The sequence below is a fragment of the Mytilus galloprovincialis genome, chromosome 14, assembly GCF_965363235.1.
Source record: "Mytilus galloprovincialis chromosome 14, xbMytGall1.hap1.1, whole genome shotgun sequence".
Lineage (NCBI taxonomy): Eukaryota > Metazoa > Mollusca > Bivalvia > Mytilida > Mytilidae > Mytilus > Mytilus galloprovincialis.
Genome location: NC_134851.1, coordinates 46,604,419 through 46,665,594, shown reverse-complemented (window position 1 = coordinate 46,665,594; position 61,176 = coordinate 46,604,419). Strand labels below are relative to the sequence as shown.

Below are 61,176 nucleotides of genomic sequence, written 5' to 3'. Positions count from 1 at the left end.
AGTAAATGCTTATAAATTGACATGTCATTTTTTTATAAACGCACGTTCAATATTCAATGAATAAGCATAAAAGTAAAAAGATTTATCAAAAAGTAAAAAATAACATTTCCCCTTTATTACTGACGACGTGATCCTAAATAAAGAAAAACAGTAGTATACCGCTGTTCGAAATTCATAAATCGATTGGGAAAAAACAAATCCGGGTTACAAACTAAAACTGAGGGAAACACATCAAATATAAGTCGAGAACAACGACACAACGGAAACACTAAAATGCAACACACACAGAAACGAACTATAAGATAACAATAGCATTTTCCTGACTTGGTACAGGACATTTGAAGAAAAATGGTGGGTTGAAGGATTTCTAAATTCTTACACAAGGAGATACGTTAAAGAAAACAAAACCTGTATGCGTTTATATAACACATTCAATGAATTTGTTATATTGTTCAAAACTTGATTAATTGATAATTAATTTAAACCATTAGAAATTTCCCTATTTGTATTCTTTTACATTGCGACAAATATCATACTAAAAAGATAATTCACCATATAAGAATCATTAATGACAGTCAATAATCTAATTATTGAATTGCATCATTTAATGGCAGATAACGTTGTTTATACGTAAAAAGTGACATACATTTTAAAAATTTGTGTAAACTTTTGAATTTTTGAATCTTTTAACTGCATTTAAACTTTTTGATGAGCTGTAATTTATTAAAATTCTCATCTAGATCACTTTTTAAATTGTAGTGTTTTGCATCCAGGCAAACAACTTTGTCCGATTTTTGTATTTTGATTGAGTGCACATTTGTATGGCGGGTGATGCATGCAAAGTGGGGGACTGTGGCATTTTGAAGAATGTTGCACTGTTGCAAAGTGGGAGATTGTTGCATTTTGATTGAGTGCACATTCGTATGGCGGGTGATGCATGCAAAGTGGGGGACTGTGGCATTTTGAAGAATGTTGCACTGTTGCAAAGTGGGAGATTGTTGCATTTTGATTGAGTGCACATTCGTATGGCGGGTGATGCATGCAAAGTGGGGGACTGTGGCATTTTGAAGAATGTTGCACTGTTGCAAAGTGGGAGATTGTTGCATTTTGATTGAGTGCACATTCGTATGGCGGGTGATGCATGCAAAGTGGCCTGTCAACACACCCTTTCCGGCTTAATTAGGGGATAAAGGCACTTCGCTCTTTTTTATCCTTAATTTAACCTTTTTTACTCAATTGACGAGATTTCAACGTCCGTAACTACTAGCATCCCAATTATAAATACGTATATGATTGGCAAATGGAACAAACTTGTGTTAAAAGATTGATATAACAGATTTAAATCGTTAATTGGCAAAATGACTTTAATAATGTGCTGTCGTTAAATGGTGATGTTTGTTTTTAATTTGCGGTTGTAACGACTTTTACGTTATTTATTTGTGCGTTTTTCTCTGCTGATTTTTCTTGCGTTTGGTTATGCGAAAGTTCTGCAACGTTATGATAGTTTTAAACATTTCATTATAAGTGGGAGGTTTTGCTAGCCATAGAACTAGATTCAACTCACCATTTTTTCTTAAAATGTCCTGTACTAAGTCAGGGATATGGTAGTTGTTATCAATTAGTTCGTGTCTTTGTATCTTGCATTGGCGTTTGTTTTTTTGTTCCACTGGTTTCACTTCTATCGTTGTTTTCCTCTTACAGTTGATGTGTTTCCCTTGGTTCAAGGTTGTTTTCTCTCAATCGATTTATGACTTTAGAACAGCAGTATTCTACTGATGCCTTTATTTACTTTTGTCTCCATTGACACATGGTAAGATAACCCATGGGAACAAACCACTGTAGAACGTTTAAAGAAAATCATACTGCATTTAAATCAAACCTATCATTGCGACAATTTTTTTACCATATGGAAAGATTGCTTACATTATATATGTAAGACTCAGATCAACGTCCAGTCTCTAATCGACGTCCGTTCCTCAAATCGACGTCCAAATATGACGTCACAATAAAAAGACATTACAAATCGACGGTCAATGTTTTGCCTATCTAATCGACGTCATTTTTTTGGCTTCTCTAAATCGACGTCAATTTTTAGCTTCTCTAATCAACGTTCGTTTTGACACAAAAAACCAAATTGAACTGAACCGTTCTCAGCTGAAACCTTTAGACCTTCAAACATATTATATGTGAAGATCTATTTAAAACAAAATGTTTTTTTTTTTTAATTTACTACATACTTGGCTAAGTATGTAACAAGGTTGTGATATCAATTTTAAAATTTTAGAGATTTATACATAAAAATAAGGAGATGTGGTATGATCCATCCACCAGAGTTAATATAATGTGGATGTGAGCAATTATAGGCAACCGTATGGCTTTCAACAATGATAAAAATCCATACCACAAAGGCTATGAAAGGCCACAACATGAATAATGTAAACAATTAAAATTACAAAATTAACAGTCTCATTTATAGTTCAGAAAAACAAATATGACAGACATAAACAATCGAAACCACTTCACTACAAGTCCATAAAGAATATAACGGGGTAAAACATATGTGTTAGTACTAAAAATAGAACAGTGGTGTAACAGCACAACATAATAATATAATGCCAACTGTTTGCGTATATGTTTCACTCCAGGTATAAAACTCAGAATTTTTTTTTTTAAATATCATACAGATTCTGAATTATAATACTCACAAAACAATTGGTACTTATTTATTTCCTCTATTGTTGAAGACTAAATAATGCTCCAATATGTCGTTTGATTTTCTTTGCCGTTGGATTGCTCTATTAATGTCATTATTAATATGAATAGGAATGACACTCTATTATGTAGAGAGATTGGATTAACTTTTTATTAAGATATATGCATATGCATGTTACCTATTTCGGGTTGAAAAAAAATCTATATGGAAAGTATATATAGATGTTTGAAAATGTAGCCATAAGAACCCTAAAAACATATACATGTAAAAGTGTAAATTAATATTGGACATCAAAGACGACTGCAATCAATCGGTAGTCGTTTTGGCAATACATGACGTCACATTAGACGTCGATTAGAGTATCAAAATATTTGACGTCGATTTGAGAATGTGAAGTCAGATTTTGACGTCGAATTGTGGAACGGACGTCGATTTGAGGAACGGACGTCGATTAGAGGCCGGACGTCGATCTGAGTCTAACATATATAACGCACTTAAGGGTGTTCGCTACTCTGTTCCAAAATATCAAGCTTTTCAGAAAATTGTTCTAAAGTTATAGCATATAAATAAAGGAACTAAAAAAGAAGAACATATGAAGGATGCGTTTGCTTGTTTTCGAGATATAAGCCATTTCTGTTTAAAAAAAGATATGAAAAAATAACAAGGGTTTTGTAAGATTTTCCAACACGGATTTTTAACCTATATGTAATGATATTATGAAAATAAAAGTAAGAGTAAGTGGGTAAAATTTCAAATGACAACACATGGATAAAACCAGAGAATTCCGAAAATGTTTCAAAAATTCAAAAACAAGAGGTGCTAACATCTTTTAGGTGGTATATGTGTCTTCTTCTATAGTAAATTATAAAATAGAAGAACAAATTCGGACTGACTTTGTGATAATAATATGATAAAGGAGTGCAATTAAAAAAAAAATATTCATATATATTTATTTAATTTTAAGTTCTGATAAATATTTGTGATTCGAAAGAAGAATATTTTAATGATTTAGATTTGTTTTTAACTTTGCGAATAAAGGGGAAATACATCAGACAATATTTTAATTTATAAAAAACAAACAAAAGTACATAAAACACAATCGACAATCTTGTACGTCATTAAAAAAAGATAAAAACACAATGACATAAGCAAAGACAATACAAACATCCAATTATTTTTATTTGCAGATTACTTCGCCAAAAATATGCGTAATTATTACATTTTTATATGAAAATTAGAGTAAATATAAATAAAACAAAGTATAACATGCGTAGTTTTGATTAAATTAATTTCATTTAATATTAAATATAAAAAAAGAAGATGTGGTATGACTGCAATTGAGACAACACTCCACAAGAGACCTAATGTCACAGAAATGAGCAGCTATAGGTCACCGCCAAAACCCATGCGAACAGTAAGCTATAAAAGTCTTTTAATAGTAGTTGGTAATGTGTTGTTTTAGTTGATAGTATGTCATTTGATTCAATATTACTTTATTTTACATGTGCCTTTATTTCAAACTGGATAAGCAACATATTGGCATAAAACCATTTTTCAACAAAAGCCTCTTGTCAAAAGGAAATCGTACAGACTGTTTGACATGAACATGAACACGTATTTGACTACATATTTATGTACATGAAAACCTAAAATACATATCACTGCCAATACTCATTCAATCATTTTGCCACTATATTTGTATTCCATGAAACAAAGCCAAAACAAAATTAAAAACCAATTGTTCAGAGAACAATTGAAGGTCTTTCCATTAGTAAAGATCTATTTTGATATTAAAATATGAAAAATCAGTTTAAAATGTTAGTTCCTATGGCTTTATGATGTATTAATATGAATTTGAAGCAAAGGTCAAAATCTAGAACGTCCTATTAACCTATGACCTTGACCTCAATTTCAAGGTCACAAACCAAGGACCTTAAATCAAAAGACCCTAGGTCTTTAATATCTTTAGTTAATGAGTAATATCACTTTACGCGTAATTTTAAATGTAAGATGGGCAAAAACTCTTATTTATTGTCTGCGCACCCTTTCAACCAAAATATACAAGTAAGGATATGTCGCAACTAACAATTTATAAAAAATTATTTGTCGATATGTCATACGGTATTTGAAAATTAGTGAAAATAAGCCAAAATCAAAATTTAGAAGATGACCTTGGTCTTTGACCTTGACCTCATTTTCGTTTTTTTGGACCAAGGACCTCAAATCTGAAGACCCTAGGTCTCTATCACTTATGGTTTACTAGTTAGAAATGCATATCACTTGAATCAAATGAAAAAGGGGGAATAACTTTCATATGGGGTCACCATATAGCTTCGGTCCAAATGAATTTCCTTATCCTTAAGATGTAACGAGCAATTAGGCAAAATAAATTTGTCGTAATCTTTTACGGTTGCGAAGGAGTAGTGGCCACAAGAAAAACAGTGTTTGGGGAGATAACTCTTACAACGTAAAGTATTTTGTTACGCGGTTGTAAATTTTTAAAGCGTATCAACTATACAATATCATATTCAAAATATCTAAGCGACATCTTTAGAAACATCAATACTACGCAAGAAAAAAATTAGGCGGAAGAAAAAAAAAAAAAATAATAATAATAATAATAATAATAATAATAATAATCAGAACAAAACCTATAGGTCTTTCCACGGAAAGGTGGAAAGACCTAATTATATTAAGGTTACAACTTGAACACATGATACCCAAATGTCCATTATAATTTTTTAAAGTAAGGAAAATGGGTGTGTTAGAAAATGAACTCCAAAATATCAGTTTGCAAATTAGTAAATATCGTCAGGCATGACTGTTGAAAATCTCATATTCTGGCACGACAAAACATGTAATTTTCAAATTCAAAACTCAAAATCAAGTATTGAACCACAAATAAATACATATTTATAAAGTTTGTAGGAAATTGACCCATTGATTCTTGATGAAATGTACAATACTAGACATTTAGTTCTCTGGCCTGAAGGAGGAATATGAAGATTTTTTTCATTCAAGAACATTCATATTTCCAAAGCTTTCATCCGATTACGGAATGACAATTAACAAATTTAAATCAATCTATCGCAGATTTCTGGAATTTAAAAAATTATTCGAATGCACATTGTTTTATTTGTATTTCCGATCGTTTTTAACATGAACTGTTTCCAATCAAAAATATTTCCTATAGCATTACAGTCTGCAATCGTTGGTTTTATCAGTTATATAACAGACCTACTACTGAATTGTGAAATTTCTCTTCTTAATCTGGTATTGAAGCCCGATTTCAATAACCATAAGGCATTATTTTGAAATCATCATTTATTATTTGAACGCGTAAGAAAAACTGATATTTCTGGAATTTTTACCCAAAACTTTTGAGATCTTAAAACTCTTATTTGAATACACTTTGTATTATTTGTATTCGCGACCGTGGTAAAGTTTTGAACATCAACTGTTCCGTTCACAAACTTTCCTATAACATGGTAGTCTGTGCAATTGTTTGTTTTATCAGTTTTCGAACTGACTTCTAATACTGCATTGTAAAATTTGTCTTTTGGAAATCTTTCTAGCCCTGATTTTACAACAATTCTTTGAATAATTTGAGGTGTTTCAAATACAACTTTGAAATAGTCATTTTTCTTCGGACCAACTTCGGAGGAAAAGTAACCAAAGTCTTTATTGTACGCATTTTCAGGAGAATATACAGAGCTGAATTTTAAATTCGTCAATAGTGTTGCTGGCGGATTGTCTCCTTTCAATGTTTTCGGAAAATTTGCAATAAAGAACCAATCTTGCACTAACATTGTTTTACCCTTAAGTGACGAAGTTTTTCCTATATGCTGAAAAAGAGTCGGTTTTCTAACAATACGTTTAAATTGAAGCATTTGAGGATTAAAATAAAGAAATGTTACGTCTGCAGGCTGCTCTTCGTAAAATAAAGCCACCATTTTTGCCAGTGCTTCCAAGTCTTGTGTACGATACAATTTCGCAATCATTCCTAGAATCGAGAACTCTAAACATGTCCATCTTTTTTTCTGTTCATTGACAAAGTCTTTTATCATTTTGATATAGCCAGGGACTGTTATAACATCATCCTCAAGATGGAGATAATATTCTGAGAGCCTCAATTTAAATACATATAACCACAATAGAACAAAGTCTATGTTCTGTTTTGATTTCCATTTGACTTTATTTTCCGAATGACCTACATAATGATGAGTAAGATTCTGTAACCTTGGATACATCCAATGAAAGCTCGTTATTATTTGGATTGTTCCATTTTTGACTTCGTCCGGATATTTCATTTGAATTGTGGAAGAGATATTTTTTCTCCATTCTTCGTCAATGTCAGACAACAATATAACGATGTATATGTCTAGCAATTCCTCACCATTAGCATTTGTAATGAGAGAATTTAACGTTTCAAAGAGGTAAACAGTGTTGTTTCGTCGCTTTGCCGTCACCATACCTAGTGTTAAATATCCTACAAAAGATGTATAAATTATGTCATATTGTTATATGTAATTGTCCCGGTTATAAGGGGTGCTCCTAAACCTGTTTTAATCCGCTTAATTGTAGCAGTCTGCGCTGACCTTTAGTTGCTAGAATCAACGTCATAAGACTATTATAGATAACTGTCTCACTTACAATCATACCACATCTCCTTATTTTATTCATTTTCTAAATATGTTTAACTAGAAAAAAAACCTATATAAAATTTAATATACTTAATTTGATTGATAAATTCATGTCATCGAAGTACATAAGTCAGACATTCAGCTGAAAAAGCAATCCGATTTGTCTTATGCACTCTGAAATAGTCAACATTTTTGTCGTCTCAAATAAAGTAATTGATGTAGTTTGTTACAGAGGGTTTCAATGACAAGTGCTTTACTTTGATTTTCTTAATTTCAATGTTGTTCAAGGATTCGTGTCAAAAATTCGACAATTGGCATCAAACGTTTTATAAGTTTAATATTGAAATAAAGATCAATGATCAATGAAAAAACATAAAAACAAGGATACATTATACTCTCGTATTGACCTCACCGAAATTCTCAATTGCATCTTTGCTTTTTTCTTATGTTTTCCGTCAATATTGTTACGAAAATCTGATAGGTTTCCAATATTCTAATAAAATAATTTTTACCAAATTCTGGCACCATATTTTTTATGCATCTAATTTCTACAACATGTTTCATATAACTCGAAATTCATTAATTTTTATGTTAAAATTTCGTCATATCGAAATTAATTTTAATTTTACGTTAGGTAAATCATTTCTCAGGGACCTTGGCATAGAATGTTTTTTTTAATTGTAATTGAGAATGAAAAATTAATGCGACTACGCTAAATGCGGCTTATTTGTGAATGTAACCCGACATTTTTCATCAAGTTAAAAAAAAAGTGGGGCAGTATAATACTTACGTTTATTCGTGTGTCCTTGTAATTTCCACAGAGTAGCGTTTTCTGTCCAGTTTGGGTATAATTCGTCCAAATTAAATCTCGGAAATAAGGAACGACTTGGAGTAGATGCTAGTTTGTTCTGTTGATTCTAAAAACGCACAATATATAATAAACATTACCTTAAAAGAATGCCCTTTCAAGTGGTCATTCCTTTTCAAAAATTGGAATGAAAAGTATGTTACGTCACCATGACATGACGTTATAAGTATGTCAGAACTATTATATTTATAAAAAGATGATATGGTATCATTGCCTATGACACAACTCTCCACAATAAATGAAATGACACATAAATTTACAACTATATGTCACCGTACGGCCTTCAACAATGAGAAAAGTCCATACCGCATAGTTAAGCTATTACAGGTCCCGAAATGACAATGTAAAACAATTCAAACGAGAAAACTAACGGCCTAATTTATGTACAAAAAATGAACAAAAAACAAACATAATACACATAAACAAATGACAACCACTGAATTAGATTTTGTCTACGAAAAGGCTTTTAAATCACCATTTTAGTTAAATAAAACAAAAACAGTTTTTTGTAGTAGGATAGTTATAAACTTTCAAAAATAGGATTACAACCGATCAAACAAGTCTATTCTGATCCTTACATGTTCATTATATCTGATAATGTTCCCTAAATAAACTCATCATAGATACCAGAATTTAAAATTATTTTTTATTTACGGCAGACGCGCGTTTCGTTTACAAAAGACTCGTTAGTGATTCTTCACTAGAAAAAAGTTTAAAAGACCAAATAAAGTATGCAGTTGAAGAGCATTGAGAACCAATAATTCCTAAAAGTTTTGCCACTACAGCTAAGGTAATCTAATTTTGAGGTAAAAAAAAAGCCTAGTATTTCTTAAATTTAAAGTTTGTAAACTGTTAATTTATAATTATGACCATATCAATACTTTGATGAACAGATATTTACTTATGTGGAAAGGGAGATGGTCAAATACTATCAAATAACTTAAAATTGGTGGAATTCACATCATAGTAATAAAAAGTGAAATATCAAAAATAACGAACTCCGGGGAAAATTTAAAACAGTCCCCAATCAAAGGAAAAAATCAAAAACTAAAACACATCAAACGAATGGATATGGATAACAAATGTCATATTCCTGGCTTGGTTCAGACATATTTGTTATAAAGGGAGAGTGTGATAATTTGATCATTATCATACATATTAATGTATTAAATTGAACAGTTTTGCTTTATACTGTTATAGACTTGCATAGTATTGTATATTTATATTGCAGAGTGTGATTAAATTTATATTTTCAATGATTGGATTTTTTTCGATTAAATAATTACTACAAAAACAAATCTGTCAGCAGAATAAGATATAAAATCTATCGGCTGGATAAGAGATAAAGTTTCTCAGCCCGGTAATCATTTTCTTTCATACACAAAAAGATAATTACAGACGATAAGCTTATGAATTATAGATAAACGTTATAATAGAACATTTAACTGATTTGTAAACAAAGAAAAAAATAATGATTATTCTTTTTCATATTGGATGAAAACAAATATATTTGTATAGACTGAAAACCCAACTAGCGGCAAAGTCAATCTACCATTTCATGCATGAATCATGTGCGAGGCTTGTATCACATTGCATACATATATCTAATGTCATGCATATTTCACTTGTCATGCACGTATAACGTTACTAATAACAATTGTTGTATACATCATGTTCATATAATATCTCATAAATTGCATTTTTTGTAGTTCTAGTTGTATTCATGAACACACACCTAAAGGTTTAAAGTTACAATTTACTATGTACGCATAAGGATTACATAATATTTATATTTTAACAGTACAGTGAATAAGTCTACACTAAACATATAACTAGTGTATTTACCCGTGTATCTGACAAATATCTAAAAACTGGTTCTTTGTCATTGTTATTCTGGTAGAACCAAACACTCTCTGAAATAAACAAAATGAAAAAAAATAAGCATTTCTCGTTTTTTGTATAGATGAGATCGTTAGTGTTACCGTTTTAATGGTTTAACACTATATTTTTTTAGGCCCTTTATATCTTGCTTTTCGGTGTGAGCCATGACTCCGTGTTGAAGACCGTACCTTGACCTATATTGGTTAACTTTTATAAATTGTGAATTGGATGGAGAGTTGTCTCATTGGCACTCATACCACATCTTCCTATATCTATATAGTATTACAGAAGGTTACAGTAAGAATACCAAAAGGCAAACTATCAATTTACCTCCCGTCGTCATGGTTATGACAAGACAGGTAAATAATTGACTGCACATATAGGCACTCACCCGTTAAATAATGAAAAGAGGTAGGTATGTTTCATGTGCAAAATACGGAAGCTTGTTAACAAAAGTATCAGGATTTGTTTCCCTATATAATAATTATAGTTTTAACACGATCTGTTCTTACAAGTGAGAGGTTTAGCTAGCTATAAAACCAGGTTCAATCCACCATTTCCTACATGCGAAAATGCCTGTATCAAGTCAGGAATACGACATTTGTTATCCATTCGTTTGATATAATTGAGATTTTCTTTTTGCCATTTGAATAAGGACTTTCCGTTTTGATATTTTTAGCATTTTTGTGATGTTACTTTATTTCTTACAAAAACATGTATAATGTTGAATTGACACCAAACATACCATTCCACCAAACTAAACGGTCATTAAGCATTCCATATTTTATCATTATTTTTGTATAAGTCGTTTTTGATAAACTGGTTCCCTATAATAACAACCTGTCAATTCTCTTAACTTCAATATCATTTGTCGTATAAGAGGTTTAGCTAGCTATAAAACCATGTTCAATCCATCATTTTCTACATTAAAAAAATGCCTGTACCAAGTCAGGAATTTGACAGCTGTTATCCATTCGTTTGATGTGTTTGAGCCGTTGATTATGCTATTTGATTAGGGACTTTCCGTTTTGATATTTTAAATTTTTTTGTGATGTTACTTTTTTCTTACAAAAACATGTATAATGTTGAATTTACACCAATCATTCCATTTTACTAAACTTAACGGTCGTTAAGCATTCCAAATTTTATCATTATTTTCCAAGACTTTTATAATAAACTGTTTCCCTATAATAACAAACTGTTAATTCTCTTAAATTCAAATATAATTTGCCGTATAAGTTGACAGTATCTGGATTTTTTTACTTCATTTATAGTTATCAAAGGTATCAGGATTAAATGTAATACTCTAGATGCGCGTTTCATCCACATAAGACTCATCATAGTTATGAATCCAAACAAGTTGAAGAGCATTAAGGACCCAAAATTCCAAAATTTTATCGATGGTTTTTGATAACCCCAATTTGTTTCATTGACGTTGACAATAGGAACTAATAAAAAACCATACGTAAAAATAGCCACAAGAAACCCTGGACAGATATCATGTCAAAGTTCAAAAACACGAACCCATATGACATTTTGACCACTCGTCTACAAAAAAATACCAGTTAAAAAGTGTGCCTAAGAAAGCACATACGGTCGTGCAACAATAAAATTAAGAATGGAAATGAGGAACAACAAACCGACCAAAGAGCAGATAAAAAACAAAGACCACCAATAGGTCTTTAATGCAACGAGAAAATCCGCACCCAGAGGTGGGCCTCAGCTGGTCCCTAAATAAAAATGTGTATTAGGTCTGTGAAAAAGGTCATGTATGCCTACATAACATCACCTTAAGAACACAGTTGAACAAACGACCATACCGTATTTTCACTTCGGACAAAGTGTTATTTCATGATAAAACAACATGGAACTACAACTTTTTACAGGAGATAGTTCTTATCTGTCAAACATAGGAAAAAATCGTGTTTTGCTATACTAGTATTCTAAAAGAAAATTTAATGTGTAAAAAAATTAAAAGTTTATGAATATGATAAAAGTTGCTCAAAGGTATCATGTTTTATTAAACAAATTGTGAAAGTAAATAACAGTTACTGATATGGTATCAAGCAATCATTACAGGGACCTTCAGAGGTACACAATAAAAGCTCGTCAAGCAGCTCTCTGCATTGTAAGAATTAGCATCCATAATACCCGAGAACAATCATACTGATTATAAAAACATAAAAGTAAATCAGTAACGTTGTTCAAGAATTTTTAGCAAACCGGTTTTTATATCTTGTTGTAATATCATGTATTGTTGCAGTACTTACTTTGAATTTGAACGAAAAACAAAATTAATTGCATAACAGCTATGATAACCATAATTGTAACTAAGCCCAATATTGTTTGTAGAATATTATTCTTTTTCTTCATATTCTTTGATATCCTGAAATAAAAGTAAAAAAGAATTGAACCATTTCTGACGTAACTTTCAAACGATCAGAATACAAACAATTTTTATCCCATCGCCGTTAAATTATGACGTTGTGATTGGTTAAACGCAATCCCGTGGTGCCTCCCCTTGGATTCGTATGAGGTTTCATAGGAGTTCATGACGTCACGTCTACTGTTAATGGTGACGTCATCTATTAATGTTGTTGTGTTTTGTTGTTTTTATTTCTACAAAATGCAGCATAAAAAGACCGCTTGCGATAAAATTGTTATACGATCCGGAGAGGGTCAGTAGCAAACTATATAACTTATAATATGTACGAATACTTTGATAAATTTGCTTTACTGTTAATAGAATTCATGAATGAAATCTAACATGACTTACAGTTATCGAAAAAATGATGTTGGACGGCACGGTTCCATATGATGCATATCATATTATGTTAAGTTCTTTGAACTTGCTTTCAATAACGATGATCATTCCTTGATACAGTAATGGTAATACTCACTTTATGCATGTTTGTGTGCCGGTGGTATAGTGGCTAGTGCTGTTCCTATACTGTTTTTATCGGATTATTCATATATACCTTTCGTTGGTCGATTGATTTAAAAAAGGGGATGGGTTAAACTCTGAAACGTATTTCAATATCACATTATCACATGTTTTTCTGAAGTCGGGAACATTGACAGTGGTTTTTCTTTGTCTCCAATGTCTTGATATGTGTGTAACTGGGGTTTTGATGATCATAATCTAATGGTTATTTCGTTTTTTATATTCTTAATTTATTCCTTGTACTTTACGGATACGACAGATCCATTTAAAATGTATCTTTCAAATTAAGGGGGCTCGCGGGTCTAAATCAATTTTTTTATTCAATATAGGATGTCGCTATATTTTTGTATAAATGAACTTTATCTTATACTTAATAGAAAAATGAAATAAAAAATGTGGTCACCGTTCATTTACGCTCCCAATTTGCCTGCGAAAGAAGCATACATTTTTGTTAATGTCATTTTTTTCTGTTGAACTGATAGGAGAAATAGCAGTGATATCGAAATAAAAAAAATAACTAAATTACAATTGTACAATTATTTAGTTTATGTTCAGCGTATTCAAAAACAACAATAAAAAATATAGGTCACCGAAGAGTTAAAAAGATATTTTAATTTTAATGCCAAAAAAGGCATTTTTGCACCAAAGGGAGATAATTTGGAGCTTTTTCAATGATATCTGTATTTTAAAAGTCACCTGGGGCCAACACAAATTGATTTTTGGAATGATTTTTGTACCATATGATAAAGTAACAACTACTTAAGGTAATAAATAAAATTTGTAATGAAAAATAAATGTTTATTTTTTTTCTGAAAATCTTATACCCGCGAGCCTCCTTAAAAGTCACTAAAAGTGGGGTTTTTTTTAGCTAAAGAGACACCTGAAGAATTTCACGCATTATTAACTCTAGAGCGTAAATTAAATGCATTAAAAAGCATCTTGTTCTTTAAAAACAGTCAATTGATATCATCATTTCCCAACATGAATACTGTAGTACATTTTACAATAAAGTGCAATATAAATAATTTATCTAAAATTACAACACAACAGCGAGGATTAATTTGTAACTGTGGGAAATCCGAGAGAAACCCCATGGATACATGGTTTACCCTATTATTGTCACAATAAGTAATCTTATTAGATTATTCTAAAATGAGACTTGTTTATTGTGACTGTCATACAAGTGAGAGATTTACCTAGATTTAAAACCAGGTTATATTCACATTACCTGATACATAGAATTACCCATTCGTGCTCTCTTTGTGCCAGTTCTAAATTTTTTTTTTATATTTTACTCTTTCAAATGATTATTTTTTATCTTTTTTTTCAAGAGACAACCACATACTTCATAACAGTACGGAGGTTCCATATTGCATTCTGATAATCAATTTTTGAATAGAAAATAAATTGCCAGACTAATGAAAGCAAACAAACATTCTGAATAGTTCATTTGAAATTGTTGAAAAAATGGCATACAACGAAACATGTTTTTCACTTTTATAAAATTAGTATAATAGATATTACAAAGGGACTAGTATTTTTCATACACCGTAACAATTAATTTGTGTTTTCCTTATGTATTATCTGTATTGGAACTAGACAGTGATTTCTATAGTATACATCTAGATTAATAAGTTTAATGTCACATCATGAATGAGCTGTAGTTCTTACTTTAGCTTTACAGCTGATTTCATTTAACAAGAAAGCTTACCAAAGATATTACCTTTGGCAACACACTCAATGAAATCGACTGTAACGCATAAGAAAACCATGTCCACTTTGATGTTATTGGAAAAATAGAATACAATCCAGCACAATATGTGTAGCAAATAATATATATTGACAATATAAGTAATTAAAACTCATTTTTTTAGTTTTTTTCTTGTTTTATATAATGCCTTGCTGTGTCAGAATGTTCTAGGGATTGACCTTTCGAATATCAGCTTTCCAATTGGTCAATCCTGACACCAATCGGTATGTAATACGACACTAAATAATCATTATATAACTAATGGATAGGGATACCGACTGCTACACCATCTGGTTATCTAGGAGCATACAATGATTGTCTATCAATTGAGCTATTACCATTTGTCCCTTCACAACTAAAACATTTTCATTTTCTCTAAAAGACATAAATAAATGCATTTCTACAAAGGCTTTGTTTACTTCATTTATAAACACAAGTTGATGAAATGTATCGAAATACAATCATTACAATTCATTCGGCATGTATCTGCCCTATTCTAGAATTTACTTGCATTTTATCATATATTTAGTAGTACATACCTTAGTTTTAAATATTTGATAAATAGCTTGATGTTTAATCCGTATCGCTCAACTTTGATGCAGACCCCTTATCACACCACTTTATAACATGTCTACTTTTGATTCTTCGTCATACATTTTAAACAGGGTCATATTCCTTTATAAACTGTCTGTCTGCTTTTTAGGTTGATATTGATTGAATGTTATTAATATTTATTCATGGGCGAGGAGTTAAGGCATGATCACATTAGAAATTTATAACGATTTCTTAAGTTTCATATATTGTTATAGTCCAAAATTTCCTTTCATTTGTTAATTTGTGTATCTGTTTGCTATTGATTTTTCAATTTAAAGCACCAGTACATGCTCGAAAAGGATAAGAATGAAATTAATTTAGAAAATGAATAATAATAACTAAGTGCGATAAATGATAAAAATAAATACTGTTTATTCAAAAATATTGCGTGCATTTATTTTTTGCGACTTTTGTAGAATGGACTTAAACGTGCGATATGTATCAGATAAGATATTGCGAGTTCTTATATTGAGAAACTCTTTCAGTCGCATTTTTCGCATTTTTAAAACCTCGCAATAATTTCTGAACAGTACACGATAAGAAATATGTTACTTTTTCTTCATTCCGCTATAAAACAGCTGACTTCAAGTACTTACTTTGAACGTTAGTAATGGCTTTCCCGTCATTGTTTAACGTAGGTAACTCAATTGTTTTAAGTTGTATTATCAATTTGTATGTATGCTAAAAGTTATAAAAAAAATAAACAAGTGCTTGTTAATCAAACAAATCAACAATATTATTACAAAATAAATACTTGTTGTTTTTATCAACCGGACATCTACATGTGTATCATGTTTTAAAATGATCAATGGTTTTGAATATTCATCGAATCTAACATAATGAATATTTATCGGATGGAACCTAATCGATTTAGGAAAAAAACTAAAATGCCATTGACCCTTAGTGAAAGATTAACGAGTTGTTTCCACTGCGACTGTTCGTTCAATCGTGATAAAAAAATGTCATAGTCTGCTTATTTCATTCATACTAAATGAATAGGATAAACTTTATAAATGTCTTGTTATTTATTTGAGATAATTTTTTTTCGGGTGATATAATTTAAAAATTTTAATAGTCAACAGAGTATTTATCAAATGTAATTTGTGTCGAAAATTATATCACAAATATATGCTTAACGGGTTGAAATTTGATATAGTTAAATAGAATATTTCTACTGGGAACATGCCTGTCCTAAGTCCGGAATATTACAGATGATATATATTCGTTTGGTGTGTTTTGAGCTTTGCCACATATTTTTGGACTGTCTGTTTTGAATTTTTCTCGGATTTCGGGTTTTTTGTTATATTTGCTTTTCATGTTTTTATATGTTTTACTCCTCAAACGACTAGATTCCTTTGTAGCTAAAGAATATTAAAGTGTAATAAAACAATACAACTAGCACTAAAGTGGGATACGGGACCTGTTTACCTTTAGTGTCTGGTTTTTTTCGCAAACTGTTGTCAATATAATTGAATTATATGCGACTGTCATACAAAGGGGTAGTTTAACTATCTATAAAACCAAATTCAATTTACCATTTTCTACATGACGAAATGCCGTTACAATGTATGGAATATTACAGTTGTTTTCCAAATGTTTGAACTTTGATATTGCAATTTGATATAAAGGGACTTTTCGTTTATTTTAGTTATTTTACTTTTCACTCATCTGTTTTAAAATTAAAATCAATTTAAAAGACTGTTACAAAGGGGTAGTGTACATATAAAAGAACTTCAAAAGAAAAAAATACAGGTTCACGATCCTGTTTTTGAATATATAACAAGAAATGTTTCTCACTAGATATTTTTCATTTATTATTGGTACCTTTTCTTTTAAAAATTTAAAAGAAAATAACTAGGATGTTATAAGAATATGAAAAATGTCTCTTAAACTATATGTAAACAAATAATGAATGGAAAAAGAAGGGGTGTATTAGCACTACATGGATAAAGCAAGAGGGTTCCGAATATCTGACATAAAGTCAAAACAATCGAAATTTCTTAAGCATATATTGTCCATCATTACTGAAAACGCACATATTTTTTTTTATTAAGGACGAGCTGATGCACGCCTCTGGTTGTGGAATTCTCTCGCTGTATTGAAGACCCATTGTTGTCTCTTTGAACATTCCCCATTTCTTTCTCAATTCTATTGGGATGAGTTTTGGAGATTTTCCCTCATAATCATAACAGAGTGTAGTTAGATTTTTAATGACGTTTATTACGTCAGGAATCGGCACAGGTAAATTATACTGTTTTTTTGTTTTGGTCACATGTTTATAAAAATGATAACAAAAACGTGGGATGTGTCAACAAACCCAACCAAAGAGCAGAGAACAACCCAAGGCCACTATTTGGACCGTATATATTGTCCATAAACATCAGTTGAGTCAAGACGATAGTTGGGAGTCTGTTTGATCAGACCGTTAGATTTCACCACTGTCTTGGGAAAATTTCACACCACCCTTGATTATACCTTGCATGAGGAAAGATTAATTTATTGATAATATAGACTGTCATATATGTTATTATATTTCATTTCAAAATGATGACATGATCGTTTAACATAAAACAATACAATTACTAATTATGGTGAAGAAGTTACTAGAAGTTTAAGTAAGACAGTGGTTTGCAGATTTTATTCGTTCACAGCTAGTTGCAGTTACGTGTTTTTACCACCCATAAATACTACGTCTCAAAAGTGAAATAATTCGTACACTAACATTAAACTGAGAAATTAATATCTTGTTCTTATGTAAAACGAGAGAAGCCAAAACATACACACAAAATCATGAAAGAAACTTACCTTAATTAATGGTTTAGCCTATATCTGAAAAACTTAATTTCCTTTTCTTTTTCAGATGCAGAATCATAAACGACAATTTACGACAAGGTGATTACATATAAAGAATTCACCGATTGTTTTTAAATCAACACTTCCAATATCTATGATACATGTAAAATGACGTCTTTCACTTTATAATCAAAATTAAAGAGTATGCATATGTTGATATTTATGGCCTTACAAAATTAACTGATCCAATTTCAATGAATCAAACTCTTCACTGAAAGGTAAACTTACAGTTCATATACCGTAAAGGATGACACTTCCTTACCGTACATACAACATCCGTGCATCTTTCATAATAGACGGGTACTTTTTGTGAAGATTATTTTTTAGTTTGTTTTTTTTTTCTTTTTTTTTGGGGGGGGGAGGGGGGATGGGACGACATTATTTTCAAAACGTTAACAAATAGTGTTATTTACAGCAGTGCTTCGAAAATAGAACATTTTAAGGTTGATGTATGAAGAAAGGTACAGAATTTTAAAATACAAATGATATCATTTAAAGATTGAAAACAGCACGTTATAAATGTTATGCGTTACTTGCGCTTTTCACGATTTTCCTCCATCATAAACGTTAAAATCTAAGTATTTGAAGGCGAAGATTGATGAAAATCATTTCAGGAGCTTTATTGCAGAAAGGATGAAACCTATGAAATTGCAAATCAATATCAAGTTAACTTTGTCTATGCAATATAATATTATTCATCTATAAAATATGGTATTGTTAAACGAACGTGTACGACATTGTTTAGCTATAGTAATTGTATCATTAAGCGCAGTATAGTATCGTTAACTTTATTTATGTCGAATTTATGTAGCTATAGTATATGGAATTAGTTAACAATTGTAAATGGTTTGTTAAGCTATGGATTATGGTATCGGTTATTGAAAATACATTAATAGCCAATTGCGTTGAGTGTGTATGTAAAGGCAATATCTTTGGTTAGCTTGCTTGCTAGCTGAACCGTGAAGTCATTTTTAGGTTAGGTATACTACTATATATGCCCTGCTAAAATAAGTTAATTTTTTTATCTCAAAAACAAAGATACTGACTTTTTTTCAGTACTCATTCAGTTCCGTTATTTGTATACTATCAATTGATAACACGCTTTCAATAGGCTTGTTATTTTGTAACAGAGTGGCGAACATCCTTAAAAAGAAATCTAAGCTATACGACAATACTAAACAACTATATACTGTAATAAAACTTCGTGCCAAGAAGCCGACTGTGAGAGACCCACATGGATAGTCAAGGTCGTTAAAAAAAAACTTCGTCCTGTCAATGTAATTCGATATACTTTTTGAATTAATAATATCTTTTTGCATTATGGATTAAGACATTTTCGATGGCAACGTTTAATTTAAGATTTAAATTAGACCATAACACAAAGGAGATAACTATAAAAAAATCAGCTATACGTTTTACTCTCGTTCTATTTCTAAGGAAATATCAAACTTCTCAATGATCAAAATTAGAGTTTTTGTGAAAGGGTCAAAGTAAATATTTTGTTTAAATTTTGTGAAAATTAAAAGAATTAAATTAAATGAAGTCAAGGTGCTTGGTGTCAAATTATAAGTAATTTAAAAATTACATTTGAAATATGAATTAAAGTATGTATAAATATTGTCCGTAGTACGAGTAACATACAAGCATAATTATCATTTAAGGTGTAGTGTACCTTATGACTTCTAAAATATTTGATACGGTTAATGATTTTAGTTAACATTTAAACCTCTGTATCACTGAGAACGAATTTGGATTTTATCAAATTGAACAGTATGTTCCTTTTTTGTAAATATTCACATCAATTCAAGCAGTTTATTGATTGTTATTGTTAAAAGTAGGTGGGGCATAAAAATAACAAAAATACCGAACTCCAATTAAATTTCGAAATAGACATTTCGACCATAGTACACAATCATATATAATTCAGTATGACTTTCACCCTTTTTATGTTTTTATTTATTTGATATAGATCGTTAATATGTGTTATTGTTCTCATATCAACGGGAAAGGTGTCTATTTAATACTTAAGTCCAGCATCTGCTTCCATTTTCTTTTTATTAGTTTTGGGAGACATACATTAAACTACTTTTTTTTAAAGTATGTTAAAAAGTACGAACGTTCTATTCATTTGACATGAACACCTTTATTACGTCATTTAATCATACATCATTCATGATTTATCTCCATTAACTAAATATTAATACAAATATTAAAAATGAATGATATCAAAAAGATAACACTTACAAAGAGCGTGGGAATAATCGAGTAAAACGTCCTTGATTTTTTTAATTAACGTTACTTTTAATACTTTAGGCTAGACAGTGGCTGAGTATATAGCAATAAGAAGTCTTTTCAATACACAGGGACGATTATGCACGATTTACGGCTACGCCTAATAGTAAAGAAACATTGCAAAAGAAAAAAATATATTACTTATAACACGCACATGTACAATAGCAATCATGTCATGATGATTATGAATGAATGAAAAAATATGACAAGATTTTTGATGTACACACAAATAATAATGTTGAGAACTTCAAACTTGTGAATATTAATTTATTATTTTTGGGTTTTTTTTTCATGCGTTTGTTTGCATTTTTTTTATCGTTTTAAAGTTGTTTTCAACCTTTGAACAGGCAGAAGATCAGTATGTCAATGACATTTGACGTCTGGTTACTGAACCCATGAAACACTCGGACAAAAAGTGGTGGCATCAAAAACTACCTAACGTCAACGTATATGTATGACATCAAAATAAAGGTTAGGTTTTAGTTTGGTACTTGAGATTTTACTAATATCTTGTCTGAAAAAGAACAAAGCGGCTTCGAAGAGTTAAAATGCTTACTGTATAAATTTTATAAATGATATTCATTATAATGTTTTCATGATTCTATTTCATGAGAACGATATCATAAAGTTATCATTATTAGAGATGAACTCTGACTTACGTTTTCACATACTAGTAGCATAATAAAATTCTTGAATTGTCAGGTCATCACGTGTGCACTTTATTCCGATGTTGGAAGATTTTAAGGGGGTATCCAACACTTTAAAAAAATAGATTTGGCTCTCTTGATTTCATAACATTTTGACAAAAAACAAATTCAAATAGGGCATTGAAAGAAAAGTAAATATTGATTTCATTATTGTAGCATACAAATATAATAACTTGTATTATGTTTGAATGCTACTTGTTTTTCACTTGGTTTCAAAGGCGTCCATCTTAAGTACAATGCGATTTAATCCTGGTATCTATGATGAGTTCATTTACACTCCAGTAAAAATATCAAAAGGAATGTTTCATTCTTAAATCATAACGAGTGACATACCCACTGTATTACGATGATTCATAAAGTGTATGTCATGCTGAAAAGTGTTTATATAATGCACTCACAAAAGTACTCGATGTAAATTCATCTCAACTGGACTGATTTATGATGATTTTGAATGTTAGATTTTATTGAAACTGGTACAGATGCAATTGATCGGTTTATATCTTTTACAATAAACCTTATCGCTAATCCCGGCTGACCCGGCCGTTTGAACTTTTGACGCATAATACAATCACTTTTCCATTGTGGCGTCAGATATTTTGTTTTATGACGTCAAATTTTTACGGGAATCTGTGTGATATCCAGTAATGGCGGACATATAGCGATAAGGTGTATTTGTATTTGACATATTATAACAGCTGGAAATGAATAATATTAGTTACACAGTGTTCAATTGTCCTAATACGAGAATTTATCATGAATTTTATTGACCCGATAAATTCTCGTATTAGGACAATTGAACACTGTGTAACGAATTTATCCTGATTTTGTTATATTACATATTATTATATTCAAATTCAATATTTGTACAATGTCGACCAATTTTGCATTGAAATATATTCAAGATATTTAATCTAAACCTGTTAAAATTTTAAAATATTAGAACTATAAAGCAACTCTTTCTTTTTTGAAATTTTTATTAAGTCAATGGTATAAGGGAGATAATTCCAATTGACGTAATAGATAAGGGAGATAATTCCTATTGACGTAATAAAAAATTGTACTGAAATTTATTAGGACAATATAAGCCAATCAAATTGCGAGAAATTATTCTAAATCAGGATAACATGTAATACATCAAGAATTTGAATAATTTTGAAATGGATAGTACGTTAAAGAAAATAGAGGTAGTGTATAAATGAACGCCAAACGATTGTTTAGTCCCTTTCAAAAAGTAAAATCACAAAAATACTGAACTACAAGAAAAAATTTTAAAACGGAAAGTTCCTAATCAAAATAAAAAGCTCAAACACATCAAACTGTCATATTCCTGACTTGGTATAGGCATTTTCGTTATAGAAAATTATGATTTGAACCTGGTTTTATATATAGCTAGCTAACAGATTAAAGATTGGATGCTAAATTTCTTTAAAAGAACTATGTTTACCCATTGTTACCAGCATACGAAGTTTTCTGAATACAAGAACCGTAAATCAGAATCATCATTTGGAATGTGAAGGTTATTCTTTACACTTCAGTTTCAGTCATAGTCAATTTGGATAATAATTTTGCAGTTATAGGAGCTGGCAAAACTGTTTTAGGCGTGTATATTGTGAAACTTGTACACGTGTATACTCCAGGCAGGTCAGAATTATTATTTTTTTCATTATTATATGAAAGCTATCGTTAAATATACAAATTTATAAAGTTAATACTGGTTAAATACACCAGTTAATAATCGATATACATATTCAATTTAAAGTTCTGTCATGATAAATAAAACCTTACCCTGTCTGCAACCAATAATTATCGAGCGTGTGTATGATGTGCAAAAATATTCTACGAATGTTTCACTCTCAAAACTTTATCTGATTTTTTTTTTCTCAAATTTAGGAGTACTTAGTTGTTTTTCTTGATACAAATGACATAACTCTGTCCTTGTACAACCTTATGTTCATGTGTTATTGTAAATTTTTGTATTCTTCATTTACATTTTTTTCTATTGTGTTTAAATATATGCCTTTTTGTGATTCTTATTTGTTATGTTTTATAGTGATTAAGATTATAATAATATGTTGACTGCTGTAGCCCTATTTGTGATACTTTTTAAATATTATGTACGTTTGTTTTGCTTACGCATCGTTGTCAATATAAAGGAATTTAATGCGACTGTCATACAAGTAAGAGGTTTAGCTAGCTATAAAACTAGATTTAATACATCATTTTCTACGTAACAAAATGCCTTTATCAAATTTGGAATGTGACCGTTGCTATCCATTCGTTTGATGTCTTTGAACTTTTGATTTTGCCGTTTGATTAGGGACTTTCCGTTTTAAATTTTCCTCAAGTCAGTATTTTTGTGATTTTACTATTATATTAGGAGGACAAAAGAACAATGCTTAGATCAAAAAATCAGATTATTGTGAAAAAAAAGTAAAATAATAAAAATACCGAACTCCGGAAGTCACTTAAAAAATGGCAAAAGCTCTGACACGTCTAACAAATAGTAAATAACTGTCCTATTCCCGGCGTGGTAAATGCATTCCCTTGTGTAGAAAATGGTGGATAAAAAACATTTACTTAAACTTATTGTTCGTCTTAATTTCTGAGCAACTCATTATCCTGTCTTCGAGGTCCATGATATTACTCGTGTCTGTTACTACTCGAAAGAACAAATTAGGTCAAATATCTCCGCGACTGTTTTCTGAGATACGCTGCTAAAGACAAAATTGTAGTTGACCACAGCATGTGTATCATAGACCCTTTCTTTTCGGTGATATGCTGCTAGTTCAGATACATAAGCTTAATTGAGCTTTAATCAATTGTCTGAGAACACACCACCATTTGCTTTTGTACATTTTAATTGTTCAATATATGTAGCTAAATAAACTCATCATAGATACATGTACCAGGATTCAAATTTTGTATTTGCACAACAAGTGCATTTTGTCTGTAAAACCGCATCAGTGATGCTCGAATAAAAAAAACCCTTAAAAGTCCACTTAAAGTGCGAAGATGTAGAGCTTTGAGGACCAAAGATTCCAAAAAGTTTTGCCAAATACTGCTAGGATAATCTAGTCCTGAGGTAGAAATGCTTTCAATTAGTATTTCAATAATTGCATAGTTATGTAAACAGTTAATTTATAATAATGATCATAACAATGATAATTCGTGTAAACCCTCTGTCAGCTGTCATTTGTTAACTTCTTTACAAGTTATCAATAATATACCCTTTTACGATCATAACGACGGGTTCTTATAGTGAACGTTTACTCTTCTTAAACACCAGGCTTTGCAGTTCGAGTACGATTATTGTACTGAGACTCAGTAACCAACCAATCAAAACACTGAATTGAGTTTACTCTGAGTACTGAGTAAAATTTAATGACCGAGAACCAAGAACTCACTTTCGGTTGTGATGGATTCGTTTTTCTCAATATTTGGTTTTCTGACTGGTGTTTATGTAATGTTGGTGGGACTGTTCGTCTTTCTTAACGTGTTTTGTCTATTACAGTATTCTGTTGAATATTTGATAGCGTCTGTTCATTTCATAAATAGAATAAGAATTATCACACTGCTTGTCTTTTTCAATATACTCAAAATATTAACCTTATTTAAGTCCTTAAAATAACCGCTTTCTAAACTCTTATGTTGTTTGCGATTTGAAACTTTCTAATTTAAATTAAAAAAGATGGACAGAGAGACTAATATTTTTTTCATTTATCACAATAGTTCATTAATCATGCATACATATCCTAAACCATGCGTGTTTCAGAAGATAAAAGAATCATACCTTATGTTTCACGAAAAGAAATAGATAATTACATATAAATGATTAATTGTGATACCAAACGTAAAAACTCTAAACTATGTAATTGGCAAATCTCTCTTAACTCATATTTATTTTATTTGTCTGAACAATTTCTCTGAACATCAGGTTGTTTTTATCGATTATTGTGTAATGCAAGTCGTAGATTTTATCCTATTCAATTAACAAAATATTTTCATAAAATCTTTTTCATATTATACATTGTTGCAATTTTTCCATCATATGGTAGTGAAAACTAAAAGAACTAGTTAAGAAACTACAATCTTCATAAACACATAATAGGGTGAATGGGAGTGTATTCGTTTGACGGAAGTTCACAAACTTCCCCATTGCCTTGCAGGAGACACAACAATTGCTCATAGTACACGCGCTTTATGACGATAAAAGCTCAGAAATCCTAGTTTCCTAGAAGTTGTCTAATGCCAGAGAAAAACTGATATTTCTTGAATTATTACCCAAAGCTTCTGCGGTCGTAAAACTCTTATTTGAAAGCAATGTGTTTTTATACGCCCGTCAAAATTTTGACGGGACGTATTATGGTATACAAATGTCCGGTGTCCGTCCGTCTGTCTGTCCGTCTGTCTGTCCGTCCGTCTGTCCGTCCGTCTGTCCGTCTGTCTGTCCGGCGTAAACATGTCGCACCGTAACTTGAGAACGACTTATCCAAATTTCATGAAACTTAACATAGTTGTTTTTTATAATGGTCAAATGATCTGTATACTTTTTGGTGAAAATAAGATTAAAACTTTTTGAGTTACGGCACTTTGTAACTAAAACAGGGGTGTGTTTTTTTCACATGTCGCACCGTATCTCAAAAACGATTCTTAAGTATGGCTTAAAACTTTAAACACTTCTTAGTTATATTAATCTTAATATCTGTATACTTTTTGGTGATGATTCAAAATTTTATTTTTGAGTTATTGAGTATTTTGTAAAAAAGGGGGAGGGGTTTTTTACATGTCGCACCATATCTCAAAAACGATTTATGATTATTGCTTAAAACTTTACACATGTCTTTGTTATATTAATCTGAAGATCTGTATACTTTTTGGTGATGATTCAAAATTTAATTTTGAGTTATTAAGTATTTTGTAAAAAAGGGGGAGGGTTTTTTTACATGTTGTGCCGTATCTCAAAATCCATTAATGATTATTGCTTAAAACTTTACACACTTCTTTGTTATATTAATCTAAAGATCTGTATACTTTTTGGTGATGATTCAAAACTTTATTTTGGAGTTATTGAGTATTTTGTTAAACATGGGAGGTTTTTTTTACATGTTGCGCCGTATCTCAAAAATAATTTTTGATTATTGCTTAAAACTTTACACACTTCTTTGTTATATTAATCTAAAGATCTGTATACTTTTTGGTTTTGATTCAAAATTTTATTTTAGTGAAATTTAGTTTTTTGTAAAAAAAAACAGGGTTGGGGATTTCACATGTCCCACTGTGTCTCAAAAACAATATATGGTTATTGCTTAAAACTTTCTCAGAAACTATTTATGATTATTGCATAAAACTTCCACACAAGACGTCGGGCGTATCATGTGCTCATGGCGCAGCTGTTTATTATTGTATTTGATGGATTAGTAACATTCCGAACGTCAACTGTTCCATTCAAAAATTTTCCTATTTCTTTATAGTTTATACAGTCTTTTTTTTTTTATTTACCTCGGAACTAATTTCCAATCCTGCGTTGTAAAATTTGTCTTTTGGAAATCTATCTATTCCGGATTTTACAACGATTCTTTGTATACTTTGAGGTTTCTTAAATATAACTCTAAAATAATCGTTTTTCTGTGGACTAGATTCGGACCAAAAATAACCAAAACCGGCGTTGTACGCGTTTTCTGGTAAATATCCTGAATGCACTTTTAAACTCGTCAATAATTTTGCAGGTGGATTATCTCCCTTTAATTCCTTACGAAAATTTCCCATAAAGAATCGATCCTTCACTAACATTATTTTACCGTGAAGTGAAGAAGTTCTCCCTATATGCTGAAAAAGAGTTGGTTTTCTAATGATACGACTGAACTGAAGCATTTGAGGATTAAAGTTTAAATACGTCACATCTGCAGGCTGTTCTTCGTAAAATAAAGCTACCATTTTGGCAAGTGCCTCTAAGTCCTGTGTACGATATGATTTTGCTATCATCCCAAGCTCTGAAAACTCTAATCACGTCCATCTTTTTTTCTGGCTATTGATAAAATTTCTCATAACTTTTATGTAGCCTTCGATGGTAGTAACATCGTCCTTAAGGTGTAAATAATACTCTGAAAGCTTCATTTTGAACACATATAACCACAAAAGAACAAAGTCTATGTTCTGTTTGGATTTCCATCTCACTTTTGATTCCGAATGACCTATATAATGATGAGTGAGGTTTCCTAATTTCGGGTACATCCAATCAAAACTCCCAATTATACGAATGGTACCAGTTTTAACTTCCTGTGGATATTTACTTTGAATTGTAGAAGATATGTTTTTTCTCCATTCTTGCTCAAAATCAGACAGTAAAATAATGATATAGATATCTAGCAATTCCTCACCATTAGCACTTGTTATGAGAGAGCTCAAAGTATCATAAAGATAAACGGTGTTGTTCGGTCGCTTTGCTGTCACTAGACCTATAGTCAAATACCCTACAAAAGATATATATTTTAATTAAGGAATGACAGTAATATTTTTTCTGTATATTCGAAATAACATAAAAAAAATTTGGTACACAATGAATAAAGCGTATAGCGGGTTATTCAACAGTGTGCACCACATTTTTTTATGTTATTTCGAATAGACAGAAAAAACAATTACGGTCATTTCTTATAATTTAATTCTTAATATCATTTTAAACCGTTGAAAACCATGAAAAAACGTTGACGACGTCACAGTCACATGACAAACTTATGTCTATGGGCTGATAACAAAATAACATCAGCCAATCAGAAGACGCGTTACATCCAAAATTAAATTAAATATTCTTAACACAACTATCAAAGTGCTTCTGATCTACAAATTATATTGTGATTTTATACAATTTTCTAGAACATGGTAAATATATATATTGATAGGCGGCTATTACTGTAAATCAATTTATTTTGGCGGAAAACTTTGCTTTTAGCCCTTTCTGTCTCATTTTAAGGCGATTTAATTTTGCGATGTTGTTAAAAAAGAAAGGCAATGTCCAAGTTTAACATATTCATGATATTAACGACGATTTATAATCGACTTTTTGTTCTAATCGCGAAATTCGCGAAACTAATTTGCTTTCTTAAACTAGTTGGTTTACAGTATGAATTTATCATCAGTTTACACATATGTAGCAGTCGATTCTTTGGCACTTACACGATATATAATATACATGTGTTAAAAACACGTGGCTGACAAATAAAGACGATATTAACTTAAAGGAACTAAGGGTTCTGTTCTTCTTAAGCAAAGTTGACCTTCCGCAGATTTGGCTTTTCTTTTTCGGTTTCTACTGGTTATATAGCATGTATAGCTACTGAAGTATTGAATTATCTATAGATTATTGTCTTTCAAATTGATTATGTAAAATTTCCTGATTAAAATAAATCAATAAAAGCGCTTCGAACGCACCAAAAATATCGTTTAAACATGGAAATCTTTTCAAATTTTCCTCCTTAAGGCTCATCTTCAAAGATTTCAATTTCCCTCCCGGCAACCATTTCCAAACCGAAATGCTGATACCCATGTTCAAATACAAACAGTTTCTTTTCTGAACATTAGAAACCAATGTAAAACCAAAGTTGACCCCAAACATCTTACATTTGGTTTAATATGTCTGTCATACTAATGATATTTTCATTGCCTCTTGATATCGTTTGTGCCCTTTTTATCGAACAGAAACATGAGAAAGGTTTCATTATTTTTTTTTTATTATTTCTACATAAATATTTAAAGATTAAGTATGGTTGCCAATGTAACAACTCTCCAACATGTCACTTTTAGTTCTTCTAATCTTTGTTAATATCACAATATTTCATGATATAGTGGTTTTTTCCTATACTACATTGTCAAATTACACAGAAAATACATGTACTTACGTCTGTTCGTATCTGCTTGTGATTTCATCAGTGATGCCTTTTCTGTCCAGTTTGGATATATTTCATCTAAATTAAATCTTGGTAGTAGGGCTCGACTTGGAGTAGTTGTTCGTATGTCCTATTGGTATAAAAAAATATATAGAGAGAGTGTCGAACATGTTCAATTAGGAAACATTTTTCTTCACTAATGAATTTTAAATTTGAGATATCTTTAAAAAAAATAGTAACCCCCGTATTTTGTCTTGTGTGTTTCATAAGTATGAAACATTATCATGTTGGTGATTAAATACAGCTGGCAGATCGATTATTGTGTTGTTTTGCATTTTTAATTATCACTATTTAGAGTTTGACATATTGTATAAATTCAAAACGATGATAGTAGATTTTTTACCGATGAGTAGATTTTTTACCGATGAGTGGCTATACAGGCTTCGCACGTTCGGCTAAATACAAAACGAAAATTTCTTTTCGGACATGTTATCGAAGTACAAATCAACTCAGTTATCAGTAAGCAGAATGTATCATCAGCTAAGCAGTCAGTACATGTACTTCGATTCTGACATGATTTATAACAAAGCATTTTAAAATATTCCGTTTATACAATTCTAAATTTAAGGAAACTAAGGTTTCAACTCCCTCGTGCAAAGTTTATTTTACATGGATTTGATTACTTTTGTAAATCCTTTTTGTTTGTCATAAAGCTCTTTACAGCGGATTGAATTGAGTGTGTAGGCAAAGTTGATATATTTGGTTAGCTTGCTTGCTAGCTGACCTGTGAAGTCATTATTAGGTTAGGTAAACTACCCTCCTTTCAGAGTAGAATAGTCCGACAGATAACCAATATATCTGTCTGTTGGACTAGGCTACTTTGAAAGGAGGGTAGTTTACCTTACCTTATAATGACTTCACGGTTCAGCTTACAAGCAAGCTAACAAGCAAGCTTACCAAAGATATTACCTTTGCCTTCTCACTCAATTAAATCCGCTGTAACTGTTTCGATTCATTTTATATCTTTGGATTTAAAATATTAGGCTTTGAGATTTCCTGATGAAGATAGATAAGTCCAGAAAAGTACTCCGGACGAATGAAATTTAAATCGTGTTGTTTTTAAAATATCAAGAATATCTACCTCTGTATCTGTTGATGAGCGAACAGAGGACAGTTTATTCTGGTTATTCTGGTAGTATAGAAATGTATCTGAAAAATTAAAAGCAAGTAATAAATAAGGAATGGTACTAAGAAAATGAATAAGAGTTGAAAATAACAGGTTAATATTTTTTGCAGTTATGGAAATATTTCGTGAGTGTTGTTTATGATATACATCCATGTCAAATCCATCTGTGTTTCGTGCCTTTCAAACAAATTCCATATTCATTTTACTTCTTCCCTATATTTAATTAAGTAATAATTTGTCATATGCAAATGATCAACGAGTATTTAATATCTATCTGCAAAATTTGGATATTTTGGAAGTATGTCATACAAAATAAAACAAATTTTGAAGAAAATAATATTGACATGCCAATGTACTTGAAGTTCTTTTGAGTTATCACACTTTACAAAAGCATAAAACTAATTAATGCTTGATTTATAATCCTCAACAGGTATACTGGAGGGAGATTGCGACAACTTATCCGTAGATTAAGTGTTATAATCAACAGGTTTGCTGCAGACTGGATTGATTTAGTAACTTTTTTTTTTTTTTTTTTTTTTTATTTATAATTTATTTGCCTCCTATTGGAGAGTATGAAACAAAGCAAAGACAATTACAATTAATCATATACAGACAACACGAGTTATGATTTACACAGAGACAGTCAATAAAGACGGGATCACGACGAAAAGTTAGATTATTTACATATGTTCTTTACAGTTTATGTGTAAAGTAAAAATTAACAAAAATACCGAACTCAAAACAGAACGGAAAGCCCCTTACCAAATGGCAAAATCAAAAGACCAAACTACATATGAAACAAATGGAAAACAACGTTCATGAACCTGACGTTGTAACAGACAGTTCCACACAAGAGGTGCCTTTCCACTCCTTTGAATGTTATTAATATCTCAATGGCAGGAAGTTATATCTTGAAAAAATGTACTTACTTTGAATTTGAACATAAAACAAGACCACCTACAGAACAACTATGATGGATATAAAAGTAACCAAACTAATAATTGTTTTAAAAATATTCATATTGTGTACATCATTGTCTAGATATTCTGGAAAAGACAAACATGAAAATACATCAAGCAAAATCAACAGTACTGTTTTATTGTTTGGCCTTCTTAACTTTACATTAAGAAGGGATATAGTTACGATACTGTTGTCAGGTCATTAAAGATTGCGTATTTTGGCGTTAATATTGATTCACTTATAGGGTCTTTGCATCGGAACTAAACACATTTATTCAAAAACCAGTTGTTGGCATGACACGGGTTATGTTCTTCTCATATATGTTATGATGGTATGATACTAAACCCCTAACGGGAAGGATTGTGCCTGATGCTCATATGATGAAATCATAATCTTTCAGTCAGTTTAATTGAAGTCTGGAGCTGGCATGTCAGTTAACTGCTAGTAGTCTGTTGTTATTTATGTATTATTGTCATTTTGTTTATTTTCCTGATTACGTCTTCTACCATCAGACTGGGACATCTCTTGGACTGAATTTTAATGTGCGTATTGTTATGCGTTTACTTTTCTACATTGGCTAGAGGTATAGGGGGAGGGTTGAGATCTCACAAATATGTTTAACCCCTCCACATTTTTGCGCCTGTCCCAAGTCAGGAGCCTCTGGCCTTTGTTAGTCTTGCATTATTTTAATTTTAGTTTCTTGTGTACAATTTGGAAATTAGTATGGCGTTCATTATCACTGAACTAGTATATATTTGTTTAGGGGCTAGCTGAAGGACGCCTTCGGGTGCAGGAATTTCTAGCTACATTGAAGACCTGATGGTGACCTTCTGCTGTTGTTTTTTTTCTATGGTCAGGTTGTTGTCTCTTTGGCACATTCCCCATTTCGATTCTCAATTTTATCAATGATGTGGGGTTTTTTACACTTAACATGCGTCTGGCGAACAAAATTTCTAACCTGGTATCTATGATAAATTATTGAGTTATACACAATGCTCCTGTCGACAACATTATATTTTGTTCTGATGTTATACCCCAATTCAATGTTAGAGGGAGGTTTGACGCACCTGCAAACACTTCAAACCCGCCACATTCTATATATGCATGTGATTCTGTTGAAGACAAATGTTGCTGTTTATAATGTCTGTTTTTTTATTTATTGTGCTTTTACATAATCCATGCCTTTTTATCGTTTGAATTGTTATAAATCTTTAATTTCGATGCGCTTTTATTTTGTTCATAGTTGAAGGCCGTACAATTACTGATAGTTGCTAAACTTCTACGTCATTTAATTTCTGATAGATAATTATGTCGTTATCAATCATATCACATCTAATCATTTTGTATTCCCTTTTTTATTGAACGTACGAGCTTGAGAATAGCAAGAGTAGAAAAGCTCAATGAATTTATAACGTCCATCTAGTAATCATCCTCATATTGTGTCACCAATCTAATTAAAATCCACAAGGCTTTTCTACCTCAGGAATAGATTGGAATCAGAACCTTAGTCGTATTTGGCAAAACTTTACCAATAGTTTGGTCCTCAATGCTCTTCAACTCCGTACTTTTTTTCGCCTTGATAACTTTTTTTTATTCGAGCGTCACTGGTGAGTCTTAAGAAAACGAAACGTGCGTCTGGCGCAAAAAAAAAATCAATCCTGGTATCGGTGATGAGTTTATTTATCGCACATATACGGAAAACGTAATCAGGGAAATATATTTTATTAAGATTCATTGTATTACATTTTTTGTCCCACATAAGGGAATTATGTTTTTCGGTATTTGGCTCCGTTTGTCCGTCTGTCTCAATTGAGGACAAAGTTTTTTGTCAAGGAAGTTTGTGATAAAGTTGAAGTCTAATCAACTTCAGACTTAGTAAACAGATTCCCTATGATATGATCTTGCTAATTTTAATTCCAAATTACAGTTTTGATTCCAATTTAACGATCATAGAATATAATAGTGCGAGTGGGGTACCAGTGCACTATAGACACATTCTTGTTATTGCTCTTTTTATTTTTGTAACCGTGTGTTTTTTACTGTTGATGTCTGATTCCTTATAGACAAATACATGTATGCTGTGACATCCCTAACACAAACACACACAAGATACACATACGCACAAACTCAAAAACCGAACACCATAACTACCACCTTTCCAATGTCAAATGTTTTAGTGAGAAATTATAATTATAACCTATATAAAGCATTTTAACTTTTATGAAAAAGACTATACATGAAAATTATCTCCCCATAATGATGAAATGATGGGAAAAGTAACCAGAGTTATCTTACATTAATCACAAAGAAGTGCTAGTAATTGTTAATTTGAGCTTAATTAACGTTCAAACAATTTTACACTAAAAATGAATGCTATTTTATAATGACTTAGTTACCCATATCTACTAATGGATATATAGCATTTGATATTATGAATTTTTATGAAATTGTTCAGTCTTATATTCCTATCATTTTGAACCTCCCCTTTAAGGACCGACCGTGCAACACCATCATGGGTCGTTAAGAACCATCCTAGTCAATGTGTCCTTTTCATAGAGGTAAAAGCGGAATTTCATGATAAAACTTTTTGAAAATTGATCATTAAGAAGTGTAGAATATAATAAACAACTAAGACTTTAAATCTGTCACGCAAAGATTGACCTTATATTGATTTTACTGTAATTTTAATCAAATAGAGTATAGGTATAGTAAACTGTCCTTCGAGTATTCATGAATAAATATATCTAAATATTTTAGTACTTTTAAACTGTCTGTAATATAAATCATGGCAATGACCAAAGTTCAGCTTGTTTGCGGAGAAAATTATATCAAATTGTCTCTTAAAATATTTACTAGTACTTCTTCAAACAAATGTAAGCAGTGTAGATGAGAACTTTAACATGTTTACGAACCGTGAGAAACTGACTTTTGTGTTGGATTGCCAAAACGTTAATGTTATTTACAAATGTGCCAAAACCTGCAAAGCTATTTTAGACAGAAGGAGACGTTTTTTATATCGATAATTTTTTAGACTGTAAAGTTTTTGTAATTTGTTTTAGAAATTTTAATAAGTGCATGTACATAGTTTTTATAAAGTCCGTTTATTGTTTGATGAAATTTTTACTTTTTGTCTCTCATAATTCTTTTAAGAATGGCATTGATATATATTTATGTGTTATGATATATGTAAATAGTTTAATTTTGGATGTAACGCGTCTTCTGATTGGCTGACGTTATTTTGTTATGAGCCCATAGACATAATTTAGTCGTGTGACCGTGACGTCAACAACGTTTTTGCATGGTTTTCTACGGTTTAAAATGGAATTTAGAATTAAATTAATAAACTAACTATCTATCTATTGATTAATTATACAAAATGACATAATTATGTATCAGGGTAGTAATTAGGGGTTTTATCTAATTACTAATGGTAAGTCTTATCCGTGAACTAGGGGGGATTACAGACCATCTTCATTCTTTAAAAACATGTACTGCTGCCCGAAGCCAATTTATAAGCTTTTATTTTTGAAACTAATTAAAAATTGAATTTGTAAATGTTTATCTGGTTCCACAAAAGACACTTTCTCATTGACATACATTCATACTCACAATTAGATTTCATATTTGATATTTGGTGCTTTTACCCCCTTTTAAGGCACCGCTTTTGGGCTATTTCAGGGCGGCCAGTTTAATTAGTTGATGAAGCTAGAGTGCACGGAGAAAACCACCGACATTCGATAGGAAAACTGACAATCCTAGTCAATTAAGATTGGAGTCTAGTGCACCCACATTAGCGGGGTTCGAACTCACAACAACTCAAGTGTTGACTGGCTAGTGATTAAAGAAGTAACTACTTAGATCACTTGGCCACCGAGTTCCTACTATTTCATCGAATTTTCGGGGTTTATTTTTGTGTCATCCAAATCCTAAAACATCATTTATTAAACTTTCCTATTTTATTTATAGCCCATCCATTACCCAGACATATCCATCAATGAAATGCCAAAACAAAAAAGAAGTCAAGTATTTAAAATTATAAACATTTCACTGACCATGAACAATTCTTGATTAAAATTCAAACAAGAGATTACTTGAGCCTTGATCACTTTACAATATTCTAAATGTGTAAGAGAATAACGACCCCTTTCTTCATGATTGAGTACGAGCGTTAATATCAAAATATGGGAAAGTTTGATAAATTGTGTGTCAGGCTTTACATTTGTCGTTTCGGGGCCTTTATAGCTGACTACGCAGTATGTTCTTTGTTCATTGTTGAAGGCCGTACTGTGACCTATACTTGTTAATGTCTGTGTCAAATGGTCTCTTGTGGAGAGTTGTCTCATTGGCAAGCATACCATATTTTTTTATATTAGTTGACACAAACAAAACGGTGAAATGGTAGGACTTATTTACGGTTTAATAATTGTGGGTGTGAACGTAGCTCATTCAAATGCTATGAAAAATCAAGAGAGAACATTTTCCCGCCAAAATTTCCAATGGCTAATATCTCGAAAACAAGCACATTGACCCCTATATTTTTTTGCCTTTTTGATTCCTCAATTAATTCCCTATCAATACATACTAGTTTTATACAAAGTTATTTATTTTGAAACTGAGCAGCAAACATCCTGAAAATACAACTTAATCTTATTCCACAGACAATATTTTAATCTGATTATAATCCTACAATTTCACAATGCCCCCCCCCTTCCCTTTAAAAAAAATCACCAATAACAAATTTATCAAGAATTAATTACGTAACAGTGTTTTAATCAAAAGTTGATTTATTCTTCAATATTTATCATGTTAATAAACTGCATACAGGTATACAAAATTTAGTTTCCGTTTCTGGTTCTTGAACAACTTGAGACTAGAAAACGTCTATAAAAATGTTATATGTTGTACATAGAGAAAGAGGTTATTCAGTACAAAGGCGTATCTTTACTGTGAAAATGACCTCTCACTCAATAAATATATTACGTGTCATGCAATGATGATTCAGAATTAATAAAATGAAATGAACAGGTTTTTTTTTTTATGTGCACACAAATAATGATGTTTTGAATTTCAAACTAGTGAATATTAGTTCATGTTTTTTTTTCATGCGATCTTTTGCATCGTTTAATCGTTTTAACTTGTTTTCCAACCTTGAACATACAGAAGATCAGTACGTCAATGACATTTGACGTCACAGCTGATTACTGAACTCATGAAACACTCGGACAAAAAATGGTGGCATATAAAACGACCATTGTAACCCTAGTGTCACCTTAAATGTCTGGGCATCAAAAGGTTAGGTCTTGTATTCAAGTTTTGTACTTAGTTTTTTAATCACACAACTTACGAGAATATTTTCATTAGATATATAAAATTTTGACAAAAAATAATTTTGATCATTGAGCAGCTGATGCCATGGCGTTGTCAGTTCATTTTCGATTTATGAGTTTGACTGTCTCTCTGGTATCTTTCGTCCCTCTTTCTTAATTTCTAGTTACTCATACTGTAGTGTATATGATTAAAAAGCCAAAAAGTTAACTCCTTTATGTGTTTGATACCGCCTAAAATAGTGTGTGTCATATTTGTACTTTTTGGTGTTATTTTATCACTATTATACCAATGCCACAAGAACATGAAAAAGGACAAACACAAATATTTACCTTACATATAAAAAGAAGATGCGGTATGATTGTCAATAACACAAATCTCCACAAGAGACCATTTGCACAGAAATTAACAACTATAGATCATTGTACGGCCTTCATCAACTATGAGCAAAGCCCATATCGCATAGTCAGCTATAAAAGGCCCCGAAATGACAAATGTTAAAACAATTCAAACATTACATGTTTGTTTCAATAATATCAGTAATTTTTATTTGATAACAACAATCGCGAGGCACTCCTAGATCAAATTTTATTTCCAAATAACATACAACATATATAACTGCGATAACTATCTTAACCAATGTTAAAAATAGTGCATTGACAAACAAAAAAAGCTTCATTTCATTATTGTAGCATAAAAATATAATAACTAGTACTATGTTTGAATGCTTATTGTTTTTCACTTGGTTTCAAAAGCATCCATCTTAAGTAAAACCTGTTTACATTCCATGAAACTATGAAAGGAGCATTTCATTCTTAAATTATAATGAGTGACATACCCACTGTATTACGATGATTCATAAAATGTATGTCACGCTGAAAAGTGTTTATATAATGCACCCGAAAAAGTACACGATGTAAAGTTATTTAAACTGCACTGTATTTTGATGATTTTAAATGTTAGATTTTTTAAAACTGGTACGGATGAGATATATCGGTTTATATCTTTTACAATTTGTATTCGACATATTATAACAGCTGCAAATGAATAACATGTAATTCACTAAGTATTTAAGTATTTTTTTTAATCGATAGTACGTTGATATAAATAGAGCTCGTGTATAAATAAAACGCCAATCGACTAGTCCCTTTCAAAAAGTAAAATCACAAAATGCTGAACTCCGAGGAAAATTCAAAAGTGGAAAGTCACTAATCAAAATCAAGAGCTGAAACACATCAAACGAATGGATAACAACGGTCATATTCCTGACTTGGTACATACTTATGTAGAAAATTGTGGATTGAATCTGGTTTTATAGCTAGCTAAGAAATGAAAGATTGGATGCTAAATTTCTTTTAAAGACGATGTGTACCAGCATACGAAGTTTTTCTGATTGCAAGAACTGTAAATCAGAATTATCTGCTGGATTATGAAGGGTGTTCTTTATGCTCCAGTTTCGGTCATCGTCAATTTGGATTATGGTTTTGTAGTTATGGGTGCTGAAAAAACTGTTTTGGGCGTGTTTGATGTTAAACTAGTGAAGATTTATCTTCCAGGCAGGTCAAATATTATTTTGCCATGATTTTATGAAAGCTATCGTTTAATAAACAAATTTATAAAGTTAATGCTGGTTAAATACACCAGTTAAATATCGACATACATACTCAATTTCTCGTTCGGTCCTGACAAATAAAAAGCTTACGCAGTCTCCAACCGATGATTAACGATTGTGTATGAAGATGTGCAAAAACATTTTACGCATATTTCTCTCTCGCAACTTAACAAGAACTTTTATTCTCAATTCTACGAGACCTCAGTCGGTAACTTGTGTGGACAACATAACGAAGCATTTCTGGTTTTGGGGCTATTGAAGATAAAATGTATTTTCCAATCAGTTCCAAAAGGTCTTTATAAAGTTGCAAACATTCAAACAATTCAAACAAATGGATAACAACTGTCTTATTCTTGGGTTGGAATATGTATTTTCTAAAGTAGAAAATGGGGGGTTAAATAACATGAACTTAAACGTATAGCTCATCTTGATTGCTCAGCAGCTCATTTCCCTGTCGTCTAACTCATGATTACTTACATGAATATATGCATTATTGAAGGAGTTTCTATTCGTCTTTTTGAACATGCTATTGCCTGTATTTATGTTATGATTTAATTGCTGCATTGATAGCGTCTGTCCATTATATAAATAAAAAGAATTATCACACTGCTTGCCTTTTTAATATACTCAACTTATTAACCTTATTCTAATTCCTTACATCTTATGCTTTCTTGACTCTTTTGTTGTTGTCAGTTAATATTAAAGAATAACAGTACTGTAGTTGAAGAGTTGCCACCGTCAATTGGCGATTTGGTGGGTCGTAAATGCACTTTTACTGGCAAACTTTGCGACCGTCAAATCATGACGTTGGCAACTCCTCAATTGCAGTACTGGTATTCCGATTCAAATGACTTTAAAAAAAAATTAATACGTTATAGCTTAAAATGTTTGTAACGACATGTCAACATTGGATTTGATAGTAACTTGCAGGCAGTGAAAAACAAATGTTGCATAGAGTTATCATTAAAATCTCTGTTTTGAATTAAAACAGATTGAACGAAAAACTAATCCGCTTTTCATTTATCAAAATTGTCCAACAATCATGCAAGCATATCCTGAACCATGTGTGTTTCAGAAGATAAAAGAAAAATACCTTATGTTTCACGAAAAGAAATAGATAATTACATATAAATAATTAACTGTGATATCAAAGGTAATTACTTAAAACTGTGTCATCGGTTAAAACAAATTCCCCTTACTCAAGTTTTCTTATTTGTCGGAACAATTTACTTTAAAATCCATCTTGTTTTTGTCGATATTGTGTCATGTAATTCGTTTATTTAATCCTTTTCAATCAACAGGATATTTTCATAAAATTTGTTTCTTATACATTGCTGCAATTTATTCCATGATAACGTTGTGAAAACTATCAGAACAAATTAAGAGACCACAATGTTCATAAACACACAATAGGGTTAAAGATGTGTATTTGTTTGACGAAAGTGCAAAAGGTTGTCCATTGCTAACAAAACAATTGTTCGATCTCTCTCGTTTTGTGACACTTATAATTAATCTTATAATCATGATAAACTAGATTGAACACTTTGACAATGATTGAATCCTTCTTCACTAAATGCGCCACAGCCACTTCTTGCATAATGCGGTAAAGAAAATACAACATCCTCAAAATCGGTTTTGTAAATGATCAAAATGTAACATTGAAAGGAATGACGATAAAAGCTCAGAAATCCTAGATTCTTGGAAGTTGTCTAATGCCAGAGAAAAACTGATATTTCTTGAATTATTACCAAAATTTCTGCGGTCGTAAAACTCTTATTTGAATGCAATGTGTTTTTATTGAATTTGATGGATAAGTAGCATTTCGAACGTCAACTGTTCCATTCAAAAACTTTCCTATAAGCTTATAGTTTATACAGTCGTTTGTTTTATTTACCTCGGAACTAATTTCCAATCCTGCGTTGTAAAATTTGTCTTTTGGAAATCTATCTATTCCGGATTTTACAACGATTCTTTGAATATTTTGAGGTTTCTTAAATTTAACTCTAAAATAATCGTTTTTCTGTGGACTAGATTCGGACCAAAAATATCCAAAACCGGCGTTGTACGCGTTTTCTGGTAAATATCCTGAATGCACTTTTAAACTTGTCAATACTTTTGCAGGGGGATTATCTCCCTTTAATTCCTTACGAAAATTTCCCATAAAGAATCGATCTTCCACTAACATTGTTTTACCCTTTAGCGACGAAGTTCTCCCTATATGCTGAAAAAGAGTTGGTTTTCTAATGATACGACTAAACTGAAGCATTTGAGGATTAAAGTTTAAAAACGTCACATCTGCAGGCTGTTCTTCGTAAAATAAAGCTACCATTTTGGCAAGTGCCTCTAAGTCCTGTGTACGATATAATTTTGCTATCATCCCAAGCTCTGAAAACTCTAAGCACGTCCATCTATTTTTCTGGCTAATGATAAAATTTCTCATAACTTTTATGTAGCCTTCGATAGTAGTAACGTCGTCCTCAAGGTGTAAATAATACTCTGAAAGCTTCATTTTGAACACATATAACCACAAAAAAACAAAGTCTATGTTCTGTTTGGATTTCCATTTCACTTTTGATTCCGAATGACCTATATAATGATGAGTGAGGTTTTCTAATTTCGGGTACATCCAATCAAAACTCCCAATTATACGAATGGTACCAGTTTTAACTTCCTGTGGATATTTACTTTGAATTGTAGAAGATATGTTTTTTCTCCATTCTTGCTCAAAATCAGACAGTAAAATAATGATATAGATATCTAGCAATTCCTCACCATTAGCACTTGTTATGAGAGAGCTCAAAGTATCATAAAGATAAACAGTGTTGTTCGGTCGCTTTGCTGTCACTAGACCTATAGTCAAATACCCTACAAAAGATATATATTTTAATTAAGGAATGACAGTAATATTTTTTCTGTATATTCGAAATAACATAAAAAAAATTTGGTACACAATGAATAAAGCGTATAGCGGGTTATTCAACAGTGTGCACCACATTTTTTATGTTATTTCGAATAGACAGAAAAAACAATTAAGGTCATTTCTTATAATTTAATTCTTAATATCATTTTAAACCGTTGAAAACCATGAAAAAACGTTGACGACGTCACAGTCACATGACAAACTTATGTCTATGGGCTGATAACAAAATAACATCAGCCAATCAGAAGACGCGTTACATCCAAAATTAAATTAAATATTCTTAACACAACTATCAAAGTGCTTCTGATCTACAAATTATATTGTGATTTTATACAATTTTCTAGAACATGGTAAATATATATATTGATAGGCGGCTATTACTGTAAATCAATTTATTTTGGCGGAAAACTTTGCTTTTAGCCCTTTCTGTCTCATTTTAAGGCGATTTAATTTTGCGATGTTGTTAAAAAAAAAAGGCAATGTCCAAGTTTAACATATTCATGATATTAACGACGATTTATAATCGACTTTTTGTTCTAATCGCGAAATTCGCGAAACTAATTTGCTTTCTTAAACTAGTTGGTTTACAGTATGAATTTATCATCAGTTTACACATATGTAGCAGTCGATTCTTTGGCACTTACACGATATATAATATACATGTGTTAAAAACACGTGGCTGACAAATAAAGACGATATTAACTTAAAGGAACTAAGGGTTTTATTCCCTTAAGCAAAGTTGACCTTCCGCAGATTTGGCTTTTCTTTTTCGGTTTCTACTGGTTATATAGCATGTATAGCTACTGAAGTATTGAATTATCTATAGATTATTGTCTTTCAAATTGATTATGTAAAATTTCCTGATTAAAATAAATCAATAAAAGCGCTTCGAACGCACCAAAAATATTGTTTAAACATGGAAATCTTTTCAAATTTTGCTCCTTAAGGCTCATCTTCAAAGATTTCAATTTCCCTCCCGGCAACCATTTCCAAACCGAAATACTGATACCCATGTTCAAATACAAACAGTTTCTTTTCTGAACATTAGAAACCAATGTAAAACCAAAGTTGACCCAAACATCTTACATTTGGTTTAATATGTCTGTCATACTAATGATATTTTCATTGCCTCGTGATATCGTTTGTGCCCTTTTTACCGGACAGAAACATGAGAAAGGTTTCATTATTATTTTTTTTTATTATTATTTTATTTCTACATAAATATGTTAAGATTAAGTATGGTTGCCAATGTAACAACTCTCCAACATGTCACTTTTAGTTCTTCTAATCTTTGTTAATATCACAATATTTCATGATATAGTGGTTTTTTTCTATACTACATTGTTAAATTACACAGAAAATACATGTACTTACGTCTGTTCGTATCTACTTGTGATTTCATCAGTGATGCCTTTTCTGTCCAGTTTGGATATATTTCATCTAAATTAAATCTTGGAAGTAGGGCTCGAATTGGAGTAGTTGTTCGTATGTCCTATTGGTATAAAAAATATGTAGAGAGAGTGTCGAACATGTTCAATTAGGAAACATTTTTTCTTCACTAATGAATTTTAAATTTGAGATATCTTAAAAAAATAAGTAACCCCGTATTTTGTCGTGTGCGTTTCATAAGTATGAAACATTATCATGTTGGTGATTAAGTACAGATGGCAGATCGATTATTGTTTTGTTTTGCATTTTTAATTATCACTATTTAGAGTTTGACATATTGTATAAATTTAAAACCATGATAGAAGATTTTTTACCGATGAGTGGCTATACAGCCCTCTTACGTTCGGCTTAATACAAAACGGAAATTTCTTTTCGGACATGTTATCGGAAGTACAAATCAACTCAGTTATCAGTAAGCAGAATGTATCATCAGCTAAGCAGTCAGTACATGTACTTTGGTTCTGACATGATTTATAATAAAGCATTTTAAAATATTCCGTTTATACAATTCTAAATTTAAAAAAACTAAGGTTTCAACTCCCTCATGCAAAGTTTATTTTAGATGGATTTGATTACTTTTGTAAGTCCTTTTTGTTTGTCATAAAGCTCTTTAACTGTTTCGATTCATTTTATATCTTTGGATTTCAAATATTAGGCTTTGAGATTTCCTGATGAAGATAAGTCCAGAAAAGTGCTCCGGACGTATGAAATTTAAATCGTGTTGGTTTTTTTTTTAAATATGAAGAATATCTACCTCTGTATATGTTGATGAGCGAACAGAGGACAGTTTATTCTGGTTATTCTGGTAGTACAGAAATCTATCTGAAAAATCAAAAGCAAGTAATAAATAAAGAATGGTACTAAGAAAATGAATAAGAGTTGAAAATAACAGGTTAATATTTTTTTGCAGTTATGGAAATATTTAGTGAGTGTTGTTTATGTTATACATCCATGTCAAATCCATCTGCGTTTTGTGTCTTTCAAACAAATCCAATATTCATTTTACTTCATCCCTATATTGAATTAAGTAATAATTTGTCATATGCAAATGATCAATGATTGTTTAATATCTATCCGCAAAAATTGGAGATTTTGGAAGTCTGTCATACAAAATAAAACAAATTTTGACGAAAATAAAATATTGACATGCAGATGTACTTGGAGTTCCTTTTTGAGTTATCAGATTTTACATAAACATAAAACTAATTTATGTTTGAGTTATAATCCTCAACAGGTATACTGGAGGGAGATTGATACAGCTTATCCGTAGATTAAGTGTTATAATCCTCAACAGGTATACTGGAGGGAGATTGATACAACATATCCGTAGATTAAGTGTTATAATCCTCAACAGGTTCGCTACAGACTGGTAATGCAATAACGTAAATGGATTTTAGATAAGCTAAATAGGTCAATGCACGATTTAAATGCATGTGTAAAAATTAACAAACATACCGAACACAAAACGGAACGGAAATTCCTTTACCAAATGGCATAATCAACAGATCAAACGAATTGAAAACAACTGTCGTGTTCATGACGTGGTAACGGACAATTTCACACTAAGGGCTCCTTTCCACTCCTTTAAATCTTATTAATGTCTCTCAATGGTAGGAAGTTATATCTTGAATAAAATGTACTTACCTTGAATTTGACCATAAAACAAGACCACCTGCAGAACAACTATGATGGATATAAAAGTAAATAAACTAATAATTGTCTTCAGAATATTCATATTGTCTTTTCCTGTTCATAATTTCACTAGATATTCTGAAATAGACAAACATGAAATACATCAACGTTAAAAATACTGTTTTATTATTTGGCCTTCTTAAATTTTTTTATTCAAGAGTCTTTTTTTATTCGAGAGTCTTTTTTTTTTTTCGAGAGTCAATGATGCGTCTTTTTTACACGTATACAACGCTCTATTTTGTCTCATTGGCAATCATTTCATCTTTTGAACTGATTTTTAAAGTTTGTTCTGATGTTTGTCGTTATACCCCTATCCAAGGTTAGAGGGAGGGTTGACGCTCCTGTAAACACTTTAAACACCGCCTCATTCTATATATGCCTGTTTTCTGTTGTAGACAAGTGTTGCTGTTTATGATATTTGGTTTTCATTTATTGTGTTTTTACATAATCTATGCCTTCATTCTTGTTAGTTTTTATCGTTGGAATTGTTATATTTCTTTTATTTCGATGCGCTTTTATTTTGCTCATAGTTGAAGGCCGTACAATGACCGATAGTTGCTAACCTCCTATGTCATTTGATTTCTAATTATCTCGTTATCAATCATACCACATCTTATTATTTCTACATTCCCCTTTTCATTGGACATACAAGCTTGACAATAACAAAAGCTCAATGAATTAATAGCGTCCATCTTGTAAGCATCATTATATTGTACTACTAATATAATTGAAGTTCACATCTATATTTAGTCATTTGCTTAAAATAATAAGTCTTTTCTACCGCAGGAATAGATTTGGATCAGAACCTTAGCCGTATTTAACAAAACTTTTAGGATTGTTTGGTCATCAATGCTCTTCAACTTCGCAGTTTATCTGGCCTTGTTCACTTTTTTATTCCAGCGTCACTGATGAGTGTTTTGAAGACGATACACGCGTCTGGCGCAAATACAAAATTTCAACCCTGGATTCTGTGATGAGTTTATTTATCGGACATATAAGAAAAACTTTGAGAAAGTGTTTTTTTTTTTGTGTTTTGTTACAGATCAAATCAATACATTCCATTTCATTGATTAAACTCCTACAATTTCAGTAGTTTATTAGTGGTGAACATTTTGCCATACTTTAAACTGAAACGGAATTTAATAATACAATATTATTTTTATCTTTTTTCAGCAAGCTAAAGCACCACCCCACCCCCCCCCACCCCCAAAAAAATAAACAAAAAAAACAATAACAGTTAATAAGAATTAATTACATAACAGTGTTATAATAAAAAAAGTTAATATTTATAAATATTTATCATGTTAATAAACTGCGTACATGTATATATATTAAATGTTTCCGCGTCTAGTTCTTGAACAACTTGAGACTAGAAAACGTCTATAAAAATGTTATATGTTGTACATAGAGAAAGAGGTTATTCAGTACAAAGGCGTATGCATTAACGGTGAATCTTTTAATGCTGTGAAAATGACTTAATGTTCTCGTCAATAAAAAATCTCAACATTACGGAAAACGGTAAACATTCAGTCATGCGCTTCCTACATCCGTTAACTAATTGTTCTGTCATTCAGTGAAAAATATTGATTGCACCACAAATAAAACTTTTTATGCATATAAATATTTACGTAACTCACGACCAAAATACTACAAGCTGCATTATTAATATAAATTATTGGTATTCCAAAAAAAATTTACAATCCAAAAGCTATACAAGTGTTGAAGTATACTGTTATTTATAAAAAAAAAAGGATTCATCGATTTTTTTTGGTGAATTATCTTTTTGTTTAATACGGAAAATAATAACCGTAACTCGATGCAACAATGACTGTAAATAAAGATGAGTTCCTCAAGCGCCAGATATAGACTGAGTAAACAGAGCTATTGATAATTACTTTACTTTAAAAAATAAAAAAAATAACGAATTTGGTTTACGTATCCCTATAGTACTTCAATAAAATTGAGAAAGGGAATGGGGAATGTGTCAAAGCGACAACAACCCGATCATAGAGCAGACAACAGCCGAAGGCCACCAATGGGTCTTCAATGTAGCGAGAAACTCCCGTACCCGAAGGCGTCCTTCAGCTGGCCCCTTAAAAAATATATATACTAGTACACTGATAATGGACGTCATACTAAACTCCGAATTATACACTAGAAACTAAAATTAAAAATCATACAAGACTAACAAAGGCCAGAGGCTCCTGACTTGGGACAGGCGCAAAATTGCGGCGGGGTTAAACATGTTTATGAGATCTCAACCCTCCCCCTATACCTCTAGCCAATGTAGAAAAGTAAACACATAACAATACGCACATTAAGATTCAGTTCAAGAGAAGTCCGAGTCCGGTGTAAGAAGATGAAACAAAAGAAAATAAATAAAATGACAATAATACATAAATAACAACAGATTACTAGCAGTTAACTGACATGCCAACTCCAGACCGCAATTAAACTGACTGAAAGATTATGTTTTCATCATATGAATATCAGGCACAACCCCTCCCGTTAGGGGTTTAGTATCATACTATCATAAAATATATGAGAAGAACATAACCCGTGTCATGCCAACAACTGTTTTTAAATAAATGTGTTTAGTTCCGATGCAAAGACCCTATAAGTGAATCAATATTAAAGCCAAAATATGCAATCTTTAATGACCTGACAACAGTATCGTAACTATATCCCTTCTTAATAAGTCTGTTTAAAGGTTTTGTAAGCTTTTGAGGTGAATACTGACACGTTTGTGCTTTGTAAAGAATATTACCACAAAAGATTGGATGTGAAATACCTGAACGTATAAGATGTCTGCATTTTGAGTTATATTTACGAATTATTTCCTTATACCGATGATAAAATTTAGTAAATGTGTTGACTAGCTTGTGATATCGAAAACCCTGGTGTAAAACGTTGTTACAAATACGAGCCAATCGTACAAGTTGAGATATATAAACACGATAAGATGGTGACAAGGGAACGTCACCATCTAAAAATGGATAATTAACGATAGGAAATGAAAAATCATCTCTTTTATCATAAATCTTTGTAGTAAGCTTCCCGTGAATATAATAGATATCAAGATCGAGGAAAGGGCAGTGGTCATTGTTAGTATTAGCTTTATTTAAAGTAAGTTCAACAGGATAAATTTCTTTAGTATACATAATGAAGTCGTCATTATTAAGAGCCAATATATCATCCAAATATCTAAAAGTATTGTTAAATTTTTGTATCAAATGTTGTTTCGATGGGTCTTTGCTAATTTTAGTCATAAATTGTAACTCATAACAATACAAAAAAACAGGTCCGCAATAAGTGGTGCACAGTTAGTCCCCATTGGAATTCCAATAACTTGACGATATACGGAATCTCCAAAGCGAACAAAGATGTTATCAAGTAAAAATTCAAGCGCATATATAGTATCAAAGCATGTCCAATTGACATCTGGTTTTGAATGCTAATTACTGATTTCGTCAAGGATTTTGTTTTTGAATAGTTTGTCACATTAACTGCAAGTATACGTACGGTCTTTGTTATTTATTCGTATTCAATGCTAATGTCATACTAATATAATAGAAAAACAAAGGATATTGGGGGTGGGGGTTATCTATCCATGAGACAAAATCATTACATGCACAACAAAAACACACAAAAAGCATAGGAACAGCTTTTTTGCTGTTCTTCATCTCAACGTCACATTGAGGCTTTTAACATGCTTGTCAGTGCAGTTTATTTACTTACAATGGTGCACAAAAGTAGATGATTACCCTGTAGGATAATACATGTACAAAATTTCCTATTCTGAAATATGATCATATCGTCGCAAGATACAGAAAACTGAGGAACAAACATACAAACAAACAAACAAACAAACATCAACAAAAAACGAGTGGTGCTCCAAAAGTGTAAGAAGATCCTGCTCCACGTGTATAAGATATATATAATACATAACAGTTGCATGAAAATGATTGTTCATTACTGAACTAGCGAGATGCACTTACCTTACAATTAAATGTTCAATACTCCATTAATATGATCATGCACGACTAAGGAATGACGGGATTGATTTTTGATAATAAGTCATGCATATTTCCATCTTTGTAGTCAAATAAACTTTTAATCATATCAAAAATCAGTGGATTTTGAAATCAAATCTATTTTTCACGTTTATGTTGATATAGTCTCTTGTTTGTTTGACAAATATGCAAACATTGGACACTAGTGTTTGTATTAAAATTATTAAACTCGACATTTAAATGAAGAAGTCTTGTTATGTACATGTCAAAGATGTTTGAACATATTCATAATGAACCCTAACAAGAAATCAGGTTTTACTATAGGGACGCGTCCTGTTTTGGATGCTAGATGAATCGTAATTCAAAAGTCAGCTAAAATATTACAACGTTATAAAGTTGTTAATCCTTATTGGTCTGTTCTAGTTTGAAGTGTTTTTTGTTTGATCAGTTCATTTTGAAATTCATTGTGACCATTTTGAATTAATCATTTAGAAATGAATTCATTTAGAGCGTAATGTGTGCGATCGCGTGCACAGGACTATTAATTTATTGCTCGGAGTATGGCATGATTGAACTTATAAATTAACTATAATAAATTTTCTGTTTTTGAGGGTGTGGATGGGGTTTACAGATATAGCGAATAATGGGCCAAAATAAATTGAAAATGAGCCAAAACATAGAAAGCATAGAGAATATTGGAGTGCTAATATAGAAAAGAATAACTGCAAAAATTAAAGACTTGCGTAAAATACACTGATTACAGAGAGGAACAATACCCAGAGTACAAATATCAAGTAATTACAGAATACTAATTGTTTTTTTTTAAGATATCGAATATCGAGCAAAATTTTGTTTTTGTACACAGAAGTGAAGCATCCATACCCTCATTTCCGGGGAGAAATTTTTGGCCCTCTCTTGACAACATTTGCAAGTATGGTCTTGAGAAACAATTATAGTGCGTCGGAAGGGGACGATGATTGGCTGACCCATGTTAAGATAGAGCCATATCTCTTGCACGTAAAAGACACACTTGTAGATTTCGAAAAAGAGCTGACTAATGCCGCTACAAGGCAGCACTCGCACTTGCAAAGTGGAAAGGGATTAATATAAGTTGCAATAACTTGTTTCCCAATCCACTATAAACAAATATGCTTAAAACCAATATTAAATAATTCTTCTTAAACTATGGCAGTATCACCCACCCTAAGTCAAAGTTAACATACGTCTATTTTGGCTATAGTCTTTATAATCTTTGGCTTTTATGCTCCTTAATTGTTTTTGTCACATTGAAATGTTATCTCGAGAACATTTATTCACAAAAAAACGTGTCCTCTCTCTTATATCGACAGTACATGTCTTTTATAAAATAAGTGTTATATAGAAATAAAAAAATCTTACCCTTTTTAATACTGTTATATAATACAAAATTCCTAGTTTCAATTTCTATAAGCAATATTTCACTCTATATGAATGAATCTTTATTGCAAAAGCATAGACATTCTGTGGCAAAATTTAACTATAATTGATATACGGTTAAAAGTATAATAACCCCGTTCTCCACCATCCGATTCCAATAAAATGCCCGGGGGTCCTACAATCCCTTTTTTAAATATAATTTCATGACATTGTTTGCTTTTCGTTTAATTTTTCATTCTTCAATAAGAATTGTTATATGATCTATTTGGTTACGGTATATCATATTGTCGATTGGATTTACGATAAATTCGTTCTTTTAATTGGAACTTGGTGTGATCTTTAAATGTAGGACGGAAAATGTGTAAACATGATTTTAATAAGATAATATACTTTTGCAAACATAAAATAACTTTCATAGTGAATAAATTCATCATAGATACCAGGGGTGGTGTTCTCGAAAGTATCCTAAGATTCGTCCTAAGTCATAGATAAGACCAATTTTAGAATGGACTTATGATCAGTTTAGGACACTCTTAAGTTGTGTCTCGAAGCCATCTTAGACGCATCTTATGTTAGGACGTCCTAAACATATCCCATGTGTGAAATAGTTTAAGTAAATGTTTAATAAAACATTTATTAAAGACAAAACCAATTAATAAAATAGTTTACGAAATTTTATAATTACATGCATGATTTCAAATGTAATTATAAAATGATATCAAAAAGGATTGTGATTTTAACTGGAAAACAAATTGTTGTGAAATGAGAATATTGATCTTATCGTAAAACGCGAAGTTCAAAGTTTAAAATCATAAACAATTTCTTTATACGAATTAGTAATCGATGGTGCGTTTCATTTCATGTTCATTTTCACGTAAAAAAATGAAAAAAGCATGCACAAAGTTAGGATGGAGATATGATGATCTTAAGACACCTAATTAGGTGTCCTAAAGTTAGGATGAAAAATGTAATATATCCTAAGTTAAGAGAGCGTCGGGAACACGACTTAGGACAAAGACTTGTCATAAGATGGTCTTAGAACACGTCCTAGTCCTAAGATAGCTTCGAGAACACCACCCCAGGTTTAAAATCTAGTATTTACGCCAGACGGTTGGTTCGTCTACAAAAGACTCCCTTTATAGCTTGCTGTTCCGTGTGAGCCTTGGATCCGTGTTGAAGACCGTATATTGACCTATAATGGTTCATTTTTATAAATTGTGACTTGGGTGGAGAGTTGTCTCATTGGCACTCATACCACATCTTCCTATATCTACCATCAGTGACGCTCAAATCTAATCAAAGTCAAAAACGCCGAATAATATAAGTTAAAGAGCATTGAGGACCAAAAATTCCTAACAGTTTTGCCAAATACAGCTATGTTAATCTATTCCTGAGGTAGAAAAGCCTTAGAATTATATCTTTATAAACCCGATATTTCCTAAACTACCGTTTGGACTGTTGGGTCCTCAGTGGTCTTCAAATTCGTACTTAATTATTTAGCATTAAAACTTTTAGATTAGAGTGTCACTGGTGAGACTTTTGTAGACGAAACATTCGTATGTCGTACAATATTGTTAACTAGTAACTTAAATAAATCTATGCTTACTATTTTTCTAGATAGAAGAATATTGTTTACGATTTCTTGCTATGGTATGCATGTGAACATTTTAAGTACTGTGGCGCTACTACTTTATAAGAAGTAATATGCCAGCCCCTAGACTCCATTCTCTTATTTCTTTTCCAGCGGAGTATAAAAAGAAAATCACACAAATACTGAACTCCGAGGAAAATTCAAAACGAAAAGTCCCTAATCAAATGGAAAAATCAAAGCTCAAACACATCAAACGAATGGATTACATACTGTGAAATCCAAACAAAGTTCAGGCCAATATCAGACAATAAATCCTGTACACAAGATTCCAAATTTGTTTTACCCTAAATTTGTACCATCTTTATACAGAAGCATTTAAACATCGTAAATCAATATTTTGAAATTCTAATACGCATTGAAATGTGCAAATTCATCACATAGAAAAAGGTACATTTTTGTCGACTTTTACTTAAGAACTGAATGCTTCTTTTTGTAACTTCATTGGGGTGTTTAAGCGAAGACCCAAGTACATTTTGCATTCTAAAAATGTGCACACGGGCAACGCTTTTACAACCCTATGAAGTTACAAAAAGAAGCATTCAATACTTATAATGATCTATAATTACATTTTTTAGCTAGGATCATGAAAACACGATTTTTATCAAGTTTTTAATTATTTAATTTACCTTATTAAGGGACATCGTTTCATCATGAATGATAAATCTTTTTGTGTAATGAAGTTGATTTAGGAATAACACGAGATGGCAGGTAGTCAATCAGAATAATATTATAATTAAACATACATCTAATGTAATTATTTACCAAAAAATGTACAAAAACGGATAATAATTAATTCAATATCACGCATACGATGAAAGCCTAATATGTCTGATACCTGGGACTGTTATACTAATCCCTGATGACACATAAAATCTACAAAAACGGATATGAATTAATTCAATATAACGTGCACGATGAAAGCTCAATATGCATGATGCATACATGTAACTAATTGTGCTTGATAAACATAATGAAGACATAATATTTCAATCAGTTTAATTGAGGTTAGGAGCTAGCATGTCAGTAACTGCTAGTAGTCCTTTGTTAATTTATGTATACCAGGCTGAAGCTAGCGAACAATAGCTAGCGAACAATAAGCCAGCGAACAATAAGGCGATATATCGAGAAACCAAAACACAGAATAAGACAACAACGGCCGTTTGAAATATCATTGTCATTTTGTTTAGTTTCTTTTGTAACATATTCTGACATCGGACTTCTTTTAAACTGAATTTTACTGTGTGTATTGTTGTGTGTTTAGTTTCTACATTGACTAGAGGTATGGGAAGGGGTGTTGAGATCTCTAAAAACATGTTTAACCCCGCCGCATTTTTGCGCCTGTCCCAAGTCAGGAGCCTCTTGCCTTTGTTAGTCTTGTATGATTTTTAATTTTAGTTTCTTCTATATATTTATGAGTTAAGTATGACGTCTATTATCACTGAACTAGTAATAGTATACATTTTTGTTTAGGGGCCAGCTGAGGCACACCTTTTCTCGCTGCATTGAAGACCCATTGGTGGCCTTCGGCTGCTGTCTGCTCTTAGATTGGGTTGTTGTCTCGTTGACACATTTCCCATTTCCATTCTGAATTTTAACTAAGAACGTAACCAACAATAATGCCGAATAAAATACAACATTTTAATAAGTTTTAAAATATGTAAACATTTTGAGGTAATGAAACCAACACGTTAAATAATATTGCATGCGTCTCGATATTGTTGGGTGTTTTTTTCAGGCATGCAGGATTGACACATAAATATAGGTGACTTTTCTAAGTTTTTACAACTTGTACAACATTTACTTATTTTGATGGTTATGTTACACATCTGTTGATAATATAAAATCTGAAGATGTGGTAAAATTGCTCATGATACAACTAGCTAGTCCAAATGAAGTGGATTAACGCCAATATGTGTCACCTGACAAATATACATGTATTGTCTATTTATTCGAAAGATATCTGGTGTTATCTAGTTTATGCATGTTTTAATTATTTTATCTTATTACGTAAATGAGATCTATATTAAATTATCCCTATATATGTTATATACACATTCAATTCATAGAATGCATTTGAAGGTACGGGTAGTAACATGATTCTACTACATCTATAAGGTGAAAAGATAAAAATATGTACAAATTAACACGTATATGTACCGTAAAATATTCGCTTCGGAAAAAATCGAAAATGAATTATTTGTATCCGTATTTATATAAAAGTTAGAAGGTGTGGTATAATTGCCAATGAGACAACTCTCCACTAAAAACAAATGACGCAGAAGTTAGCAAATATAAGTCACGTACCGTACGGCTTTGTTCAATGAGCAAAATACCTAATGCATATCAACTGCCAAGCAACAAAATGCAGGAAAAACTTGAGAGTTTCTTTTTTAATACGATACAAGACGCACAAATGAGAAGTATAAAAGAGGCTGTAAAAATGGGGCTTTAAAAAATCTACACAGACAAGGACACGCATGACTGCTAGGTACTATTTTTCTGTAACAAAGGTACTCAGAGAGTATACTCTCTCATCTAGTAGCGACTTTTCTGGTGCAGATCATTTGTGTGAATTACCAATACATTTTCTCGGAGAATCATTACAATTGCGCACAGCGTTTTATAACATTTGTGCGCATTCATTCACCACATTAAAACAGATGATCTATCTACATAAATATTTTGTTCACACCACATGTACAAAGACGTATACGTTATTTATACCCTTTCTGTGATTTTAGTCCCTCACTCTACAATGAGAATTTGGTTTCTTTCCTTTGCACATGTAGTTAAAAAAAAGCATTTATATCCAATTTCATGTTAATGTTACACACTTTTGAAGTTTTTTATGATGCCAATTGATATGATGGATCAAAAGATCGGAATGTATGTCCTCATATAAAAAAACGAAAAACTGTATTCGAAAAAAAATTTCAACATATTGGTTTAATATAAATGATGTATGTATAAACCTGTTTTTCCTTAAAAATTTATATGAATGCATATGCGCGCACAAATATAATCAATATTGCATTAAGAAAAACTCATCAAAGATCCCCGGGATTTTATGGTTCGCCTACATAACACTCATTGGTGTCATTAAATCGAAATAGATAAATCTTAAATCAAAAGCGAAGTTAACGCGCACTAAAGACAAACAAAGACAAATATGTCAACAGTATGTATTAGAGTAGAAAATTTAAATGTGTCTAATCATATTTCATTTCATAAATAGTAAATAAACTGATAAAAATCGTATCAATGATTTTTCATTGACCTATTTTCTTGTCCGTTTAAATATTACTGTTAAGTGTTTACTTGGGTGGTCAATAAACTTTGGAGAATGTAATCTTATATGCATTGAATAATCTAAAAAATATTCTAATGAATTATATTTACCTAAAACTAATGGTAACTTATTTACCGTGTATTAATTAATAAAAAAATATTCTCTCAATTATAAAATTTAATTATTCGCTTTTGTACCAATTCATTAATAAAATAACCATGCGAGCCAGTGAAATCTCTCTTTGTTGCTCAATTTTTTGTAGTATTTTTTTCCCCATAACTTCCAGTATTTACGGTTCTAAATGGATGAAATATTCTAGTTTACACCATGGAATAAGAAAATAATCGTAAGTCTGATGAAAAAAAACAAACATCAAAATGAAATACGACAAAAAGACAAACAACATCAACAAAATATTGCACAGACAAATAAAGATTGAGCAACACGGACCCTGACAAAAACCGGAGTTGAGGTTAAGTGCTCCACAGAGGCGAATTTAGGGGACAGCCATCCCTCAACCTTTTGTGGGGAAAATTTGGCTATAAGTAATCACTGAAGCATGACTTGAGAGGGCCTTTTGAAGCCCCAATGAAAATTTCTTGATCCACCACTGTTCCAAGAAGGTTCCTGATCTACTAGTCATGCACGTCGTGATATTAATGAAATTAAAGTTTCGCGGTGATACATCTGATACGGTAATTGTCACAATCGAAGAAATTGTAATGTACTGACAGACCCTTATAATTTTGTATATATACATTCATAGGACAAAAATGAGTTCTCACTCAAAAAATGTCCTATTAGTTGAACTAAAATCGATATTTTTCAAAAAAATATTACCAAGTCACTGTATGATATATTTTATAAAATAGATACCATAAGATGTAGAAATGTCTGAAGTTTTATTGTTTATTTGGCCATTATTTTCGTGAGGTTCATTTTCATTATCAGTGGTGGGTTAAACACAAATGCAAATTTTTACGATTTTGATTTGGTTAGAATTTATAGCAAACGTTTCAAGAAATATTCTTCTTTCTGTTCGCTTCATCTAAAAATTAAAATGAGCATGAATGCTTTCATGGCCAAATAAACAATAAAACTTTAAACATTTCTGCATCTTGTGGTATCTATTTTATATATTAAATCAGTCATGTAGTTACTTGGGTATATATATTTTTTGTATATACGTCTGAGTCAGTGACAACTCTACAACAGATTTATCCATCGGATCGCCATCAATGATGGTGATACATGGCTGTGTACATTATGTATATACAACTCGTCTAAACATCAACCCTAAAATGCTAGATCTGTAAATTTGCTTTCGCAAATTTTTTGTTCTTCCCTCGTCGGGATTCGAACCCATGCTACTGTAATATCGTGACACCAAATCGCCTACAATGCAGCCGTCCCGCTAGACCACACGAATATATATACTAAAAAAATATTCATTTATAATATTACACATTTTATAATGTTTACTCTGTAGAATTTGTGACTGCCGTGTGGATGAAAAGAACAAAATATTTAACATCTATATATGCTACATTCCTGTGGACAGACTGGGCCTTGTATAGCTATGCAGAATGGACTTGTATCATATTTGAAGGCCGTACGGTGACCTATAGTTGCTATTTTTTGTGTTATTTGGTTGTCTCATTGGCAAGCATACCACATCTTCTTATTTTTATAAATATATATATATATATATATATATATAGAATAATACATGGCAAAATCCGTATCGCATGCTGTATCATCACGAGAAACCAATATCAGTCCTGAGGGCCGAAGGTCCCGAGGGCTGATATTGGTCGAGTGGTGATACAGCATGCGATACGGATTTTTCCATGTATTATTCTGTTTATCATATATTTTAATAGAATCATTTTCACGGGATATCCATTTTTTTATTAAATCGTCCGAAATTATTAGAAAGAAAAGAACATTATGATTGTGCTGTATTTTTCCAGCTGACTTTTTTTTAATAGACTTCAACACCAAGAAAAAAATTATTGAAAAGTTTGCTATCTATTCTAATCAAACTGAAACCGTAAAAATTATCCATCGGGTAATGCAAACAAACCACGAAAATTCAGACCAAATTAACAATAAAACTTCAGATAGTTCCATCTAATTGTGTCTTTTTTTTTTTCTTTTTCTTCATAAAAATCGATCGTAAAGTTCCAGGGTAATAATTTTTTGAAAAATATCGATTTTAGTTAAAATGATAGGACATTTCTGTAAGGGTGAATGCCAGAAAATACAGCAACTGGACGTCATATGTCAAGCGTTGACGTCATTTGCATTATGACGTCACGCCAGGTATGCGATACGGGTTTTGCTATGCGATATGGGGTATGCGATACGGATTTAGCTATGCGATACGGGGTATGCGATACAGGGTATGTGATACAGACTGGAAAAAGTAACCTTTATTAGATATACAAAATTGCTGTATTTTGTAGTAAGTATATGATAAATATATATATATATATATATATATATATATATATATATATATATATATATATAAGTCTAGTTTAAGTAAAAACAAGAATGTGTCCATAGAACACGGATGCCCCACTTGCACTTTCATTTTCTATGTTCAGTAGAACTCATTAAAATTAGAAAGATCATATCATAGGGAACATGTGTACTAAGTTTCAAGTTGATTGGACTTCAACTTCATCAAAAAACTATACCTTGACCAGAAAACTTTCAACAAAACTTTAACCTGAAGCGGGACCGACGGACGAACGAATGGACGGACAACGGTAATAAAGACCGAAAAACATAATGCTCCTAAGTGGGACATAAAAAGTATTTATACAACGTACATACTTATATAATATATTGATGTTCAATATTTTCTTCAAAGATCCTAAGCACGGAATCTCAAAATGAAAGTGATTTGATATTTTCGGTCGGATTGTTAGATTCTTACCTATGTTATTGACAATATGTATTCTTTCACGAAATAAGATCCCGATAATAATACGAAAAGAACAAATTTACGCACGAGGAAGGAGGAATAAACCTCGAGATTGTGTTCGAACTTTTTTGATTTGTTAAGGAAATAAAAAAGTAATTTATTTTGTTTTTACGCATGACCTTGACATAAATGTTAAGTTTACACTGAAATTTTTCATTTGATTGGTAGCTATAAAATTTCACTCACAAAAGTCTGAAATAAGTTTTAGACAAGAAATCTATTCAGAAACAGAAATAGAAAATCAAAGTCATTTTCATCATTTTCAAGTGATAAGATTCGCATGACTTTTAGTTTTCACACACGTGTATGTCACATGACTTTTAGTTTTCACACACGTGTATGTCAAAATGTGTTTGTGTTTTGGATATGGACCGTGCTTTTTAGCTGTCAAAACTCAAAATTAAGAAAACTCTTATTTTCACTGAAATTGATATTTATGACTTTCAAAACGTCGTGTTGAAATGTTGACCCAATGTATTTAACTTTTGAAAAAGTTCATTTATGCATAAGAAATTTTAACCCCTGAGGGTGATGCGGTTTTTTTGTTGCTGCTGTTGAGTGGAAATAAAGTGGAAATCGGAAACGTTTTCATATACTACGGAATTCAGTTCTTCATGATCCTAATTCGTAGAAGGAAGTCATACTCTTAATAAAAAAGCATGAACATTTCAACTTTTCAAAAAATTTATTATTATCTATTATTTCAAACCTTATTGAAAATCTATAGATTATATTAATCATGTCTTTAAAGAAAAAAAAGTGCATGAAAAAAAATAATTCTAATCAATACTTTATCCTTTCGAGATCTTCTAAAAGCAAAACAAATATTATCTACATGGTACAATTGTTTTATGTCTAGCAAATAAAACCATAAAATTAAGAATGAAAATGGGGAAATGAGTCGAAGAGACAACAACTCGACCAAAGAGCAGACAACAGCTGAAGTTTACCAGCAGGTCAACACAGCGTGAAAATCCAAGCACCTTAGGCGGGCTTCAACTGGCCCCGAAACAAAAATGTTTTATTAGTTTTAAACCGAGAACGATCGATAAAATCATAAAAGAAAGTTGTCCGAACGGACAAATCGAAGAAAAATATTCCAACTAAAAAACAAAGTCCAGTAAATATATGAATAAATGTAATTTAAGTCTCTTACCTATATATAACAGTATTTATCAAATATCTCTGTTGCGTGTGAACTATGTTGTAACCTGATAAAAATAAAGTCAATTGATAGCGAAATCACATCCGTTTGTATATCTACGTACATGTGACAAAACTCCTCAAGATCGATAGCAATCTTTTACAACAAAGTTGTGCAATTTCTAAATACTGTTATTTTTTTTAACTTAGCATTTAAATAATCCGACTCAGTCTAGTACAAATTAAGCAAGGTTGATATTTATAATACATTACAGCAGATTTCCTAATGCATGTAAAACAAAACTTTGGTTAGCTTGCTTGCTTTGTTTGTATATTGTACAATCAGTAGGATAACACTCAATTAAATTCAAATATGATATATACAGTTGAAACTATGCCTATATAAATTGTTAAAAGATGTCAATCTTAAAAAGCTACAAATTTTGAACCTTACAGTGTATTCACATACAGTATTTTTCATATGGAAATTAGCTTGTCATTAGCCTAGACAATAGATAACACGGAAACGTTTTCATATAATACGGAAATCAGTTCTTCATGAGCCAAATTTGTAGAAGGAAGTCTTCCTCATTAAATCATTGAACATTTGGACTGATAACGCGATTTTTTCACATGAAAGTTCTTTCTGAATTAATTAATTAACATGAATTATCGATTTAACTTTGCTGTAAAGAATGCAGTCGGCAAAGGATGGTGGAAAAGGGCTTGATTGATTGATTATAAAAAAGATGTGGTATGATTGTCAATGAGACAACCGCCAACAAGAGACCCAAATGACACAGAAAATAACAACTATAGGTCACCGTACGGCCTTCAACAATGAGCAAAGCCCATACCTCATAGTCAGCTATAAAAGGCCCCGAAATGACAATGTTGGTTACTTAACGTCCAGTTGCAAATATTTTATGCATGTTTAGGACGAGAACGTCAACAATAAATACAATAGCTATGTCTTGTGGCAATCTCTTTACACGAGGCATCGGATTTAACGTCCCCATTCTGACCGGACGTGGCTGCAAACTTGATACATCCCGCACAGCCAAACGGACGCCCCATTTTGGCAAGCGTTTTACTGTGTGCCGGTCGGAAGAAGACCAAGTGACCATACTTTTATTCCCCAGTCACCCTTAGGGGCGGAAAAGGGCTTGATAAGAACAAATAAAACAGTTGTCTCTGTCTGTAGTTGCAAAAAAGTCATGTTCATTATTTTACAGTTTACACGACAAATGTTTCCTTTTCTGAGAAATACTTTCTTTTTACTGCTGCTGAATGACTACTTCCCAATTTAATGTATGTAGTAGCTGGTAAATAAACTCATCACTTTATCGTCCAAAAAGACAAACATTGAAGGATGAAATGCATAAAACAGTTCATTATAATTCCTGTGAAATGCTTCTGTTTCATTACTGATACGTCTTGTTGTAGATCGAGTTTCAGCCCATACGGATGATGGGAACGAAGCACTGTGTCATCAACATATGTGGCTAACACATAATCATCAAAAGCTTCTTTTTTTATTCTCTTTTGGCAAATATTGTATTAAATATTCAGCAAGGCAATATGTTTTTTCCCTCTCGGTACATGGACTGTCTATTGCAAGTCATTTCTCTCCAGATGCTCATCTTCATGATGAAATATCTCCGAACATTTGATACGTTTTAAGCCAAAATAAGAATAAATTTTAATCACTAATATTTATGATAGATAAATGAACAGGTAAATTGGCGCAAATGAGTTCCGAATATTGGCGTAATTGATACATTTTGAAAATAAAATTTGGCGCAAATGATACCCCTGAAAAACATTAATTGGCGCAAAAGGACTGCTGCCACATAATCAACATAATATATCAAAAAAGGTAGGGTAAATGTCCCCAAAGTATTTATGTATCGCATAAGGTTATCAGTAATAACTACTTTACTTTTGTACTTTTTGGGAAAAACCTTTGTACATAAGGTTATGATAGTCGATAACCGATTAACTCCGAAAGTATGTCAAATTGGTAGGGTTAATATACCGTTGGTATTGTCGAGCCTGCCAATTATGTTGCAGAAAGCTTAGGGATATTGATCTGGTCGCGGTTGCGGAGTCAACAAACCTCTTCAAAGGTTAATATTTCAGAATAGAGAAAACCTAGATCCTTCATACTTTGTAAATATATATAGATGGCTGATCTGAAGAACTTTCCGTCTTTCATATTTCTTTTACTCTTGATATCATTTTCATGCCTTTCATGGTTCTGTGTCTAGATATAAGACGATGTGTCCGTGAGACAACTCTCCATTCAAGTCATAATTTGTTAGTAAACCATTACAGATCAACGTACGACCTTCAACATGGAGCCGTGGCCCACACCGAACAGTAAGCTATAACGGGTCC

At 31.5% G+C, this 61,176-nt stretch overlaps 2 protein-coding genes across 4 annotated transcripts; both read right to left on the bottom strand.

Moving 5' to 3' along the window:
• Window positions 1-5,397: 5,397 nt before the first annotated feature.
• LOC143058674 (alpha-1,6-mannosyl-glycoprotein 4-beta-N-acetylglucosaminyltransferase-like) lies at window positions 5,398-18,376 on the bottom strand. Of its 3 annotated transcripts, none has more exons than XM_076232138.1 (5): window positions 18,199-18,376; window positions 12,376-12,491; window positions 10,070-10,137; window positions 8,147-8,273; window positions 5,398-7,202 (listed from the first exon to the last, which is right to left on the bottom strand). In XM_076232138.1, exons 2-5 carry the CDS (start codon window positions 12,476-12,478, stop codon window positions 6,034-6,036), a joined length of 1,467 nt encoding a protein of 488 aa, XP_076088253.1. In that variant the 5' UTR covers window positions 12,479-12,491; window positions 18,199-18,376; the 3' UTR covers window positions 5,398-6,033. The 3 variants fall into 3 exon arrangements, with proteins under 3 accessions (XP_076088253.1, XP_076088252.1, XP_076088254.1); XM_076232137.1 differs by lacking the exon at window positions 18,199-18,376 and adding an exon at window positions 15,339-15,457; XM_076232139.1 differs by lacking the exon at window positions 18,199-18,376 and adding an exon at window positions 13,006-13,421.
• An 18,741-nt stretch (window positions 18,377-37,117) lies between these two features.
• On the bottom strand, window positions 37,118-58,942 carry LOC143059735 (alpha-1,6-mannosyl-glycoprotein 4-beta-N-acetylglucosaminyltransferase-like). The gene is made up of 5 exons (XM_076233279.1): window positions 58,790-58,942; window positions 44,222-44,347; window positions 43,332-43,399; window positions 42,503-42,620; window positions 37,118-41,073 (listed from the first exon to the last, which is right to left on the bottom strand). The coding sequence occupies exons 2-5, from the start codon at window positions 44,310-44,312 to the stop codon at window positions 39,953-39,955; spliced, it is 1,398 nt and encodes a 465-aa protein (XP_076089394.1). The 5' UTR covers window positions 44,313-44,347; window positions 58,790-58,942; the 3' UTR covers window positions 37,118-39,952.
• Window positions 58,943-61,176: the final 2,234 nt, after the last annotated feature.

Coding starts and splice junctions, on each gene's coding strand:
- LOC143058674 (XM_076232138.1), bottom strand. CDS start 12,478: ATGAAGAAAAAGAATAATATTCTACAAACAATATTGGGCTTAGTTACA. Junction 10,138..12,375: donor GTTTTTCGTTCAAATTCAAA/GTAAGTACTGCA, acceptor TGTTTATTTCAG/AGAGTGTTTGGTTCTACCAG. Junction 8,274..10,069: donor GATATTTGTCAGATACACGG/GTAAATACACTA, acceptor GTGCGTTTTTAG/AATCAACAGAACAAACTAGC.
- LOC143059735 (XM_076233279.1), bottom strand. CDS start 44,312: ATGAATATTCTGAAGACAATTATTAGTTTATTTACTTTTATATCCATC. Junction 43,400..44,221: donor GTTTTATGGTCAAATTCAAG/GTAAGTACATTT, acceptor TTGATTTTTCAG/ATAGATTTCTGTACTACCAG. Junction 42,621..43,331: donor GCTCATCAACATATACAGAG/GTAGATATTCTT, acceptor TTATACCAATAG/GACATACGAACAACTACTCC.